This window comes from Aedes albopictus, chromosome 3, assembly GCF_035046485.1.
Source record: "Aedes albopictus strain Foshan chromosome 3, AalbF5, whole genome shotgun sequence".
Classification (NCBI taxonomy): domain Eukaryota; kingdom Metazoa; phylum Arthropoda; class Insecta; order Diptera; family Culicidae; genus Aedes; species Aedes albopictus.
In genome coordinates, this window is record NC_085138.1 from 357,528,888 (window position 1) to 357,600,976 (window position 72,089).

At 40.4% G+C, this 72,089-nt stretch overlaps 2 protein-coding genes across 2 annotated transcripts; one reads left to right on the forward strand and one right to left on the reverse strand.

Annotated features, from left to right (window-relative positions):
* The first annotated feature begins 24,527 nt into the window (after positions 1–24,527).
* LOC109414919 (uncharacterized) lies at positions 24,528–50,974 on the forward strand. The gene is made up of 9 exons (XM_062858135.1): positions 24,528–25,294; positions 25,355–25,588; positions 30,031–30,104; positions 31,257–31,345; positions 31,425–31,675; positions 31,731–32,087; positions 48,230–48,510; positions 50,006–50,318; positions 50,382–50,974. The coding sequence occupies exons 1-9, from the start codon at positions 24,601–24,603 to the stop codon at positions 50,963–50,965; spliced, it is 2,877 nt and encodes a 958-aa protein (XP_062714119.1). The 5' UTR covers positions 24,528–24,600; the 3' UTR covers positions 50,966–50,974.
* Positions 50,975–51,814: 840 nt separating this feature from the next.
* On the reverse strand, positions 51,815–55,611 carry LOC134290908 (uncharacterized protein K02A2.6-like). The gene is made up of 5 exons (XM_062858136.1): positions 55,285–55,611; positions 53,009–55,222; positions 52,641–52,888; positions 52,069–52,554; positions 51,815–51,905 (listed from the first exon to the last, which is right to left on the reverse strand). Exons 1-5 carry the CDS (start codon positions 55,609–55,611, stop codon positions 51,815–51,817), a joined length of 3,366 nt encoding a protein of 1,121 aa, XP_062714120.1.
* Between the last annotated feature and the right edge of the window lie 16,478 nt (positions 55,612–72,089).

Consider the following 72,089-nt stretch of genomic DNA (forward strand, 5'->3'; position numbering starts at 1 on the left):
GAAATTCCTTGCCAGAATCACTCAGGAAATCGTTTTTCTTCGATCGCAGTACGCAGTTGGGAAGAAATTACAGTTCGAATGGAAAGTATCTGCCAGGAATCGGCCAAGAAATTTCTTGAGCGATTTCTTTCGAACACGAAACTGGGCTTTTAGCAGGAAAATAGTTTCAGATCGTATCTGAACCGCTTATATTTAAAACTGACGGAGTAGAAGAGGTGAATCCAGCTGAAGGCATCTGATGAAGACCGAAGAATAGTAGGTCGAAACGCGTCACGCCAAACAAGCTGTTTCCGTTGTTTGTCACCGATAATTGCCAATAAATCCAGATAATATTGCGACATTTGCACCCATTTAGACTCGGCCGAAATTCATTATCATCACAGTCGAATTTCGCACACGACTTCGCAGCGGCTGGCATACACAAGTTCGGTTGAGTTCATGACAGGGGCGTCGGATGCACAACAGGTAATCAAAATGAGTTTGATTAGTGTGAAATTTCGCTGGGAAATGATGATTCAGTGGATTCTCAAATTATCACAGTAGTCTAAACATTGATGAGAAACCCAATAAGATATCTGAGCCGGTTGTTGCGGGAGGTGCTGGATACCACCGACTCTTTCAGCAGAAATAAGACAGGTATTTGTCATGATCAGCTACAAAGCTGCAAACTCATATTTCTTAAATTATAAGTTCAAATATACAATAATTAACTAACAAATTCGTTGATAAAATTAGGGAGCACGATTTGCTCATGTACTGAAGGTACCTCCTCGCTATAGCTACTAAATGTCTTTACTGAACTACTGCACAATAATGTCACCGATATTTTTTAAAGGGGTGTTCATATTTTCAATAATGCTGGGTTCAGATTTAAGGCTACGCATCTTTGCGTAACGCCGTTTGTATTCCGGAACCGGCTCCAGGTGTCCCGGAGATAAACGGTCAGCAAGAAAATAGTCTCAGACCACACCTAAGATTATCGGCAATAATGATTGCTTCGCTGAAATTACAAATTTCGACAAACAAATTATGCTAAGTGGCTTAAAAATACCTATTGTTTATGCCCACTAAGGCCTAAAGTACATAGGGTCAAATATTTGACAAGGAAAAAACTCAAGAAACAACATCAGTTTGATACTACCTAACAGAGTTGCGCAATATCAGTCTTGTCAAGTGACTACTGATATTGCACCATCGTCACTATCACTACAGGCCGTTCAATATCAAAACGACAATGACAGGTAACGACCTGATATTGACCCGCACTCTAGATCACAATCATTTCAACTGTTGTGATATTTTAGTGGTTTTCGCCAAAACTCAAACTTTTTTGTGACCAACATACAAAACTTGTTATGTTGTACCACATACTAAAATATCATCTTGGTAAATCTTCATTTGGATTTTTAAACAAATTTTAAAGATGGCCTATCAGTGATTTCCACACACCATCACAGTCGGTCCAGTTCTGATGGAACAAGGGAAGTGACGGTGACTCAATAGAGCGCACGCTGACTTGGATCGCAGTCGGCCTATCAAAATCAGTGATTTGCTTACCTTTGACAGTGACAGGGTGCAACTCTGCTACCTAATGAAAATTCGATCGAGTCAAACAAGATGTTTGAACATTGGTTTCTTGTTGGACAAATATTTGACCCTGTCTACTAACAGCCTAAGTCTCACTCGATTCTCAGAGGGTGCTGCCAACCACTGGTCGAGTTGATGCGAAATTCGCCTTTCTGTTCTGAGATTCCTTCATTAAATCTTTCACAAATTTATTTCGAAGTTCTTCCGGGGATTCCTTTGAGAAATTCTACAATGCTCTTTCCTAAAAATCTCAGGATTTTTTTTTATAAGGATTTCTTTAGAGAAGCCTTTCAACCCACATCTTTCTTCACACATCTCAAAACAGTTTACTTGCCGACACCGAAGATGACAAACAATACAAAACATTTGGTATACGTATGGTGCTAAATAAAGCATAGTTATAGACATACAGGGGATAGAAAAATGATCCAGACAGGTAAAATTTTCACTTTTCAAAAAATGATCAACTTGCTGTAACTGTTTGAAAAGTGTGTCAAATATTCTCAAATTTTCACTGTAAGTTGATCAACTAGTTGTGTATTAGTGGTCAAAATTTAGAAAAGATCGGGTTATTATGCACGAAGTTATAAAGAATCTAGAAAAGGTATAATTTTCTGATAGCCAAATTTAAGTTGTTATATCTCCGGATTCAATGAACCGTTCATTTTGTCTATCCCCTGTATATTATTTTATTTCATGTATCAGCTAAAATTAATTATATCAATAATATGGAACGAACTCACCCAAAAAGCATCCATCACAGTGTCCGGAGAACATATGCACCTCATAGACGTGGGCAGAAGTGGCATTTTTCCACTGACTGGCATCGCTATCGCGAATCACACTAATTGCAAAACGTTATCTATTATGCATAGGAAACAAATACTATTTATAACTGATATCATTTCAGGAACACTAATATAACATGAAACTGCAATGAGAAGGCGGACTCTCTCGCAAAGATGGGCGTACAGGATGGTGAGATCTATGATAGAAGAATTTCACACGATGACTTTTTCCATTTTGTTCGCCAGAGTACTGTTCAACGTTGGCAAAATGACTAGCGAGATGACCATCTGGGACGGTGGTTACATTCCATTATTCCTAATGTTTCTTTGCAAGTGTGGTGGTATGGTTTGGATGTAAGTCGCAATGTCATTCACATAATGTCAAGACTTATGTTCAACCATAACTCGCTAGATGCACATTTACACAGGATTAACCTCGCGTTGAGCAATGTTTATACTAAGTGCGGTTCCTGTTATGATGACATCGACCACGTAGTTTGGCAGTGCCCGGATAATGACGCCTCCAGAGCACTACTTTTGGATACCCTTGAGGCCCGAGGTAGACAACCCTTTGATTTTGTGAGAGATGTGTAGGGGACCCGCGATGTCACATACATGGGATGTATTTTCGACTTCTTCGCTCTGCTATAAATGTTTAATTCGCTTGTGATCTCTTCCCCAGCTTTTTTTTCTCTGTTTTGTCTTTTTGTGTTTTGGTCCTGGCCATCCAGCAGACGAATACCGACAAGGTGGTACCAACACTATAAGGCGACAAAAACGCTAAGCCAAATACACCGCCCGGATGAGCTTCAGAGAACCCTTAACCCCAGTCCTTTCCAAGCCCATCCTTTTTCTCATTGTGACTTACTAACCTCGAACTACCACGAGTACCCTGGCTCCGACTCATACTAACTATGGTACACAAGATTACATTTGTACATATCATACAAACATTGAACTATGGCTCCGCAAAGCGTTAGACGCGATTGAGCCCCAAATAAATGAACTAGATATAAAATAGCATGCAACTACAATGGAAAAAAATTAACGCATTCCAATGATATACCATTGAAAAAAAAAACATTGCGCCAAATTGTTTCGTGCAGCTGATCAAATGAAAAAAATCGTTCAAAAGTTGCATTTGGATGTGGAAAGCCAAACCAAACAGTAATTCACCGCATATTGACGCCTGTATTGGCGAAGATCTAGACTGTGTCCGATGAAGGTGAGGGTAAAATGCGAAATGATTAAATGAAAACTTTGACCGCCAAGAACATCTCCTCAGTCGAAGGGGATAACGACGTGGAACAGAAGTAATTGAACAATTTATACTAGTTGGTAAACTGCCTCTGAGTAAATTTCAACCTGTTGAACTGGATCATTTTTCAAGATTTGCTCTTTGGCACAAACACCTCGAAGGACAGCCGTTTGCGAAGGTCATTTTTAATACCGAAATCAAGACGTTTTGAAACAATCGTTTCAAACAATTTCTTGAGTCGGGACCGTTCACCAGATTTGCTAAAATGTTAGTTATGTGGCAAATCGCAGAAAAAATAAAACCCGATCGGTACTCGTTCTTCGTGGGTTTCGTTCATCGCACCTGTCAAAAAATAATTGACGCCATAAGTCATCCGACGGCTTAGTCGATGCAAACAATAACTGATACCTGCACTCCGGTCTAGGGTCCGCGTGGCGAAGAATCCTCTTACATATGAAACCGATCTTTGCCGTCATCCTCATCATAATCATCATCAAGGAGAAGACGCCACATCATAGGTACCAACCGTGTGTAAGGATCCGTGAAAGGGCATGGTTGAACAACCGGCAATTCTTCTTCAAAGCTTCTGGCAGCTGCACCGCGCCACCACCACTAATTATCCAAATCACTTTCGAATCGCGTCGCGGCGACCCAGTTCGGATCGGGTTACAGTTCTCGTGCCACAGTCGGTGCAGTGTGTACAATAAATCACGATTTTAATCAGATCACGGCGCGGTCGGTGGTAAGAACCATCCAGCTCCACACTTGACACGGCACACGGGCATGCTGGTACTAGGTAGGTGGCTGGTGGTTGCGCATATCACACTTTGTGGCGGCTGTTGGCCCATCCGCTGCTAGTTCTTTTTGAAGTCAGTCACGTGGTTTGTGGAGCGTGCCCTGATCTCTGTGCATCTCTGGCGAATTGGATTGTGAAGTGTTTGTTGTTAAAGAGAACCCAGATGGGCTAACACCCGCACTCATCTTCCAAAGGCTGTTCTTTTGAACCGGCAGGTGCATGTACTTATAAGGATGCGTGTTTGATGTGCAGCATGTGTTTCACGAATCATTGCGCAAGAGATGGTATCATGACTCGATTATGACGGGATCATCTTTAAAAAAGGCTTGCATAATGGTTTTCAGTATCCCTAGATATGCGATATGATGAGAAGTTCGTTTATTTCTAGTCTAGTCGAGTCTACACATACACAACACAGCCATTTATTGAAAGAATCCTGAAAAAATCGACTAACTCACCCTTTTTTCTTGTCATTTTTAATGCTTGTAGCACAACAAAAATGTATTACAAGCATTAAAGCGGCCAGGCCTTCTGTACAGTGGTTTTGCGGACGAATTGCGGACCCTTCGCAGAGTGCGGAACTGGAGACATACATCCAGGGTCCTGCAGTTTGCGATGAAATGTTTAACTGTACTCGGTTCTGATCAGGTAGAGTAACGAAGTCGAAAATTTTAGTCACTACTCATACTATGGAGAAGTCTTGTATATCCTATTCTTATCTAAGCAGAACAACTTGGTCTGTTCGAGATGGCACGTAAGGCCAACGCTGCGGGATCGGTTTGATCTTCCGAGTGATAAATGTATGTCCCGACCAGAGAAAGTCACACGCTTCCTGTACCTAAAGCATTGTCCAGTTAGAATCCGGACGCAGATAATCACTTATATCTCAGAGGTGGAATAACAAACAGAAAAAGTGAAGCCCTCAAAACAAAGATAATTTACTGTAGTTTCATGGAAAAATATCATTAAAATTATTTAATTTAATTTTTAATACATTTTCTCATTTTTTCCGTGATCACTTCCTTAAAAATCTGCACAATGGTAGTAAATTTTAGCATCAACCCCTTCGGCGGATTTGTTTAACAATCAGGTCATCTATGTAGTGTCCTGAGACCCTCTACCAATCTGATTAGGATTCCAAAGAAACTTTGCCAAATATTTCTCTTCTTGCGAAATTAGGGGCTATTTAGTGAATTCCAAAGAAGCGAAATTTGAGTGTTTTTTTGTTAATAAACACTATCCAACAGTGATGACACCACTACACATCTCAGGCTGTCGTGATAGCTCACCAAATTAGCTCAAACCTCTACAAATCCCTTGTGGGCATTTTTGAAAAACAGCACGCGATTCTTGAGGTTATCATCTTTGTACACATTTGGTGTCAAAATCGTGATGTGAGAAAACGATGTCCAGAGCTCGAACTTCCTGGCAAATCTTGGAATTCCAAGAAGATTTATCCATGAACATAAACTTCAATCTTCCTTGGGCACTTTCTCATGGCATGGTTAACAACATCTGTGCACATCACACATAATGGTTATGGAGACATTAACATTTTTCGCGACTGTCGTACCTGACCACGCTAAATTTTCAACGTGTTTGTGCAAGATTTTTTTCCTCCTCTTGTCTTCAATCTGAAATAACTTTTCACTCGTTGTAAGAAAATCGATGAAATTTTCACCATCAATAGAAGACTTGTTTATGATCAGACTGCTGTAAAAAAAATATGATTATGATCATTGAGAGCGTCATAATAAATTATCCTTTGCGTCCGGATTCTAACTGGACAATGCTTTAATCTTGATATTATAATCTCGTTGAATCTTTGAGGTGAGAAGTGAAGTCAACTTCCTCGTTTTCCTTGTTACCGCAATAGCCCGGCACCCACATAAAGGTGAACACATTTCGGTATTTGTTCAGCAACTCCTGAACTGCCCCCACTCGCATAACAGTCCCATTTGCAAAAAGTAGGAATTGAGAAAACGCCATTTGAAGTTTGAAAACTTGTTTCCATATAAAACTTTGAAAAATCGCCAAAATTTTAAAAATATTTCGATCATCTCGAAACTTTTACAGATTGCTTTGCACATGAATATATAACTGTAAAAAATATTACAATCATTACAAAGTTGTTCGGTTTTGTGTTACGTAACACAAAAATCCATGATGGGACTGTTATGCGGGTACTTTTGATATGGGACGCTCATAACTTGGTATTTTTTTCACACATTGACATAAAAATTCGTAATTTTTATTGTTGTTTTTGGTAGTACATAAAAAATGATGACTATTCATAACGTTAACTCAAAAGTGATGAAAAGTCAAATGGGACTGTTATGCGAGTGGGGGCAGTGAAGCTCCTGGACGAAAAGATAATAATTGCTAAGGATCTGCAGAGCGTCAAGTACGCTGGCCGAACCCGACGCGATTAGTAGTGAGGCCGAGCTGGGGTGAGCAATGGCTCGCGGTACAATAGGAGCATGCGAGATGAAAACACGGTGGGGCAGCAGGGACGAAAGTCCTGGGGCCTGATGCACCGCTTCACTTGCGAGTCAGCCGCGTAGTCGTCGGCTAAGAATAGGACTACTAACCCCAATTCAAGGTGTCAAGCGACCCGTGCTGAGGAATGAGTGATCGAGGGGGTGAAAAAGATGCTCGATCTTTAACGGAGCCTGTGGAATACCTGGGCACCCCCCACAGTAAGCTGTCCCTACCGCGTTAATGCAGGGCTCTGGCGTGGTGGACATTCTTTCCCGTGCTACTCGTGGGATTTAATCATGAAGTCAAATAAACAAAATCAATATCTAGGTGGAAATAGTGGTGGGATCAACCCCTTCGCAAGAAGCGGGTTGATGAGATCTCCGACAAGGAGAAGTGAGGAGATAGGCGCAGGGAGTTGCGTACGCAGCTCAAGCGTGGGTGCTCCAGTCCACTTCCCGGCAAGCCAGCCGGTGGAGGTTATGGACGGAGCGTGGTTGTTGAGGGCCGTTAACCGAGAATCCAAAGGACGGTCCGCAATAGAGGTAAGGCCGGACGGAATTGTGGACCCATAGGTTGATACCGAGGGTAGATAGTTGGATTAATAGGCGCCATGGGGAAGTTACATTCCACCTGACACAGGTCCTTACAGGTCATGGTTTCTTCCGACAGTATCTACACCGTTTCGGGCATGCGGATTCTCCCGAATGTCCAGTGTGCAATGGTTTAGAGGAAACGGCGGAACACGTTTTGTTCGTGTGCTCGCGTTTTCGCACAATGCGTGACCGCATGCTTGCCACATGCGGGGAGGACACAAACCCGGACAACTTGGTCCAGAGGATGTGTAGGGATGAGTTTGGCTTGAACGCCGTTTCAACGGCTATCACCCATATCGTCTGGGAGCTACAGAGGAGGTGGCGCGTGGACTCGGAGAGTGGCTAGTCCAGATGCAGTCCAGGGGTTCGGAGTCGGCTTCGTAGGTCATACCGGTGCCCTGCTGTCGAGATCGACCCTTACAGCGATTAAGTGGCCACGGAGAGGAAGTCCCGGTAGCGGTGCTGTCGTGGCGTCGGTCTACTGGGTTGGATCCAAGCCCGCGGTTGGAAAGGGGTCCCCGGTAAGGGTCGGGGCAGGTGGAGACCCTGCCGTCAGCAACCTACGGATGCATCTGATAGGGCCTGAAGGGTAGTGATACCCTTCCTTTGCGGGCAGGTCAGATCGGGTTGCATGTGGGCATCAGTTCTTGATGTCCGCTCAGCAGTAGGGCGCGGGCGGGGTTGACTCTGCCCGCCTTCCGAGGACAAAGGGAGTGGCGAGGACCACTCGGGAAACTGGCTAAGCACCAGCATGCTACCGTGATGGACTCTCCAAAGCGAGTCATCGATGTTCGTTGCTGCAGGCTACGCAACTAACCTTGTGGGTGCGATGTGCACTAGCCCCTCTCTGAAGCAATACCTTCTTGGTGGTTCCGGAGAGACATAGGGTTTGGCGACCATAGGAATGGTTTAGTGGGTACGAGGAGAGAGTAGTCCTGGATTTTACTTTTGTTGTAGAAGACGGCCTGTCAGACCTACACTACCCTAACCTTCTGTTAGGGTGTCTGTTGAGCAGATTATCCCCCTATGGTTTAGAAGGAAAAAAAACATTTGCTCAGTTCGTCGAGCTGAGTTCATTGGTATATGAGACTCGGCCCTCCGGGCCTCGGATCGAAAGTCGGTTTTTCGAGCGATATTTATACCCTTCTTATGGGTGTAAGAAGGGTAAAAAATGACAGAAAAATATGTTACCACAAAATATATGATTATCTATAAGGGCCGATTTTACCGAGCATAATGCTCTTTGAGCCGCTTCAATGTATAATCTGTGATAATTATTTGATACTTGATATTTGTTGTCTTTCCAAATCGTGTCAAATCATGTATCATGCCATGTCACAGAGTGCCATTTAATTTTATTTCTAAATTATTAAATATTTATCAAATATTCTATTATGTTTTAATAATTTGTGATATGTATGTATAAACTTGACAAATTCTTGAGAAAAATAAAGAGATTTTGTGTTAAAATAAAATGAATACTATTTATTTATTTTGATGCAAAATTCTGCAAAAACACTGATTTATAAGGCACATTAATTTTATCGAGGTACAATAGTCTATTTCATGGTAAAAAATGATTGGCATATTTGAGTATTGGAGAGAACAGCGAATTGCAAATGTGCCAAAATCGGAGAACTAAAAAAACATCATCCAAACTTATATCCAATTATTTTAAACTCGCATCACAGTACAGTATAAAAGCGCTTGCTGTATGCAGCAAAGCAATGCGCTATAGACTGAATTGCGTTACCTGCAGATAGAATAGCGAGATAGCCACCTCACCCACACATTCACACACTACTACTACTACTGACTACTTATCTGACTCCTAGGAAGTTGCTCCAGGGTGAAAAGCATCTAAGGATCTAGTGGTTATCAGCCAGCCCATGGACGTTGGATAATTGGTTCCGCACTGCACTCAGGAAATTCAACTCGTAGGCTCCATACAGGAAATTCAGAAGGATCACTTGCGTAACAGTATTTTCTGGACGACGCGACCGATATACGGGAAATAAAAATTGTTCTAATTTTCCAAAATTTGAGAAAAAAAACCCGCAGAAAAGAAACTTGACAGCGGTGAAAATTTGCGACCGTTCTCAATCACAGGCCACTACGATCCAGTCATTTAGCAGTCTGAAAATCGGTTTTATTATTTCGAACCAAAACTTTGTAACTAGTCATACTGGAGTCCAAATAATTTCTATAAGACATGTTGTGTTACTTGGGAACTTAATCAAATTGGGTTAGACATCTTCTGTTTTCGTGATTAAGACGGTCGAAAGCTTTTCGTAATTACATGAAAGAGACTCTTGAAATGCATTGATTTGCTCCAGAATTATACATAGCGTGACAATATGTTCTACATAGAATCGCCCGGCACGGAATGCTGCTTGCTGCCATGTATCCGAGTACGGACCACTTTATTGAGGACCTCGAGAACGATACACAGATAGAAAGATACACACTGAAACCCGCTAAAAATCCTGAAATACCTCTGAAAACCACGTCGGATTTCATGTAACGTACCTGAAACCAGTCTTGTTAGTAATCACAGTCTTTGACACCTTTTCGTCGATATTCGGCTGCCTTTGTCTCCAACATTCGCAACACAAGCGATCAAACTACTGTACGAAACAAAAATGTCAAATGAATGCCCTTGACCACGATTGCGTCTTCGGGAAATGGTTCGGTTTTTGTTATTCCTGTATTTCCCATTAGGAGAGCTGTTTTGGCTAAATGTATGTGTAATAATCGATATATCACACACTAATAAAGTAATATTATACCAATCATAATCAAAATTAGCTGAAATCACGTGAAAAGTTGGAATTAAACAAATATCATCGTGTCAGACGACGTTAATTTGATCCACTTTTTTGTTTATTGATCTTCGTTCTACCGCTCGCGTTGTGTGTGTAAGAGGTAGCGGTCGCGCTCGAATGAAACAAAGCATGCTGACACCCGACCGCGGCACCAAAAACGAAGATAATCGAAAGTGTCGAATGTTTACAAGCCTGCCTGAAACCCTTCGAAACCCCCCAACACCTGAAGCCCCCTTGAAAAGCCTCTGAAACTCCCGTGAAACTCGTCTAAATTTAGGCCTCCTGAAAATCTTTGGAAACCTTCTGAAATGTGCTGAAATGCCTTAAGCCAATGTTGCGTTGGATCTTCCTCGCGAGCATTCATTCTTGTATCTTCGCGATCCATTATTCGCAAGCATTCGTTTTTTTTTATTTATGCTTCGCAAAGAACACTCTAGCAAGCGAATGGGAGCAGTGAACGAGGAAGTATAAGTTGATCACTTTTGCAGATCACATGCTATTCGTTCATGAAGCACTCCTTCATTCGTCCACTTCGTTGCGAGTGCATTTTGACAGTTGCGTTGCGGCTAATGTGGTTGGTTTATTGTGGCATCAGGCATTAAAATTCCACTCCGAAATCCGGATTTTCCGCAATCCTCGGTTACCGCACCAGTTCCCCCTCTCAGTAGAAGGTGATTTTTTAATTCGAATCAGCCCAAGATTGCTAGAATCGGCGACAAAATGGCAAAATATGACCATTTTTGTTTAGCAGGTATCAGGGTACCATGTTGGCTAGAATGCCGTACAGCGGGTGCAGTTCACGAAGCTACTCGTGGCGAATGGTTTTTTGATGTTCGCGAAGAGCACGCATGATGCATCGAAGCAATCATGTCTTCGGGCGATGGAGTTTTTTTTTTCAGTCGTAACAAGCGACGACGACGCTACGTTGATGACGAACAAAACTCAAGCATTGGCTAATATGTTCAATCGCATGGCGAAGCCATATTCATCGCCCTTCGCATGTTTCATCAGTGTTCAGCAACATTTCCTTGAGCATCCCTTTTTCCTGAAAAATCAACTAGAGTGTGCGAACTACAGAGGAATAATACTTCTCAATTCAGCGTACGAAATTTTGTCCGGAATTCTGTTTAACAGGCTGACACCATTTGAGGAGTCCTCCGTCGGCGAATATCAGGCGGGTTTTCGTGAGGCTGATTAACGACAAATCACATGTTCACCCTACGACAAATTCACGATACGTTTCGGGAGTACGACCTGCAGATCCATCTTCTGTTTCAAGGCGCCATATGGTTTAGTGGAGAAGCGAATTAGGGTAAATTATGATCGAACATGGTTTTCCGGTGAAGCTAATTAGACTAATTTGTGCGACGCTTGACGCACTTGATTGAAATCAAGTGTACGGGTCGCGGATGAAATTGTGTCATCTTTCGTAACCTTAGACTGACTGAAGCAGGGTGATATTATTTCGAACAAACTGTTCAACATTGCACTGGTAGGAGCGATGAGGAGAGCTGGCGTGCAAAGGAGCTGAACCATTGTCACGTGGTCGCATATGCTCCTGGGCTTTGCGGACGATATCGAGATCATCGGAATCGATCGCCGGGGCGTGGAAGAAGCCTTTGAAGAAGGAAATTGCGAGGATTGGACTTAAAATTAACCCCACAAAGTTCAAGTACATGATTTCTGGTGGTCAACGTCAGTCCGACGATGGTAAACAAGTTGTGCTGGGTGGTGAAAACTTTGATGTTGTGAACGAATTTGTTTATCTTGGCACTCTAGTGACTTGCGAAAATTTTGTTACCCGCGAGGTGAAAGGCCGAATTGCCGGTGCAAATCGGGCCTTTTTTGATATGCGAAACCAGCTGAAGTTCCGTAGGCTACAAACGAAGACCAACATCGCGTTGTACAAGACTCTGATTCTTCCAGTCGCTTTATATTCCATGAATCGTGGACGTTGAAAGAAGCTGATCGGAGAACCCTTGGAAACTTCGAACGTAGAGTACTACGATTAATACTCCGCGGCAAACTGAAGGACGGCATTTGACGGCGTCGTATGAACTAGTATTTTTATAAAGAGATGGATATGGTGAAACAAATAATACAAGGCAAGATATGGTGGGCTAGGCACGTAGCTCGTATGCCGGATGAACGACAAGCTAAAACTACATTCAGCAGGAAGGGGCCGTTGTTGTCGTGGTAGGCCGCGCACACGTTGGCCTTTTGTAGTTGATTAGGGCCTAAGGATTCTAAACGTTCAGGGCGACTGGAAGCGATTGGCCCTGGACCAAGACCAGTGGATGCGAATGCTTTATTCGGCGCATACTCATTGCTGCGCGAGTTGTAGCACATCAAGTATCAAGTCAGTAATAAACTGAAACCATTTTAGTAAAAAATGTATTTAGAGGTCTAAGGAAGGAAGGAGGCCAAGGTCTCGGAGCATAACACCGAAAGAACCCCTGGATGATCCTCTCCAGCATCTCTCCAGACTACTCGGTAGGAATCATTACCGGCACTCCCCTTGTGCTCAGAGGCGTCTCGTGACCCGTAAAGCTGACTGTGCACTTGAAAAGTTTTCACATGGAAACAGCAGGAACCTGAACTCTGCTAGACAAGCGAATCTATTGACGATTTCGTCGAGAAAACTGCCTTATTGTTTCAATTGATGAAACAGATGGTTTTCTACCGCCATCAGTTTAAGCCTCTTTAGTCTTTGCTCGCTCATTGTAACTGAAGATAGGTTCTTATTCTTTTGAGATGGAAAAGCTCCTTCCAACGGCATCAGTTGTAAACGTAAGTGTTATTATCAGAGGAATAAGCAGATACGTTTCTGAGAAGACGTCTTCCAAATTGTTCTTAGTAAGTACCTTAGCTATCTCTGCGACTTTTTTTGTGTAAAACATTCTCAGCTCATTGGTCAGCTAGACTTTATCGAAATTTGGGAAGCGAGAGTAGACATTGCCCACCAATTGTTAAGGGATTTTTTCGGAACTTCGAAGAATCCACTCAGAAGTGGATAAATGACACTGAAGAAGTGGAACACCCATTGCACAATTATGGGTCACTCTGTAACTATTACTAGTCAGTCTGTTCTCTATGCTATTCACATACAACTTAAATCAAATTGACCCATGTGAGTAACCCATGATAATGCTATGACTGTAGTCGAAACATGCGTATCTGTTTAAGGGCCCCAAGAGTAAGCATTAGAGGGCGGAATTAAAAGTACAAATCTGAGTACACTCAATCGAAGAGGGTATTCTACTTAGATGATTCGAGATGCGGTACAAGCTTTTCCTCAATCGACCGCCTGGCAAACGAATTGCGGGAGTAGATTGTCTACCATATCGCGCTCCATTTTCCTTTGAATGTTGCTAGAAAATGAAACCGTACGCGACGTGCAACTAGTAGTGAATGAAAATGCCACCCATTCAGGTCCACCCAAAGGCATGCACGCATGCCAAAAGAGTGGATGGGCGGCCTCCGTTGAATGGTACAAGTTCTCTCGCTATGCTGTTTCGCCTCGCTCTCTTGCTGAAGCATAGTAGCTCAAATGCGACGTTGCCAAACTTAGCAGCTTCCCTGCGAGCGCAAGCTTGGTGTAAACAAACAATCTTTCCTTTCCTCCGCCACCGATGAGGCCCACGTCCATTGGAAGAAGTGCACAAAAATTTTACTAATACATTGCCAAAGCAGCACAGAGCGGTCGAACACAAGTAAACACAGTTCTTGTATGCATATACAGCGCTCCCGTGTAGGGGAACAGAGCCCAAAATGCCAAGATGGGGTAAAATGGCCCAACTCATAAAATCATTCCTGAATGGGTCTTGATCATTAGTATTGGTGAATGGTGTCAAGATACGTTTGCATCGAACATTCTTCTAGAAGCTAGGCCACGAAACCCACGAAAAATCTTTTGATTTCCCAATGAAAACTGGCAACTTCCGGTTTTTCGTGCTTGCAATTAAGGTTTTCTGGTGATTTTATTACCAGCCAAGTGTTTCCAACGAGATTGAGGCACGCATGGAGACGCATGGTTGTTGATGTCTACGCTTTTCATGTTAGGGGTCATTCAAATATTACGACCATCGTTTTGTGGGGAGGGGGGTAACACTCCCTTTGTTGAGTATACGAAAAAGCGGGACAGAGGGGGGAAAAGGAGTCGGAAATGCCCGAAAACTGATGGACGTAATTTTTGAATGTTTTCATGAAGTGGCATCTTACCCCACGGCAGATGGTCGTTTTGCACCACTTCCGTTTTACGAATCAGTTTTTAAAGCCGCTAAAAATCGATGAAAATACAATAATTTAGTGAATATTTTTGCTTAGGTATCGAGCAAATATTGTCTAGTTGCTGTTACCACTTTGAAAGCCTAACAAATGAGACTAATTATCATTGAAAACGATGAAAGTTTGAAAAATGGCATTTTACCCCACTTGACCCTACTTCTGGAAGTGAACTGAGGCGAGAGATTTTTGGCGATGCTGTCACCAGGGTTGCCACATATACAGATTTTTCTGTAATCATACAGATTTTCTTGCAGCTTTTCATACAGAATTCTGTATGTACAGATGTACAGATTTTTGGAAATGATACAGATTATACAGATTTTTCAGAAACTTACAGAATTTCAAACAGATTTTTCGCAAAATATTACAGATTTCATACAGATTTTTGACAAAAAATGGTGATACAGATTATAAAGATTTTTGAAAGGCAAAATACAGATTTAAATGTGGCAACACTCTGTCACATGGATGTTTCGCATGCTTCGGCGTGGAGTACTCTGGCAGCGGCAGGGTGGTGGCATAGTGAGATTAAGTTGGAAAATTTACTTGATTCCTAGGGAGCATCCATTAAGTACGTCACGCCGAAATTGGGAATTTTCGACTCCCCCTCCCCCCTTCGTACGGGTTTTTCCTATACCTAATATATGGCTCGTCACACTTTCACAAACCCCCCCTCCCCCCTAGGTCCGTGACGTACTTAATGGATGCCCCCCTATTGGATACGCACTAGTACACAGGGAAAAATTTCTACTCAGTGGCTGAGTTGGTCTTACTCAGAAATCGAAAAATCCTTTGTTTTCTTACTCAGTTTCCGTCAAAAGTGGGACAACCCATTGCCAATGGGTTGTCCCACTTTTAGTCGAAACTGAGTAAGAAAACAAAGGATTTTTCGATTTATGAGTAAGGCCGACTCAGTCATTGAGTAGAAATTTTTCTCGGTGTATTTCATAGTGGTTTGTTCACTTGAAGTTGTGAACATCAAAAGGATCGAATGAGTAGTTTATGTCGTTTGTAGCAAAATGTTGACATTATAGTGATTTATTTTAGTTGTTTATCAACTGTGTAGTGAACGCAGTGGACCTATGGACGAGACGCCACTGCTTGTGCTGGTTATGACGACCCTATAGGCACAATCTTAGCAATCCTTGAAGAAATTTCCTAAATTCTAAAGAATCCCTGAAGAAACCACGGGAAGAATTTCTGAAGAAGCCCGTAGACTACCTTTTTCAGAAACTGCTGAAGGAGACCCAAGAAGAAATGCTGGAAAAAATCCTGGAGAAATGTTCAAAGAAATATATAATCAGGAATAGATTCTTAAGAAATACACTAAATTCTGTTTTTACGCGATTGATGCGTTCGCGCAAAAAAAGATCGTGTAAAAAAAGTTCACGTAACTTTGAGAAATCGCGCAAAAAAAATCCAAAGGAATTTTTTTTTACGCGATTTGTTCTCCGCAAATGACCAAAATCGCGTAAAAAAAAAAGTCGCGTAATTTCGAGAAAATCGCGTAAAAAAAGTCGTGCAAAAAAAAAAAATCGCGTAAAAAAAAGTCGTGTAAAAAAAGAATTCAGTGTACCTGGAAAAACCTTTGGAGGAATTTTCGCTGAAATCATTCTAGTGAATCCTGCAATAATCTGCTTTACATGAAAATTCTGTAAAAATATAAATCCTGGAAGAATCCCTGAATTAATTTCTGGCAGTGTTTCTGGATAATCGTAGAGAAAATGCTATAGAAATACATTTTTTCCCATGCATCCCTTTTCGCATAAAACACTGGTTGAAGAGTTGAAGAAGGCTTCAACCGTCTGTTGATCTTTCAGCCAAATGACCTTCGACCTCATAACGTTCTGCCTCCGGCCGAATTGTGATAATAACAGAAATAATGCATGAAAAATTATTCTAGCCACGCAATATGTTCCTTCCGAACACCATTCATTGGCCCGGCAGCTGCCCAACATCAGCGAACTACTGACGCCACAACGTACAATTAGCAGGTCTAGGGAACTGGACCATTTGAGAGTCGTTCACCTTGGCGTAGTTCCATCCCTTGCGCTAATTGCCCGAATAATTCCGTTCGATCTGCTCATCCGCTTCGGCGCTTTACTCCGCTGTTACGTGCCCAGACGCGCCGCAGATCACAGGACTTCCTCAACCATGTATCCCATAGAGCGAGCGGCGAGGAAAAAAAGTCGGAAATCTAGAACGCCGAAAATTGTTTGTTGATTATCCGATGAACCCAACCGTGTCGGTCGACACCGCCGCGCGCCGTCAGATTCGCTGAAAGCCACTTCAGTTGCGTTGCAAGAGTAAGTTGAGTAGCACCTTTTCGCGGCAAAAAAATAAGATTAATTCGCTTAGATTAATGCTTTTTGCACCAGTTTGTGCAGATGTGTTTTAGTGCTCCCGCGTCGTCGCGTCGCAACGGACCCTGGATGGCGATGATCGGGCAAGTCATCTAGCGGTCTCATGAGAGGCGACCGACCGCGCTTTGCCGCCACTACTAGTGAACGCGCGCGCGCGCGGGTAGTTGAAGTCTTTGAAGAGGCGTTCAAACGAGATATTAACGCGCGTGTCGGATGCGGCATTAACTATTCTGGTCGAGCCGATGATGAGTTGATCAAAAACAAATAAAAATTAATTGAACAAATGGACTAATGAACGGATAACGCTCAAGGATGACCCGGAGCCGGAGGGGATCGGTGTGGCGATGGGTACGCTGGGAAGTGTTTGGAATGCAAGTACACTAAGGTTTTTACACGATATTTTACACGGATTCGCGAATTAATACGAGTTTTTCAACTGTCTCGCTCCAAGTTTCCAGAAGGGAACTCTTACCAAAAGGGTGAAAGAGGATTTATGGGGAAGGGTGCATGGTGATTGAAGAGTGGAAGAGTGGTGGGGGTGGATGATGATGTAAGAGGTCTGTAGGATTCAGAAGGGATGTGTGGAGGTAGTGGGGGTCAATGCATAGGGGGGCTAAGAGGGGTTAAATGGGGGTTTTCTTAAAGGTAGTTCGTTCTGTAAAGAACTAATTTAAAGATGTTCTTATCCGAGAACTTAGGTTATCCAAGGACTTTCGTGAGTAAGCGCCTTAAGATCTACAAACGTAATCGATGGACTTTTGTTACATCACTGATACGATACAACATCATATAGGTCAGTGAACCATTTATCTGAAAGGAACTATGTCCTCCAAGAACTTCCATGAGTAAAGACCTGAAGATCTGCACGTGTTATCAAAGGTTTGTTGGCACATTACTGATGCAGTGTAATGTCCTACAAGTCCAGGGAGCATAGTTCTGTAGAGAAATACTATCCAAAGATGATCTATGTCTTCCAATAACACCCACAAGTAAAGGCCTCAAGTTCTACAAGACGGTCTTCGCGCCAGCTCGAACAAATGTTGGCAGCACCCTCTCAGACTCCAATGAAACTTTATGGGTGTGTAGACGTTGACAAGATAAGCCACTTTGCATACTTAGCTTCTTCAAAATTTATCTAGACTATCTTTTGAAAAGGGATGAACTTTTTAACCGATTTTTTTCAAATGTGATTAATAAAAAAATACTGCTCCTACGTCAAGTTTTATAAAAAAAATATTTAAAAAAATCCAAATTGAGTCCTACACTGAAAAAAAATCGTTAAAAAAAATTCAAAGTCGATTTACAAAAAAAAACCATCTTCGATTCCGACGAAATTTTGTCGCAAGATAGGTAATTATGTTCCCTACCAACTGTCCATACACCACAAGATGGCAACTGTTAAAGAAAAAAAATTAACAAAACTTTTTCATGTCCAAATGATTTTTTTTTCTGTGCCTTTTGTTATCAAAAACTAAACCAGTGTAGGTCATAATCATCCCAGAATCCAATGAAACACAATTTGTTTGATGTTTTGTCTTATGCATTCAATCAATTTCATTTTTTTTATTTAAATAAATATTTTATTACAAATGTATTCTCTTAGGAAATGGCGATTTTCAAATTCAATCCGCGCACACTTGCACACACACTGAGGAACATTCCCTCCCTGAGGATGTTACACCTGTAGGATGTTACACCGCATCAGCAATGTAACAACAATTAATTGATTACGCTCGTAGATTTTCAGGCCTTTATTCGCGGAAGCACTTGGAAATGCTACAATATCCTTAAAAGCTACGACTCTAAATAATAATGCTCCCTGGACCTGAAGAACGCTACACTGCATCAGTAATGTGACAACATACAATTGATAACGCTTGTAGAGATTCAAATCTTTACTCGTGGAAGTTCTTGGAGGACCTAGATCATCTTTGGAAATTAGTTCCTTACAGAAACATGGCTCATGGACCTGAACCTTACAGAAACATGGCTCAAGAAATGCTTCAAGAATTCCTCCCACGATTACTTCAGATTTTTTACAGATACTTCCGCAATGATGCATCGACGAACTCCTCCAGGAAATTTTTCATAGCTTTCTTCAGTGATTCCAGCATGGATTGCATCAGAAAATTTTTCAAGAACTTCTCTATGGGTTTCACCAGACATTCCTCCAGGAATTTCTGCTGGGATATCTTAAGAGGTTCCTCTAGTGATTGTTTCAATTCGTTTTCCAATAATTGCTCCAGGAATTTCTCCAGGGATTTCCAAACTATTGTCAACAGAAGTTCTTTTAGGTATTTCCTTCAGAGATTTCTTCGGGGATTTCTCCATATATTTCTTCAAGAATTCCACAAGAGATTGATCCAATAAATCAATCTGGAATAATTCCAAGTATTTCGACAACCAGTAACCCTAACAAGAAACTTTACCAGGGATTAGCTTAAAATCAATCCAGGAGTTCCTTAAAACATTGTACAAAACATTATTTTGGGAGTCCATCGAAAGATTCCAACAATAATTTGTCTGAAAAATATTGCAGACATCGATTCCTTCAAATTGTTTTTCTACATAAATTTTCTAGTAATTTGTTAAAAAAGCTTTCCTGGGATTTCCTGAGGAATTCCTCATGGGATTGTTTCTGGGATTCCTCAAGATTTTCCCTTAAGAATTTCTCCAGGGATTCATCCGGGAATATCTGCTGTGTTTCTTTCAGGAACAACTCCAGGGCTTATTTTAAAAATCCTCCGCAAATTCCCCCAAGAACACTTTTTAGAATACCTTCAGGAGTTCTCTTCACTTGGAATTCTTTCAGGAACTCCTCCAGGAATTAATTCAAGACCTTCTCCAGGGACTGTTAAGGGAATCCCTGGAATTGCTTCCAGGATTCCTCCTGGGGTTTCTTTAGGATCTCCTGCAGGGATTCATGCAGGAAATGCTACAGGGATTTCTTAAGAAGTTCCTCCACGAACTCTTCTTAGAATTTCTTCAGGATTTCTCCAAGAATTCCATCAGCAATTTATTTCTGGGATTCCTCTGGGAATTGCTGCAAAGATTCCCATAAAAATTCATCCAGAGTTTCCTTCAGAAATGCCTCTAGGGATTCCTCCAGAAATTCCTCCGGGAATTCTTCTGTAAATTCCTACAGTATTTCTAGAGATTCCTCCGTTAATCCCTACAGTCATTCTAATAGGATATTCTCTAGGGATTCCTCTAAAAAATAATGCAGGGATTAATTCGGGAATTCCTCCTGTAATTCTTTCTAGAATATCTCATTTTAAAATATCCTCCAAAGATTCAGCCAGGAACTCTTCCTAGGATTCATCCAGGAATTCCTCCTTGTATTTTTAAGGAACTCCACCAGGAATTATTTCAGTACTTCCACCAGGAACTTTTCAGGGATTCCCTCAGATTACTGAGGAATTATCCTCTTGAAATTGCTTCCGGGATTCCTTCTGGAGTTTCTTCAGGAACTTTTTTCTTCAGAATTTGTCCAAGAATATCATCTGCTATTTTTCAGGAATTATATCTGGTATTCCATTACAAATTCCTCAAGAGATTCATCCACGATTTTTTTTTTTCAGTAATTCCTCTAGGATTTTTTCCATGGATTTATCTGGGAATTCTTGCAGGGATTTGTAAAAAATTTCTCAAGGAATTCAACTAGAGATTCCTCCACAAATTCCGCTAGAAATTCATCCATTAATTGCTTCCGGGATTCTTCCAAGAATTCCACCAGGAATTCCTGCAAAAATTTATACAGGAATCCTTTAACGGATTCCTCCTCCAAAAAAATCCAGATACTGTCACAGGGATTCCTCCAAAAATTTCTCCATAAATAACTTCAGGGAATCCTCCAAGAATTCCACCAGGAATTCTCCTAGGCATTCTTCCAGGAAATTTGCCAGGCCTTCGTTCAGGGATTCCTCCTTGAATTCTTGCAGAGATTTCTCCAGGAATTTCACCAGGAATTAATCAAGGAATTCCATCATAAATTATGTCAGCAATTCATCCAGGAAGTTCTTCAGGAAATCATTCAGGGATTCCTTTAGAAATTCTTCCAGAAATTTATCTAGGAATACCTTCTGGAATTTTTTCAACAATTCTCCCATGTTTTCCTCCAGGAATTGTTCCAGGAGTTCCGCTAAAAAATCCTCCAGAACTTTTTTAGAGATTTTACAAAGATTTCTCCACGAATTTCTCCAAAGATTTCCCCAGGGATTCCTTCAGAAATTTCTTCGTGGATTTCTCCAGGAATTCTTCCAGAAATTTCTAGAGAAATTCTTCCGGGAATTTCTCAGGGGATTTTTTTCAGAAATTTCTTCCCGAGCTCCTGTAGAGATTCCCCCAGAAATTCATCCAGTAATTGTTGTAAAAATTCCTCCAGATATTCCACAAGGAATATCATCAAGGATTCCTTCAGCAATTTACAAAGAAAACCTCCAAGAATTTGTCTAGGAATTCCTCCAGGATTTTATCCAGAAATTTCTCGAGGAACTCCTCCAGGAATTCCTCCAAGAATTTCTCCAGGAATTCCTCTAGGAATTACTCCAAGAATTTCTTCAGGAATTCCTCCAGCATTTTTTTCTAGGAATTTATCAAGGAATCGCTGCTGGACATCCTTCAGAAATGATGTCAACAATTTCTCTAGGAAATTTTCCAGGAAATTTTCTGAAGATTTTTCCAGAAAATCTTCTGAGGATTTTTCCAGAAATTCTTTCAGGAAACTCTTCAGAAATACCCTCAGGAACTTTTCTGGGATTTCTCCAGGAATTTCTCCTGAGATTCCTCCACGAATTTCTCCAGGGATTCCTCCAGGAAATCTCCCAGCAGTTCCTCTTAGGATTCTTCCAGCAAATCCTCTTGGGGTTTCTTCAGAAATTCTTCCAGGAAATTCCAGGGGGAATACCTTAAGGAATTTTTCGGGGATTCCTCCGGCTATTCCTCCAGGAATTTCTATCAAGTTTCCTCCATGGATTTCTTTACAAATGTCTTAAAGGATTCCCCCACGGATTCTTTCAGGGATTCCTCCGATGATTTCTCCAGGAATTCATCCATAAATTCCACTAGGAATTCCTCCACGATTTTCCCAAGGGTTTTTTTTTTCAGAAATAGGTAAATAATAGAATAGAAATAGAAATCTCCCAGAATTCCTCTAGAAATTCATCCAGTAATTCTGTCAAGATTTCCTGTAGTGATTTCTCTAGGAATTCTTGCAGGCATACCTCAAGGATTTTATCCAGGAATTTCTTCAGAAATTCCTCCAGGAATTGCTCCTGGATATCCTTCAAAAAATTATGTCAGGAATTCCTTTAGGAACATCTCCAGGAATTTCTCCTGAGATTCCATCAGGAAATGCTTCAGGGATTCTTCAAGAGATTTCTCCATGAATATCTCCAGGGATATTCCCAGGGATTCCTGCTCCAGAAAATCCTCCAGCAGTTCCTCTAAGGATTCTTTCAGCTAATACTCTAGGGGTTTCTTCAGAAATTCTTCCAGGAAATTCTCCAGGAATACCTTCGGGAATTTTTCAGAGTTTCCTATAGGTGTTCCTGCAGGAATTCCTCCAGAGATTCCTCCAGGGATTTCTTTACAAATTTCTTCAAGGATTCCCCCAGGGATTCCTTCAGGAATTCCTTCTAGGGTTTCTCCGGAATGTCTCCAGAAATTCCGCTACAAATTCCTCCAGGAATTTCTCAAGAGATTTTTTTTCAGAAATAGCAAAATAACAGAAACAGAAATCTCCCAGAATTCCAGATATTCATTCATCCAGTAATTCTTTCAAGAATTCCTCTAGAGATTCCTCCTGGAAATGTCCCAGGAATTTCTTCCGAAATTCCTCCAAGAATTTCTCCAGGCATTGCTCCTGGCATCCTTTTAAAATTATGTCAGCAATTTGTCTAGGCATTTCTTCATGAAATCCTCTAGGGATTTCTCCAGAGTTTCTGTCGGAAAATTCTCCAGGAATACTTCCAGGAATTTTTCAGGGATTCCTCCAGACATTTCTCCAGGAATTTTTGCAGAGATTCTTCCAGGAATTGCTGCAGGGATACGTCCAGGGGTTTCTTCACGAATTTCTTCAAGAATATTCCTAGAGGAATCCTCCAGAAATTCATTGCACGGGTTCAGAAACTGATTGGTGTAGATCAGGCGAACTAAAGGGTTAAGTAATGCTTTTAGAATAGAATGTTGTTATATTCAATTTCATCGTGTTGCTTTTAGTTATAAAAGCTTGTAGGCAGAAATTTGCTAAGGGTGTTTGACCCCCCCCCCCCCCCCTGACCGAAAAGCTAGCTACACCCTTGCTCATGGACCTAGAACTTCTTTGGATATTAGTTCCTTATAAAAACATAGTTCATGGACCTGTAGGGTGTTTCAACGAATCAGTAATATAACAACACTCCATTGATTACATTGATTACAGAACAATGTTCCATGGACCTGTAGAATTTTGCACCATATCAGTCATGTAAGATCGCCTGTAAATCTTAAGGCCTTATAACTCGCGGAAGTTCTTGGAAGACCTGGAACATCTTCGGAAATTATTTCGTAACAGAACTATGCTCTCTGGACCTGCAACCACCGACGAACCGACGTGACAGCTAGAACAAATAAATTCAAATTTGTTGTCCGCGACGCCATGATGAAAAATAAGCGAACACTATCGCCACCTCTATAACGGCCCGCGATGGTTTGGTAGCTCGACACCGAACCCCCATGTGTTCATATAGGAAACGGTTCGCGCCTGCGCTGATTTGACAGAAGCGATCGCTCGCTTCGGTGGTCGACCGTTAAATTTGGGGGGGACACTTTTGAATCACCACTGTCACGTCGGTTCGTCGGTGCTGCAACTGTAACGTGACAACAAACCATTGATTACGCTTGTGTAGATCTTCAGATCTTTACTCGAGGAAGTTCTTGAAGGTACTAGAACATCTATGGAAATTAGTTACTTACAGAAAAATGGTTCATAGAACTGTAGGATGTTAATACCTATCAGTAATGTAGGAACAATCCATTGATTACGCTTGTAGAACTGAAGGCCTTTTTTACTCGTGGGATTTCTTGGAGGACCTAGATTATCTTTGGAAAGTGGTTCTCTACAGAACCATGCTCAATTCACCTGTAGGATGTTGCACCTCTCAAATCTTCCTTGGAACCAGTATGTATTCTGCTCCCCATAACCCTTGCCCCCTTCCCCACTTATCCCTGGAATCAATCCTTACAATACTACCCCCTCCATTAATAACTGTGGAAGCGCTCAAAGAACACTACATTGAAACGAGGCAGGCCAAGTCCCAGTGCGGACGTAGAGCCATAAAGAAGAAGAAGAAGTATCCCTGAGTAAAAAAGACCTTGGTGTTGTACATTCAAACATCTCTTTAAGTTAGTTTCTTCTACATTTAAAAATTCATGCTTATGAAACACTAACATGAGGAGCTTATATTCCAATGGGTATGAAATTACTGACGAAAATGCCCTATGATAGGTAACGGAATTCCCTATATTTATTACACTGTGTGCGATAGCCATCGGATACAGAGCAAATTCGCCTACAGGCTCCGCTATTTTGATAAGCTCAGTTGTGCTCTGTTCGTGAGGCAGACGCGATCGCGTAGAGAAAGATGGGCCACCTCATATGTTTGCTGGTGTTGAGTTCGTTGTGTTTGTCAGAATTTGTCTCACATCAGGCCACTTATCAGTGTGGAATCAGAAAACACGGGTTTCTCCCGCTGATCGGAAAGGGATGGCCAGTGGAAGAAGGACATTGGCCATGGCATACGGCCGTATTTCACAGGTTGAACGCTGATGATCCGTTCAAATATGGTTGCGGCGGTACTTTGGTCAACGAGAGGCACGTCCTGACGGCAGCGCATTGCGCGGTTAGACTACCGTCTGGACTATCTCGGAGTTCGCACCCAGCAGTAATGTATGAGATCGAGCTGCACTTCGGTCAGCACAATCTGTCGAAAGTGAGCGATAGTGTGGTGATTCGTGACGTTATCAAGGCGCATGTGCATCCGGAATATGCAAAACATAAGAATGATATCGCTGTGTTGGTTACGCGTTTGCCAGTGGAATACTCCGACACTGTGATTCCGATTTGTCTAGATCAAAACGTTGATCGTGATCTACAGGAGTTGGAAGGCCAGCGCAGCTGGATCACTGGGTGGGGAAGAACGGAAAATGGAACTTTTTCGGATATTCTCCAGACAACGTCGCTACCCGTAGTAAGCTATAGGCAATGCATAATGGACGATCCGGTGCTTTTTGCGCCAGTTTTGAGTGAAAATGACTTTTGCGCTGGAAATAAGAACGGTAATGTATAACAGCTTGTATTACTCAGAAATCATCAATTTGAACATTGTTACGATTTAGGAACCAGTCCTGGACCGGGAGACAGTGGTGGCGGAATGTACATCAGCGATGGTGATCGTTGGATACTCAGAGGAATCGTGTCTTATGGAAAGATAGACAACTTGAAAGTAGGAGTCAACTCGGACAAGTACACCGTGTTTGTCAATGTTCAACCGTATTTGCCATGGATTAAAGCTATTTTTGCCGAAAGTGAACCTCGTCGAGATAGAGGACAGAAGCGAATTAGTGAGCTAGGTATTGAGGTTGTTGAATAAGTTGAGCTTATTTGGTAGAATATTTGTGGCGTTTCAGTCCTCGTTTCCAGTTGCCCCAGCTCTCACTTGTTCCTTGACTCACTTCATCCACTTTTAGCTATGGACCATTTATCTATTTCATTGAGTACTCTCATGGGCGTAGCCAGAGGGAGGCAGAGGGGCGTGCTTACCAACCCCCCCCCCCCCCTCGCCAATTTTTTTTTTAATTTGAACTATTTAACTCCAAGTTTACCAACAATTCAGAGCTACAAAAAACTATCTCAGAAAATAAACTATGCTAATAATTAAGGTTTATATCAATAATTATGAAACCATTTTTAACCGGAAAACCACAAGAAATTTCGTCAAGTATTTCTCCAAGAGGACCATTTCAATTCAAAATTCTATGATATAATTTTACCAAATAACAAGTTTGGTTAAATGTCTAAATGTTGTGAGTCCATCCAAAGATTCCAACAATAATTCGTCCAGATTTTATTTCAGACACGGATTCCAGCATTTTTTTTTCTCTAGATATTCCCACAGAAATTGTTCAAGGAATTTGTCAAGAAACCTTTCCTGAAATTTTCTAAAGAATTCCTCATGGGATGGCTTCCAGGATTCCTTATGGGATTTCTACAGGAATTCCTCCGACTTCCCTCGAAAAATTCCTCCAGAGATTCACTCGTGAATTCTTCTGTGTTCATTTCAGGGACAACTCCTGGGATTATTTTAAAAATTCCTCCAAGGATTCTTCATGGAACTTTTATTAGAAGTCCTTCAGGAGTTCCTCTTGGAATTATTTCAGGAAATCCTCCAGGAATTAATCCAGTACTTCCTCCAGGAAATGTTTAAAGATTCCCTTAGAAATTCTCTTTGGTATTGCGTCCGGGATTCCTGCTGAGGTTTCTTCAGGAATTTCTCCAGGAACTACTACAGGGACTCCACGAACTTCTCTTAGGATTCCTTCAGGATTTCTCCAATAATTTCATCTGTGATTTCTTCAGGAATTCTTACTGGGATTCACCCGAAAGTTTCTTCTGTGATTTTTTCATGAACAACACCAGGGAAATTCCTGAAAGTATTCCCCAGGAATTCTTTTTAGCATTCCTTCAGGAGGTCCTCTTGGGATTGCTCAAGTAGTTCCTCCACGAACTCTTCTTAGGATTTTTCTCCAAGAATTCCAAGTGCGATTTCTTCAGGAATGCTTCCTGGGATTCCTCCAGTAATTCCTTAAGGGATTTCGCCACGAATTTCCATAGGGATTCCTACGAATTATTCCAGGGATTCCTCTGGAAATTGATGCAGGAATGTCTCCAGGCGTTCTCCGGGCGTTCCTCTTATATACCTCCAGGGATTCCTCTAAGAATTTTGCCAGGACTTCACTCGGGAATCCCTTCTGTTATTCTTTCTGGAACAACTTATTTTAAAAAATCCTCCAAAGACTCCCCCTGGAACTCTTTGTAGGATTTCTTCAGGAATTTTTCCTTGTATTCTCTAAGAAGCTTCTCTAGGAATTTATTTAGCACTTCCTTACGAACTGATATTCCTCTTGAAATTGCTCCCGGGAATTCCTCTTGAAATTGCTTCCGGGATTCCTTCTGGATTTTCTTCAGGAATTCTTCTAGGGATTTCTTTAGGACATTCTATCGAAAATCAATTCAGGAATTCTTCCAGGAATTCCTCCTCTGATTCTTGCAGAGATTGCTCCTACTATTCCTTCATATATTCCTCCAGGAATTGCTTCAGGGATTCCTCCAGGATTTCGTCCAAGATTTTTTTCAGGGTTTCCTTGAGGAACTCTTCCAAAAATAACCCCATGAATTTCTTCAGGGATATCTCCAAGTATTTCACCAGGAATTAATCTGGGAATTGATCCAGGAATTGCTTTTGGACAGAAATTTTGTCATCAACTCCTTCAGGAATTTCTCTAAGAAATCCTCTAGGGATTTCTTCTTCTCCTTCCAGGAAATTTTTCGGGAATACCTTCAGGAGTTTTTTGGTGATTTCTCCAGGAATATTTCCAGAGAATCCATCAGGAATTGCTTCAAGGATTTCTTCAGGAATTTCTCCACGATTTTTACCAGAGATTCCTCTAGAAAATCCTTCAAATCCTCCAGAAATTTCTCCAGGAAATCCTTCAAGAAATTACTCCAAAGATTCTTCCACAAAATCCTCTAGGGCTTTCTGCAGAAATTGTTCCAGGAAACTCTCCAGGAATATCTTCAGGATTTTTTTAGGGATTCTTCCAGGTATTCTTCTAAAGATTCCTCCAGAAATGGCTTCAGGGATTTCTCCACAATTTCTTTCCATGAATTCCCCCAGAGATTCATTCAGGATTTCCTTTGAGTATTTCTCCAGAAATATGGAAAAAATAAATATATAAATAGAAATATCCTAGAATTCCTCTACAGATTCCTGCAAACGTTCATCCATTACTTCCTTCAAGAATTTCCTTAGAAATTATTTTGCCTCTCACAGAAATACCGCTAGGAATTCCTGCAAGCATTCTTCCAGTTTTTTTTTTTCAGCCATTCCTCTAGGAACTCCTCCAGGAATGCCCCAAGGAATTTCGTCAAGAATTCCACCAGGAATTTTCCTGGAATTGCTCCTGGACATCTTTCAGAAATTATGACAGCAATTTCTTCAATATTTTTTCCAGCAAATCCTCTAGAAGATTTATTTTAGAGATTTTTTAAGGATTCCTCCAAGCATTCCTCCAAGCATTTCTCCAAGCATTCCTCCAAGCATTCCTCCTTGAATTCCTCCAAGGATTGCTTCAGGGATGCCTCCAGAGATTTTTCCACGATTTTCTCCAGGGATTTTACCAGAGATTCTTCCAATAAATCCAACGAAGATTCCTCCAGGAAACCCTTCGAAGAATCCTCCAGGAAATCCTCCAGAAATTCCTCCAATGATTCTTCCAGGAAATCCTTTTGGAACTACTCAAGGTATTTTTTCAGAAATTTCTCTAGGAATTCTTCCCAGAATTCCTCTAGAGATTTCTTCCAAGGATTGCTCCAAGAATTCATCCAAGAACTTCTCCAGGAATTTCTCCTGGAATTCCTGCTGGGTCTCATCCGAGAATTGCTCAAGGAATTCCTCTAGGGATTACATCAGAACTGAGTTCAGGAGTTCCTCCAGGCATTCCTTCAGGATTCTCTCTAGAGATTTTGTCCTGGAATTGCTTCAGGAATTTCCCTAAGAATCCCTCAAAGGATTTCTTCAGAAAATTCTCTGAGATTTCCTCTAGGAATTCCTCAAAAGATTTCTTCTGAATTTTTTCTAGGGATTCCTTCCTTATTTTTTTCAGCAATTTCTCCAGAAATTTCTCCCAGAATTCCTCTGGAGATTCCAGGGATTGCTCCTAGAATTTATCCGAGGATTTCTCCAGGAAATTTTCCAGAAACTCCTGTCGAGTCTCACCCAGGAATTTATTCAGGAATTCTTCCAGGTATACTTTCAGAAATTCCTCCGGTAATTCATCCAGGGAGTGCTCTAGGAATACCTGAAGTGATTGCTTCAGAATTTCCTCTCAGTTTCTCTTCAAAAATTCATTAAGGAGTTCCTTCAGAAATTTTAAAAATCCTCCAATCATTTGTTTCAAGGGTGTACCCAAGAATATTCCCAGGACCGCAGGTTCTGGTTGCGTAAAAGTCAAGGTGACTTACTTTAAACATATAAGAACTTACATGCTAAAAGTGCTTTCAGACATTTCTCCAGGGAATCCTTCAGGAATTCACCCAGGAAAGACTCTTTCGGAATTCTTCCAGGGATTTCTCCCGGAATTTCTCTAGAAAATGCACCAAGTTTTTTTCTAAGAATTCCTTTTTAAATTCCTCCAGACATTTCTTTTTGAAAAACCCCCAGGGTCTTTTCAAAACTTCCATTATTTGAGAGTTCTCCGAAAATACCTGCAGCAAAATTCTTCAAGATTTTTTCAAGGCATTTCTTTCAGGAATTCCCACAGGAATAACTTGAGGGCTTCCTAAGTAATAGTGGTTTTTATGAGAATTTTTTCAAAAATTCTTCCAAGAATCCTCCCGGAAAACGTCAATTGACATTTCTATAGGATTATGCTCTGAGATTAGTATATGCAGTGTATGAGTATATAAAATCATCTCTAGGGAGAATCCGGCAAGGATGCACTCGGAACAATTCAACTGAAGGTTTATTCTCAGAGGAATAAAGGTTCAGGACATTCCAAGATTGCCAATAAGCATATACAACAAAGCATATGACAAAGTTCACGAAATCGCTTTAGAATATCGTTGGAAAACACTGGAAATTATGTCGAAATATGTATTTGCCGTAGGAAGCAAACACATGCATACATAGTTTGAATTAAATACAATATTCAACTAGATTTTCTTTTACTTCCAGGTATTCCACTAACACTGAGGTTTACAATCAGTTTAAACCTACCGTTTCAATAATTTTCAGAATGCGAAAGGTTCCAAAGCCTGGCGATAAAACGACGCAATGGAGATTGTCTCAACAACAGATACCGGTATAATGTGAGTATCTCTTCGGAATATTTCTACTGGTGTCTCGTTTTCTACAAAACCAGATCAAAAACTTGGTGCCCGGCCATTTGGCCGAATATCATCTGTCCAAAAGAGTCGTTTGACCGAATCATGTTCGAAAGAACTCAGAGGAAGTTTATGACAATCTAATTGCCAATATGATCATAAGGAAAATTTCCTTCTTTTGATCATAGGTTATTCTTTATTGTTTTGATATTCAGGTATTAGTTGTTGTTGAAACTGCCAATTATTTTATCAGATTTTTCCTTCTTTAAATCATAGGCTGTTCTTTCGAGTTATACTGAGACGGGGAGCAGTGGCATGGTCACTTAAGTTCATCATTATTTTTTTGGCCAAATGACCCTTTTGGCCAAAAGGCGTTCGTACCAACGGCATTCGGCCAAATGGCGTTCGACATGCTCATCATATGCACTAATTCTCGTCATATCAGCCACAAATAGCCAATAATTGAAGATATTTAAATTTACCTTTGCCAATGCTCTGTGGCACTTCAAAGTTGGATTTCACTGCTGCGGAATGCAACAAAAGCAGCCCAGTTATTGAAATAATTAGCTTTATCCCGTAGGTTAATTGTAAACAAACAGTTGTCTTCGTCTCAGGGAATATACAGGCAAATGTGTGCGTTGATTTTCTGCATACGAAACAACGTATTTCACAACCACAGGGAAAGGTTGATGGCGTTTTATGATCTGGTGGGCAAAATTATGAACTGAAATAGTTTGGTCGTTACTCGTTGTTCTAACGCAACATAAATCACAACTTAAAAGCTTTCTGCTCAAAAGTACTTTGAACACATGATTTCATTTGGATGGCGAAGAATTTGACCGACTTTTTTAAAATACAACTACGGTAAAATTAAATTTTTGACCATCATTTGTACCATAGTGTCACGTAGAAGATGTGACGGGAAATCATGTTATGCCCGAAATATATGTATGTGGACTGGATGGAAATAGAATACGAAGGACAATTATCCAATCTTATTATTTTAAGAAACTTGTTGTTATTGAAATCAAACTGGCCATGAGGTATTGAGCCAGGTGCAAAAATAAACTCGATCATTATGGGTTGGTACTTAGTATGCCGGGAATCAGATTAAAAAAACCCTTTAATATTCTCTAGGTCATCCTGATTAACTCTGACGAAAAACCTATTTGCAACGGTGCCTTGGTGGAGGAATCCCATGTCATAACCACTTGCAGCTGCGTTCGGTAAGAGTGACAAATAGACTACATCCGTGGCAAACATTGGGAGGATGAAATCTCTATATAACATTTATTTCGATCACAGCATAAGGAACAAAGGTGTTGTCTACCGGAATGCTAAGGTCCGTATCGAAGCATACGGAATTGTGGCCATTTCCGAAATGATCTGCCATCCGAATCATGTCCACCACAGGAAACATTACGATTTAGCTATTATCAAATTGAATGCAGCCGTTTCTCTTTGCAACACGTTGATTCCCGCTTGTTTGGCAAATAACTGGACTGAGAATCTGTACGATATCCTTGTAAAGACTTTGTTTCAAACTGAACGGATCGGTAAGTTGAATTCGATGACATTCGAGATTTTCTAACTATCATGAGAATTGAACAGGTTCAGCCGACCACATGTCATTATATGAATCAGATGACAACCGAATCAAGCCATATGAAGCATGCAAATCATTACACCAACATGCATGGTTCAACAGGTCTGATGACCAGCTTGGTGAACTATGCGTCAACAGTTCGGATCGATTGATGAACAAAAAATATTCCAAATTGATGGATCGTACATCATCTGGAGCTTTATTGCAGACGTTTAACAGGAATTCCTGCAGGTCCACTATAGTGGGACTGAAAATCTACACTGAGAGAGCTTACGAGTCGGCCAAGCCGCATGGGATTGAAATTTATGCACGAATATCGTACCATTTGGACTGGATTGAGAACATCATCTGGCGGTCTGAAGGTAGGTAACAAGAATTCAACATATTTATTAAGCACAGCTTCTTTTGAAAGATAAGACTGCGGTTATAATTTAATGCCACAAACTCGATATCAGCTGCTTCCTTCTAACCTCGGAAACTGTCAATACTCGATTAGCATTGATTCCTCGGACAATTTCTTCAGGAAATTCCATCATCATAAGAAATCTGCAAAACAATTTACAGAATAATTCTTTAATAAATTGCCGAAGTAATTTCTGCCGATTCCTAAATTAAAAAAAAAAGTTAGAGGACTTCATGAAGGAACCTGGCGATGTTTCGGATGAATCTCAGAAAAAAAAAATACCAGAGGGATACCACAACTTGTGGTCCACAAGGACTTATAGGTAGAATATCTGCAGAAGCTTCCTGAGGAATTCGCGAATAAACTACTACTTATTTTCCAGAGTTCCATCTAGCAATTTCTTTGGTAATTATTCTGGAAATATCTGCCGTTCTATACCCAATTGACCCATGTTATATGGGAAACCCATATAACATGGGACAATTATGCGTAGAACGGCAGTGCAGAAATTCCTACAGTAGAAGCGAATTTTCTAGAAACTCTTCAAGCATTTCTTCTGAAATTTCTTCAGAAACTAGATTACATTTTTTGCGAGTGTCTGTAACAATTTCTTTGGGAATTCATCCATAAATTCTTTTACACTTTTTATCCGGGGAGGCTATACCTTTCGTTAAACACAGTTGTTGTGGAAGCAATCCGACAAATTCCTTAAAGGAATTTCCTTATTCCTGAAAACCATGTAACTGAGAAATATTCGGAAGAATTACAGAAAAAATAAAAGAAAATACAGATTCTTAAATTCCCAAAATAAATGGATATGGCTAAAGGAACTATCTGAAAAATTTCTTGGAAAATCCTAATCAAATTACCAGAGTAACTATTTTCGGGGAAAGAATTTCTTCTAAAACTAGCAGAAGGAATTCCGAACAGTATTTACAAAATATTTGAAGTAATTGCTTGAGGAATTCCTAAAAATAAATCCAAAGACATTCCTAAGTAAATTTTCAGTAGTAATTTCAAGAAAACGCAAAAATTCTTGGAGGAATTCCTTCGCGAAGTTCTTAAAAGACTCTTCAGTGTATCCGTCTTTGATTTCCTCCTGCATTTTGTTTGGGATCATCTAGGAATTTCCTTACGAATTTCAACGAAATTCTCTCAAATTTTCTTAGAGAATTGAACCGAAAATCCATAAGAGAACTTCTCTGATAATTCTCTTGGAAACTCCTCCGGCGAAGAAGACTTCCTCAGAAATTTTCTTGGAATATTCCATCAGGAACTCTACAGAATTAACCTTCTGAAATTGGTCCGCAATTACTTCGGATTTTTTAGGAATTCATTTGGAAATAGACAGGGCCCATATAGCCGAGGCGGTAAACGCACGGGTATTCAGCATGACCATGCTGAGGGTGACGGGTTCGATTCCCGGTCGGTCCAGGATCTTTTCGTAAAGGAAATTTCCTTGGCTTCCTTGGGCATAGAGTATCTTCGTGCCTGCCACACGATATACACATGCAAAATGGTCATTGGCAGAGGAAGCTCTCAGTTTATAACTGTGGAAGTGCTCATAGAACACTAAGCTGAGAAGCAGGCTTTGTCCCAGTGAGGACGTTACGCCAAGAAGAGAGGAGAGAGGAGGAGGAAATCATCTTTATTTTTTTTCTTCAGTAATTATAATACCGGAGGAATTTCCAAATAATTTTCAGGAAACCAATAAAAACAATCCAAAAAGAATTGTGAAAAAAGCTTCAAATTATTTGGCGAAGTCTTTCTTTAATCCTGCTTAGGCATAGGGTAATTTTTTACCCAAAACATACACTACGCCAGCGATCTGCTGCCAACATGATGCAAAAGGAAGGTTGAGAAACGGTTAAATGAGTTATCTTAGTAGAGTGTAAAATTAGCACTTGTTGAAATACATGTTAATAAAATCTTTAAAAAATAAAGCGTGGAGCTGTTAAAAAAACTGCCAGCGAAATCAACGAAAAAATTCTAGTAGATTTTCCTGACGAATATCTTAAGAAATTGTCAAATGATTGGGGTATCATAAGCTTTTCATAGAATTCTTGAAAATAATATAAAGAAACTGTCATAAAAGATTCTGAACAAATTGTCAGAGAAATCCAGAAGCCAGTGTGGAAAGGATTCATCGGATAGGAATTCTAGAAAAAAGCTGCCGAGAAGTTCTGTAGAAATTGCTGTAAAAAATATTTAAACCATTCATGTTAAATTATTCAAAATAAAATAAGGATAAATTCCTAAAAAAAATCATCGGAAGACTTTCTTGAAAATTGTCCGGAAACAATTCCTAAAAATATGCTGGAAGAATGCTTACAGATTACCTGAAGAAATAGATGGAAGAATTTATCAATGAATTGCAAAAGGAATCGCAGAAGCAAGCTCCGGAAGAATTCGTAGTGGAATTTTCGAAGGAACCGCTACAGGAATTTCCAAAGGAATTGCTTACAGAACTGCCGGACCGGTATTTGTCCCAATCCCAAGGGATTGCCGAACAAAATTATAAAGAATTTCTAGAAAAAGTGTTGTAGAATCTTCTAAACAAAATCAAGAGGAGTTTCTTGAAAAAATACGTTTAAATTCCTAAACGATTTTCCAAAGAAAATTCATGGACAAATTATTCGAGAAGTTTCTTATTCAAGACGAAACTAGATGCATTTTCTCATTTCTTGGTTATTGATAGTTTTATAGAACAACGGAGCAGAATTTAAAAAAATAGTTTCCATACACATTTAAAAGAAGGATCAAGGTATCTTCTGATTGTTATCCTGGTGGTGAACGTAATCTTGAAACTGGTTCACCGGTATCCGCGAAAATTTCTTCCGAAATTGCTCCTGAGATTCGTTAAGTGATTCAATAGGGAACTCATTCAAGCATTGCTGCATAGTACATGCTTGTATTGTTTCATGAATTTCACCAAACATTTCCTCCAGAACTATTGTCAGGAATTTTTCCAGGAGTTTTTCATTGGGATTTCTCAAAAAATTCTTCTAAGAATTTCTACAATTCTAGGAGAAATTTTCTCACAAAGATGATATTAGTCATTCTTCTAGGTTTTTTCTTCAGAAATTCAAATGTTTATTCCAGAAACTTTTTTTTTTAATATTAACTGTTTTTTTTTCTAGAGGTTCCGTCAGGTCTTTAGGTCTTTGGTTCAGGGATTTTCTCAGGCAATTTTTTGGAAATTTACTAGCTAATGCTCAAGAGGTTCTTTGGAAATTTCTTCAAGGGTTTCCAAGTTCTTCATGTATTCCTCCATGCATAGCTTTTAATTCATTCAGACATTTCTTCGGGGATTCTCAGATTTTTTTAAGATTTTCTCAATAATTCCTTCAGAAATTACCTTACCATTTTTATGGAATTTTTCAAGATTTTTTTTATGAATAAATGTACAAAGTTCTTCAGTTCTCCCAGGTGTTATTCCTTCAAACATTAATTTTCCATTCTTTCAGTGATTCTCCAAAGAAGTCCTCCTAGATTTTTTTTGTATTGTTCCTATAGGACTTTCTTCAGAAATTTCTCCAGAAAGAAGCTCAGGGATTTCTGTGTACAAATCCCTTCAGAAATTGTATAAGAAATACCTTCAGAGGTGTCTCCAGAAGTTTTAACAAGAATTCCTTCAGAAAAACCTTCAGGAAACCCTCAAAAATTGAATGCAGGATTTCTTCAATAGTTTAATAAGTACCAATGTCTACGGTTTCTACACACATTTTTTAACGATCCCTTAGAATTTTTCTTCAAGGATGTTTCCAGAAATTTCCTTGGAATCACTAGCACAGTTCCTCCTTCAGTTTCCAATGATTTTTTTTTTTCAGATAATAAAGGGGTATTTTAATGTGTTTCTTCAGGTATTCTCTCAGGTGTTTCTTAGGCGTTTATTCAGGAATTGGTCTCAAGATAATTGCTTCATGAATTTCTCTAGGAGTTTTTTCACCAATACCTGCAAAAAGATTTGGAGAATTTCTTTTAGGAGCTTCAAAAGGTATCTCCTGCGGTTTTCAAGGTATTTCCGGAGAAAATCCTCCAGGAATTTCTTTGAAGTTACTTCATGGATTTCTTAATGAATTCTTCAGTGATTTTGTGGAATTTCAAGAAAAACTTCTGAAAATCCCTGAAAGAATATCTGAACAATTTCTGCAGCGATTTCTAAAGACATCGAAGGAGATATTTCTCATGGAACCACAAAAGCAATCATTGTAAAAAATTTCCACATATTCACATTTACACCAAAGGAGTTTTCTAAGATTTTTTTTAATATTTTTATCTCTGTGTATTTTCTAAGAACTCTTAAGGAAACTTTGAGAAGAATTTCCGAAGCAATTCCTGTTGGATTTGTAAAAAAATCTAAAAAACTTCTTGGTAGAAGTTTAGAAGAAATCCCTTGCTGAAATATCCGAAGAAATGCCTAACATTCTGCAAAAGCTTCTAAAGATAAAAAAAAATATCTCAGCAGGAATTTCTGGAAATAAACCTTGAGAAGTTCCGTGATCAAAACGGCGAACTCTACCCTGCAGTGTCAGTTTGAATCTACTATTACATGAACGTATGAGTAACCTTCAGTGAAACCCACATTTGGGTGCAAGGATTTTTGGTTGTGAAGAAATCTTCTGTAAAATCCCTGCGGAAATCTAAGGAAGTACTTTTGAATGAATCTTTGGAGTAATATCCGAAGAAAATCTTCGGGATACTCTTGAAGAAACCCAAGGAGAAATGTCTCAAGAACTTACTGGAACATTATTTCAGTTATTCTTGGTAGAATTAGTGTGTAAGTGTGGAACTTAGCGGATTGTTGTATCGCGAAAGCCGTCGCTGGAAGAAAACGTCATGAAGCATTGAAAATTTTCAGTGAAAAAAGCAATACCTGGAGAAACGCATAGATAAGTGCCTGCAAAATTTCCTGAAAAAACACTTGGTAAGGTACCCCGGGGCAAGTGAGAATCCGGGGCAAGTGAGACCTACAGCTATAACTTTTTTTATTTTTTATTTTTAAGGCAAACATTCTTCATAGAAAACATAGGTATCACACCAGCGGATACTTTGAATTCAAAAATTGTTATTGTTCTCACCATAAAGAGACCATATATGTTATTGTTGTTCAAATGTAATTTTCAATTCACTAAGTGAGATTAACGTACTCTACTACATTCGTCGTTTAAAAATAGAATAACAAATAAAGTAAAACTTTTTCAGTTTCAGGATAATATTTGGAGTGCTTGCAAATTATTTTAAGCGAAAAAGCTGTAATTTATTTTCATTTATTACCTTCTGTCAACTGCTCTCACTTACCCCAGTGTATTTCACCATCTGGGGCAAGTGAGACCTATGAGAGTAAACAAACACAATTTCATAGTTTGATCTCGATTTCTTCAGCCTAAGTCGAAATTCACACAAAAGTGAAGTAAAAATCGGCGCCTTAAGTAATCAACCGTTGAATTATACTTAGTTATTTCTATTCTGATGGTGAAGCTATTGTTTAAAATGATAGAACATATTTGTTTTCTATTGTTATTTATTTTTCATATTTTAGTTCAAGCTAATGCTATTATTTTTCGTTTTTTGCTGCATAATGAGTTTTTCTGAATGTTAAGGAACTAGCCATAGAGTATCAAAAAAATGGAAAACGACTTATTCGGAGTTTACGATTTAAAAATCTTTATTTAATGATCGTAATATTATGTAAGGGAAAACATAACATCTGTAAATGTTGAAAAACCTTTTGGCGAGACTCATCAACTACGTAATATGAAAAGTAAGTTTGGAAATCTTTCGACATTTAACCTTAGGGCGCTTTTTGAATAAAAAAAATCAATTTGTTTTGCATGAGCTGCTAGAGTTAAATCATTTTGTTTCTCAGTGATTCGTTATTATATGTGTTACGTAATTTATGCACGATACCACAAAACTTTTCCAACATAAATCGCTAAACATACTTATTCGCATAACATATTTATAATGTAAGGTAGCATTACATATATGCAGCAACTATATTAAGCCATTATTACAAAAAATCCGAATAGGTCCCACTTGCCCCGTGATACGGTGTAAATGAAGAAATGTTCCACTTTTCATAATATGCATAATATACAGCATTTAAAAATTTTGAAACAGTTTTAATGCCCATTACTAAGAAGAAATATACCAATAATGTCTTTTAGAACCATTGGAATTATAAAATTATTTATGTTTAGAATTTTTTGGCTTGACAAAACCAAACTAGCATTTTTTTATGTCCCACTTGCCCCGGGGTACCTTATATTTCTAATGGAATTTTCTTAGAAATTCCTTGGAAAAGTTTTTGAATAAATTTCTGAAACAATCCGTGGAGAAATTTTTGGTGTTACCTTATAAGAAAAGTAATAGAAAATTATGGGGTAATACATCGAGAAACGCAAGAATCTTTGGAAGAATGTGCAAAAAAATCTGGGCACATTGATGTGGAAGTTTTCAAAACAATACCTGAAGAAAAACCTCTATTAATTAAAAACCTGAAGGAATATCTGGAAAATTTTATGAAGACATAAATGCAATATGTAATTTAGTAAAGAATCATTGAAATAATTTCTTTAAAAAATACTGGTAAAACTCTGAAGGAATCCCTGGGGGTGTTTCCGATGAATCTTTTAAGCAAAAACCAAGAAAAATTTCTTAAGTAATTCCTGGTGGAATTTCAGAAGGGGCGCAAATAAATTTACCAAGGAAGCCCTAGATAAATTTCCAAAACAATTACTGGAAGAGTTCTTGGAAAAAAGACTAAGGAGTTTCTGTACGAAATTTTGATAAATTTCAAACCGAATTTCTGGAATAAGCTCTGAAGGAACATATCTATTGTAACGCTGTGTCTTATTGAACAGCACTCGGCGGTGATATCGATTAAAAACGACGTTATGCGTTGAGGTCCGAAGACCAAATTGAACTAATTTATTCGGCCTGGGAAGACCCCTTTTATAGGGCCAGCCAGACTGCCAAAAGTATATCATACAATGTGTTTACATAGAACCTTATGGAAGTTTCCTGGAGTGATTTATGCTTAGGTCAGCGGACGACGCGTCGTCGTCGTCTCGATCGAACCGTCGTATGCTCATATCGATTTGGCGAGCGATACATTGTTGTAATTAATTTGCAAACGTAAGCGTTGGGATACGAACGATAGCACGTTCGTCGCGTATGTAGAATTGGCTCGTTTTGCACTACACCTTTCCCCTTTTTCAGAAGAATGGCGTAGCTATTCTGATCAAGCATCACTTAAGGAATCTTTTACAATATATTTTGTTACATTTTTATGATTCGGTTTTTATGTACTTGTATTTCTTTTTTGTTGGAAATATCGATTATTTTACAATGTATATTGTCAACTTCTTTAATTTTGAATGGACCTATAAAATGTGGCTCAAGCTTTTTCCTATTTTCGTTTGATAAATACACCAAATCTCCTACAGAAACATCTATTGGATTTAAGTTATTATTCAAATTTTGTGTTCGTTTGATTTTTTGTTCTATTAAAATTTTCCTAGCTATTTCGCTTGATTTTTGCAGTTTGAATTTTAACTCTGTGTAGTATTCGTCCAAATTATATATCGGTTCTGGTGTAACTTTTTGCATATCCTGAGGAAGTTTGGCTTTTCTACCGAATACAAGTTCAAAAGGTGTATATTCGGTATCGGTGTGAGCAGTAGTGTTATAGGTAAATTCATAAAATTTAGTCCACTCATCCCAATCATTGTGGTGTACGTTGGAAAAATTTCGTAGGTATTCGTTTAAACACCTATGATTTCTTTCTAGTGCTCCAATGGATTGTGGATGGTAAGCAGTTGAGAATGTTTGTTTAAAATTAAGTATTTTACTAATCTGCTTAAGTACTTCGTTCTTGAACTCTGTACCTTGGTCAGATTTTAACTCTAAAAATGATCCATAGATAAGTATAAAATTCTGCACCAAAGCTTTCGCAATGGTATCAGCTTCCTTATTTTCTAATGGTATAATTACAACATATTTGGTTAAATCGTCTTGCAATGTTATGCAATAACGATTGTTTTTCGCAGTTCTTGGTAACGGACCTACTGTGTCAATCGAGATAATATCGAATGGTTTACAAGGTGTAGTTGTTACCAAAGATTCTTCTTTTGTCCGTTTTGTTACTTTGTTCATTTTACAAAGTTTGCAGGCCTTTACAAACTTCGTAATCGAACTTCTCATGCCTTTCCAAAAGTAAAGGTCTCTGAGTTTGAGATAAAGCCGGTTTTGTCCAATATGACCACCTGTTGGAGTCATATGGAAGTCATGTAGGATGTTATTGATCTCTTCAGAATTCGTCAATTCTTTCGGAGGGCGATATAGTATTAGTTCGAATTTACGGATGACGTCTAGAGCGATCCGTTTAAAATCTTGTAGTGGTATATGTTTTAAAATATCTTCTTGTGTCGACATTGCAATTTTTCTATTTTCCAATATTTTATTCATCTCTGAAAGAGCAAACTCTAGCGTCTGACTTTCATTTTCGTGAATAATATCTCTTTCAAGCGTTATTAAAGTTTTGCGCATATTTTCATTCATTAATTTTATAATAATCATTCCATTTTGCATGCATATTTTCATTTTATTCAATTTTTTAATGTCTGCCGGCGATTCTGTTTCATAGACAAGAAGGTGATCAAGCTTCTTTTTTTGTGAAACAGTTTTTGTTTTGTCAATTTTGTGTTGATTTTTGGTCATAGATCTAGTATGGACCATGAGAATTGATTTTGATTTAATATCATCTGAAGTTATGATTCTGGATAATGCATCTGCACCAACATTATTACTTCCTTTGATATATTGTATTTCGAAGTCATAATCTTCAAGATCTAAACGCATCTGGGTTAACTTTTTGGTAGGTTCTTTCATACCAAAGAGATACACCAGAGGGCGATGATCTGTTCTGATCATGAATCTTCTTCCATACAGATATGGTTTGAAATGATCGATGGCCCAGTGTATGGCAATCATTTCTTGTATTATTGTATGTTTTTTCGTGTCTGCATTGCTAAATGCTTTACTGGCATAAGCAATGGGTAAGTCATTTCCGTCAAAATTTTGTGACAACACCGCACCGCATCCAATGTTCGAAGCATCCGTTGTCAATACGAATTGTTTTGTAAAATCAGGATATTTAAGAATTGGTGGGTTTAATAATTTTTCCTTAAGAGCTTCAAAAGCTGCCTGACAATCATTTGACCACGTAAACTTTATATCCTTCTTTAATAAATTGTTTAACGGCCTAGCAAGTTGCGCAAAATTTGGCACAAACTTCCTATAATAATTACAAAAGGCCACAAACCTACGAACGTCATCTGCGTTAGTTGGTTTGGGATATTTTTTTATTACATCAAATTTTGAATTATCTGGGAGAATTCCATTATCTGAAATTTTATGGCCTAAGTAAGTTACTTCTGCCTTAAAAAATTGACATTTTTCGGGATTGAGTTTCAAATTATACTGTCTCAATCTTTCAAAAACTCGCTTTAAATTGTTAAGATGATGATTTATAGAGCATCCTATGACAACTATATCATCAATGTATACGAATGCACATTCAGGTGTTAAACCTGCCATGGCAATCGTCATCATGTGCTGGAAACTATTTGGGCTTATATTGAGTCCAAATGGTAAGCGCGTAAAAGCATAATGCCCAGAGGGTGTTGAAAATGCCGTATATTTTCTGGAATCAAAATCTAGAGGAATTTGATGAAATCCTGCCATCAAATCCAGAGTACTGAAGTATTTAGCTCTACCTAGTTGATCCAAAATAGTATCGATTCTAGGTAGGGGAAATCTGTCAGCCAAAATTTTTTTATTCAGCTGTCTGAAATCGACAACTAGTCTCCATTTTTTCTCACTGCTGCTCGACTTTTTGGGTACCAACAGAATTGGTGAATTGTAAGCCGAGACTGAGTGTTCAATCACATCATTTTTCAACAAATTTTGGACTTGAGATTCAATCTCCTCATTGTGCGCGTGTATATTCCTATAATTTGGGATGTATACAGGCACGTTATCTGAAAGTTCTATATTTTGTGAATAGAAGTTGTTAGTAGTGAGGTTATCTTCTCCTAACGCAAAAATATCATTGTATTCGTGAATTAAATTTTCAAAAGGTTCCTTGGCTGATGCTGGTAGTTCTGAAACATTAATTTTTGATCTTATTTGATCAGTTCGGTCGGAAATATTACCGTTTTTATTGACATTTGCTACGATAAAATTCTTCAGAGGTTTCATCATAGGCTTAAAATCTTTTATAAGTACTGCTTTATCAGTAGTATTTATAAATTTAACGTATTTTGTTGATGGTGACGTCAATGTATTGCCACAGAAAATCCCTGGTTGGATTTCTTCGGCACACACTAACATATCTTCATTCAAATTTAAATCATTTATTTTTCTTACAACTTCGCAACGTTCAGGAAGTATGAATCCTCCATTGAAGTTGTCTTCAATGGGAATGTTAACTTCCTCATTATTGCATCGAATGTTCAAAATCCAGGATTCATAATCAATACTGCATTTAAATGCAGTTAAAAAGTCTCGTCCCAATATCCCATCAGTAAATATTGGAAAATTTTCTTCAACTATTTGGAACTCATGTTCCAATGTAATGGTATTTTGGAATGTTAGTTGTGTCACAGCTGATGCAACAGTTTCAATTTTATTTTCTGATATTCCAGAGATCATACATCTTCGATCTCGATTTATCAGTTGATCATGCAATATATTATTTAATTTGAATATAGAAACGTCAGCACCTGAATCGACCATAAAGGTACATGTAGAATTTGATATTCCAATATGTGCCTTTATGAAATTTGATGCTGATGGGTTTATTGTGAAAAGCGTTGAATTTGGCCTAAAAAATTTTGTGGCTGTTGAGTGTTTTGATGTTGCGTTGTTGGTTGTGGAGCGTTTGTTGCTTGTTGGGGTAACTGAGGTGTCTGACCACTTTCACTGTTCGTATAATAAATACGGGACTGAGAATGTCCTCTATATGGTCTTCTACCACGTGAAGAATAGAAATTTGCACTATGTCCTCGGTTTTGATATCGGCCTTGGAAATTTCCACGAGAATTGCCTCTGAAATTTCCACGATAGTTACCTCTGTTTCCTCTATAGTGGCCTCTGTCGAAAAAACTTCTATCTCCTCTGATGTGTCCACGATGTACTTGACCTCGTTGGACAAACATCAGTTGAGAGTGGTTGGTATTAGAAGAACTTTTTTCATTTTCTACAGTTTTCTCGATGGCCGCAGACAAGGTTTTAAATTCTGCTGCCTTTAATAAGATTTTTGTTTCTGGGTTTTTCACTCCTGTGTAAAGAGCTTTTACCCCTTGTTTAATTGCCATTTTTTGGGCTGTATCAACTGGTATTTTCTCAGCAATGTATGCTCTTTCGAGCTGCTGAGTGAGTTTCTCGACGCTATCTGTAAATTTGTTAATGTCTCCTATTTGTTTCAAATCTTGAAGCTTTGCAACAAAAACATCAGGTGATGTTTTTGATGTACATTTTGCTTCTAATTCATTGATTATCTCATCGAAATTTCGTGGATTTTCACCTACTGCTGCTCTTGCTTTTCCAGATAGTTTCGATAGTACTACCTGTACGGCTGCAACGGTATTATCATTAGTCAGAATTGTCTTTCCTGCTTTAAGAGCAGAGATAAAGCTTGATAAATTATCATTTGATCCATCGTATGATGGAATCAAAGATGAGATTGTTTTGATTGTTTCAATAATATTAGCCATTTCTTCCTCCTGATATTCTTCTTCTAACTCTTCTTTTTCCCCTTCTACTCTGTCTTCTTCTACTTCTTCTTCTTCTTCTTTTTCGATTGTTCCTGCTTCTTCTACTTTACTTTCTTCTACCCCTGATTCTAGTGCTGTCCGTGAAATTCCTAATTGTTCGTTCTCGTTTAGTAATGTCAATGATTGGTTGATTTTTCCACAAATTTCTGTACCCTTTTTTATAACTGCCTCATTTTGCAGATCTTTATTAGTTTTTAGAATGTTTTTAAGCCTTTTCTTCAAATCACTTAAATATTTCACCTTTTGTAGTCGCGTTTCCTCTGAAAATCGGTTGTACTTTTTCAAACTTTCCAAATATTTATTAGAAATTTCATTTATTTGGAAAAATTCGTCCATTGAAATTAATTAAAATCTTCTATGAGGTAAATTGAAGGAGGTTTCCATGTTTAATTTTACCTTATCTTGAAGTCGGAGCAGGATCAGGTGACACCCAGCTGGCACGGCCCCTATTGTCGCTAGGTCGTTGGTATCTTATTTTTGTTGCTCGAGGTTTAATGCTTGCCTTCAGTTGCATAGCCAACATTTTAACCTCATCCACTGGTATTTTTACGCGTGCGCCCCACTGGCGCATGTTTTCGTCTGAACGGTTGACGTTTAGTGGTATATATTCAATACCATCTTTTTTCACTTTTTGTCCAGTAGATTTTTGTGTGGTTTTTACTTTTTCAATTACACTTTTTAGTTTTTGTTCACTTGTCGGTGCACCTTTTACTTGTTGTTCATTTCTTGGTCCGAATTTTCTTACGAGTTCTTCTCTTTTTCGGCTTACTTCTTCTAATATTAGGCCATGGTAAGCCTGCACATTTGAGGTACGATTTTTCTTCATTTCACTTTATTTTTCTTTGTCAATGTTTTAAACTTTGCTTAATGTTTCTGAGGATTTGCATCCTTTTTCGAAAGCTCTGCGCCTGACGTGTTTTGCGTGCCATTTGTAGGCAGTCACAGATAGTTGTATAATATTAAGAGCATGAAGGATCCACAATTTTATGGCATGTTCTTCATGCAGGATACTGTGATCTTCTAGCTGGTTCACTATATTCACTTGTGGGTCGCCGCTGATTGATGTTGTTTTGGACTGTTGTTTTCCCATCACGAGTTACGCAATCACTTTGAAAATTTCAGCAAGCGTTCCTTAACGAATCACACAGTCACAGAATTTTCCTCGGAGAAGGTTCGGCCACTTGGCACGGTCAGCCATGTAACGCTGTGTCTTATTGAACAGCACTCGGCGGTGATATCGATTAAAAACGACGTTATGCGTTGAGGTCCGAAGACCAAATTGAACTAATTTATTCGGCCTGGGAAGACCCCTTTTATAGGGCCAGCCAGACTGCCAAAAGTATATCATACAATGTGTTTACATAGAACCTTATGGAAGTTTCCTGGAGTGATTTATGCTTAGGTCAGCGGACGACGCGTCGTCGTCGTCTCGATCGAACCGTCGTATGCTCATATCGATTTGGCGAGCGATACATTGTTGTAATTAATTTGCAAACGTAAGCGTTGGGATACGAACGATAGCACGTTCGTCGCGTATGTAGAATTGGCTCGTTTTGCACTACACTATTTTGGATTTGAAATCCGTAAAAGTTTTCTTTGGACATGGAATCTTTAGACAAATTAATGAAGGAATATCATAAGAATTACTGTAAGAATCTCCAATTAAATTTCTAAACGAATCCCTTAGAAGAATTTCTGAAGTATTTTTTTTTCTAGAATTTCTGAACGAGTCTGTGGAAGGATTCTGAAGAAAGCCCTAGATAAATTTCTAGAGGAACCTTTAATTTACTTTAAGAATCGCAGAGAACATTTCAGAAGAAATTCTTGGGTGATTCCCACAAAGAATTGTTGTACTGATTCCTGAAAATAAAAATCTATTATTAATATTATTGAGGGTGTTAGAGACAAACGGATGTATTTGACCAAACCCCATCTTCCAGTAAATGAGGTTTAAAGGTTTTCACCAATTTTTCTTCCATACAAAATGGACTCAATTTTCTCAATTTATTGTAATTTTTCTAATCATCGTAAAATAATCTTAAAAAGTTCCGAAAAGCTAGAAGTCTGAAAATTTGTTTGATATGCTCAGCTCAAAATCGACAAAATGCTCACTTACACTCCTTTGCATCTCGACCCCTCAATTATTTTTAAACAGGGGGGCTTTGGGTATCATTGGCAGGTTTTTTTTATATTCGTCATAAGGGGTTTTTGTAGGCCAAACTGCATGAAACTTCATCGAATAATTCAGCTTAGTTGGAAAAGTGGGGGTGTCAAAACCCCCCACGACGAAGAGAACAAAATTACCGAAAATTAAAAAGTTCCTCCCAGATCGTACCCAAAGAAGGCGTTTTTGAGGCTTCAACCCTTCCCGTGACCCATGTTCCACATAATAGGTGGAATTTTGAAATTAATTTAGAGTAAAGTGGGGCAAAAGTTCGAGTGGGGCAAGAGTTTCTTTTGAAGTTTTTGAGCTCAATTCAAATTATTTCTTTCGGGTCTCAAGGTTGTTCGAAGCCTTTTTGAAAAAGAGTCTTTCACTCCAAAAATTATGAAAATTGATCAATATTTCGAAAAGTTATGACAAAATGTTTGTTTTTGATCAAAAAATTGTAATATGCGATGGTCCTTCCAAGGCATGGAATGGAATTGTAATGAAATCGGGTTCGATATTTTATTTTGGGGCGTAACTAGGTATATTTTGAAGATGCTTTAGCATGTATAACTTTATGGAAAAAATATTTGGAAATCATATTCTACACATAGGGGGGCAAAAGTTTGAATTGTGGGGCAAGAGTTTGAGTCATGTGGCAACTTTAGATAAAAACATAAAATTCTGCAAAATGTACATATTATCTCTAAAAATGATAGAATTAGTGAGAAAATTCGATAAAAGTTGAAAAAAATGTTGTTTTATCTGAATTTGGCGGAAAACTACTAATTTTTGGTGTAGTAAATTTATCCCTGATTTGGGTAAAATCCAGGTCGAACTTAAAAGTGTATTCCAGTTCCAACATCAGGCATTCAGGCATTCCTATTACCAAAGTGTCAAAATAGTGTGCAACGGCTAGCGAAATTCCACAAACACTAGATTCGAACTTTTGCCCCAATGGTGGGGCAAGACACACACGGCAAGACACGAATAAGACACACACATACAAAAACTTTAAATTGAAAATACATTTGGCGTAACTTTGTTCAGCAAATTTTTTTCTCATGGATGGTAGAAGCACCAGACGGTATTCAATTATTTATATCTGCTTTGGTTTTTTTAATATTGAAATTTCAACTAGGGTCGAACTTTTGCCCCACCATAGAGTAAGGTGGGGCAAAAGTTCGACCTTAGTTGAAAATTCAATATTTTTCGAAAAACCAAAACAGATACAAATAAATGAATACCGTTTGGTGATTCTACCATCCATGCGCTAAAACTATGCTGAACAAAGTAACATCAAATGTCTTTTCAATTTTAAGTTGCAACACGTTTTGTAAGTGTGCGTCCAATTCGAACTCTTGCCCCACCGCTGGGGCAAAAGTTCGAATCTAGTGTTTGTCGAGTTTAGCTAATCGTAACACAATATTTTGACACTTTAGTAATAGGAATACTTGAAACCAATTAATATTTGATGTTGGAACTGGAATACACTTCAAAGTTCGATCTGGATTTTACCCAAATCAGGGTAAAACTTACTACATCAAAAATTAGTAGTTTTCCGCCAAATTCAGGTAAAACAACATTTTTTTTCAACTTCGATCGAATTTTCCCACTAATTCCACCATTTTTTGAGATAATATGTACATTTTGCACAATTTTTGGTTTTTACGTAGAGTTGCCACATGACTCGAACTCTTGCCCCACAATTCGAACTTTTGCCCCACTATGTGTAAAATATGACTTCCAAATCTTTTTTGCAAAAAGTTATACATGCCAAAGCATCTTCAAAATATACCTAGTTACGCCCCAAAATGAAACACCGAATTTGAATTCATTACAATTACATTTCATGCGTTGAAAGAACCATCGCAAATTACAATTTTTTGATCAAAAACCAACATTTACTCATAACTTTTCGAAATATTAATCAATTTTTATAATTTTTGGAGTGAAAGACTCTTGTTCTAATAGGTTTCGAACAACCTTGACACCCGAAAGAAAAAGTTTGAATTGAGCTCAAAAACTTCAAAAGAAACTTTTACCCCACTCGAACTTTTGCCCCACTTTACTCTACTCTATAGAATGAATAATAATAAACCCTTTCAGAGCACATAAAGCTACCCATTCTAGGATTAGACGACAAGTGCAACAGCAGTCAACACCGCACACAGATCACTGGAAAGGAGATGAGTGTGGCAATTTTCCACCGGAATCCGGAAACGAATGCTTTCGAGCTGACTTGCAGTGGTGCCCTAATCAGCGTGAAGCACGTTCTAACAACGGCACGTTGCGTCGTAAATCAAACCACCGGGGGATCGCTGCCAGAGAACACATTTGAACTGCATTTCGGTTTGAATCGTTTGAGTGAACGTAGTGTAAACGAGCAAGTAAGATATGCCAGCGAGGTTCACATCCACCAGAACTATTCGGTTCACCATTTAGCGATACTCGTTACCAGTTGGCCAGTCAGAATTACACCATATGTATCATTCAGCTGTTTCATGAACAACTCGGATTATCTGAATGCTGAATACATATATTCCTCCATCACGGGGTGGTCAACAATTGAAAACGGCGTTCCAAACGATGAACTTAAGAATAATTTTTTGTACATCAATGGTAAGAAACCATTGGCGAAATCTCTATTTCAGTCACAAAAATGCTCCAAAGCTGGGCTGAAGCTCCTTCCAAACCAGTATTGTTTCCACCATGCCAATGGTAAGATTGTTCATTGTGTGAGTGTCTACTTGTATTTTAAATCCTCGTTTATGTGGTAGGAATCAACACTAGCATTGCTGATCGTGGCTCTGGAATGCGCTGTCTTGTCAATCAATCATCGATTTTGGTAGGAATCGTATCGTCAGAGGTGAAGGGAAATGATGCCACAAGCTACACTATATTGCTGTATGTTCAGCCGTACATCGCATGGATCAATGGAATTATGGTTACCAAAAATTCAAAAAGAGTCAGTGAAAAAGGTACTTTCTGGCACCGTTTTTCAGGATTTTTTGATTTTAATCCGTTCTTCTTTTGCTCAGAATGCGAACGGTTTAAAAGTCTAACTAAAAAAATCAACGGCGTTTGCAAAAATTATTGGGATTCCACGTTTGAATACCCTCCTCATATCGTGAGTTTTGTGAGATTTTTCATCGCTTCAAAAATTAAACTTAACTTCAAAAACTTCATATTTAGGTTACACTATACGATGATGATCAAAACTTCATTTGCCTCGGCGTACTTGTGAGAGAAAATCGAGTACTGACATCCTGTCAATGCATACGGTGAGTATAAAACAATCCATTATTACGTTTCCGGGTCATTTGGCCAAATGCTGCTTGCCTAAAAAATGAGCTGAATTGACCAACGACAGTACAGCCACTAAGCAAAGACGGTGTCTTTTGAACTCGATAGAACAATTGAAGACTTATGTTTGCTAATTGATTCCGACTATTCTTGGTATATTCTTAGGATTTTTTGGCTTTGCAGTCCGATTGTGAGATCAAAAACAACCTTATGTTCTCTTACTCCGACGTTTCGGTCCGTATTGGATCTTTTTCAAGGGTTCGAGTTATCGATCACTTTCTCGTCATGTGGATTTTTCAATCTCTTAACCGTGGCGAAAGCGGTCCGAATCCCGATAACTAAATTTAAAATTATGTTTTTTTCCGGGAAAACATACGGATTTCCACAAATATCAAATGAAGGTTGAGAGATCGAAAAATCCACAAGACGAGAAAGCAATCGATAACTCGATTCCTTGAGAAAAATCCAATACGGATCGAAACGTCGAAGTAAGATAACATAAGGTTGTTTTTGATCTCACAATCGGACTCCTAAAAAGACTTATGTTTGATAAAAATTCGACCGAACGGCATTTGATCAAATGGTCGAATGCCCTTCTTCTTTCGATACTGTGATTTTACCTTCGGTATTATTTTGACTATTTCAATCAACTTCAGACACCCGCATCGACCGATAAAGGTTGAAATCAGCAGCCATGACGTAGTCGATATTTTAAAAATAATTTGCCATCCAGACTATGACTCCATCAACTTTTACCATGATGTGGGAGTTGTTGAATTGGCAACTCCGGTTGAGTTATCCAGCCGATTGGTTCCTGCCTGTTTGGCAAACATTGAAACAGAAAATCTCCGGGACGCAATGTTGCAGACTACGCTTTTCAAAAACAAAAACTGTAAGTATAGTTGATATGTTTATGCAAACCAAGAGCATCATCGATTTAATGTTCAAATTTCAGGGAAAACACCCTGGCCTAAATCTTCGTATGAGTATGTCGGAACAGTGGATGAATGTGAGCAAGCAATGCCATCTCATTACCAGGATAAACTCTTTAAGCCTAGTCAAACCTGTATGATCAACCAGCGATTTATAACGAACAAATTCAACGGGAGTATTGTGCAGTCTTTAGACAACCGAGCATGTAGCTTCACAGTGATCGGAATTGGAAGCACTGCCGTAGACAATCCAGAGCTCAGTCCTAGAACCACAGTTGGCATTGTTCATCGTGTTGCCTACTACCTGGATTGGATCGAGCAGATCGTTTGGGAAGAGGAATTCCCAGCTCAACAAGGCTGGACGTTATTGCAGAGAGTATCGCCTAAAGGACGACGGGGTAAAATGGTCAGCCGAGGAATGATCGAAAATCAGCAATACAGTGGGAAGAAGGCGCTCGCTTTAAAAGTATACCCTGCTAAAGTACAAGGCAATGGATACGGAGCTGTCCATGATCATTGGATGGTCAACCGGTCTTTGGAAATACCGCAAAGCTATCAATTTAAAAAGATGTGGAAGAAAAAATCACTGTTGACGGGTTTTGTCTAACTTTTTTACATGGATTTTCGATTTGGAATAAACCGGTATCTCTTTTCAAGTTTTTTTTTTAAGTTGAATCAGTGCCTAACTCGAGGAAATTCACCTAGTTGACAAGAATAGGGTTTGCCAAGAAGAGTGATTAATCAAAAGATGGTCTCAAGAGCGGTTAAGGGGAGAGGGCGTCAAACAAGTGATTGTGTTGTGACCGAGAGAACTCGCGAGGGAATTTCCGGCGTCGGGGAAACAGTAAAAGAACCCGGACTACTTTCCGATAACTTCCGATTTTATTCGCGTGTACTTTTGTTCTACTAACAATGGATAATGACAAGGTGGTTTTAGTATGGGGGGAGCAAAGCGATTTAGTATCAAGGTAGTTACAATAATCAAAGTATTTATGATGAAGGTTTGGTATAGGCAAGGTAAATATATAACAGCTCTTCCCCCCTTATGCTTTACTTCATTACAAATTCAATCTCTTAGGCGGTTTTACCGCACGGGTCGATCTCCTCGGGGTTTGCTGAAACGATCCTTTGCTTTGCATACTCGTAGCAGGACCTGTAGTCGGAACGTTCAATGCCGGGTGGAGTTCCGGGACCGGCACCGAGACTGGTTCGACTCTTGATGAAGTAGCAACTCGATTCGCAGACGTAGATGTTCCCTGGGAACTCGGCACATTGTTGTTTGTAGTGCCCGAAGCTTCATCGGGTCCTGGAGGCACGTTCGGCAGCATCGGCATCTCTGGTAGACTCCTTTGGGCTTGCAAGTTCGATCCGACTTCGCGTAGTTGGTCGATGTGACGCTTCCATACACGATCATCGTCCAGCTGTGTCATGTAGTGCAACTTTGCCAACTTCTCTATTACCCGACCGTACTTCCATTTCTCATGGTCCAGGAAATCTCGCGCAGCAACTCTTCCTCCCTCAGGAATTGAGCGAACTTTGTGGTCGACCTTCTCCGAATACGTAGGGCCAGGCAGCATCAAATCAAGACGGGAACGAATTTGGCGATTAAAGAGCATCATGGAAGGTGACTTCCCGGTAGCAGGGTGGATTGTTTTCCGGTAAGCCAACAGGATATTGCAGAGTTCCACGTGCATTCTTGATTTTTCGCACTTCAGGGCCTTCATCTTGTTCTTGAAGGTCTGGATGAACCTCTCGACCTGCCCGTTCGTCGCCGGATGGTACGGCGCACCCATTTTGTGGAAAATGCCGTTCAGCTGCAGAAAACGCTGGAATTCACCGGAGGTGAACTGTACACCACGGTCGCTGACCAGGACGCATGGTATACCGTAGGTCGCAAAAAACTCTCTACAGGCGTTGATAGTCGTAGCCGTCGTAATGTCCCGTAGAATCTTCACCTCTGGCCATTTCGTGTACGCGTCGACGAAGACGATGAAATACTTCCTCATAAACGGCCCAGCGAAATCCACGTGTACTCGTTCGAACGGCTGTGTAGCAGGTTCCCAGCAATGTAGCGGAGCTTTTGCAGGATTCGGACGCGTAACTTGACAGGACGCACAGTTCTTGACTAACTCTTCGATGTCCCTGTCAATGCGTTCCCACCAGACGTATCCTCTGGCGAGTGCCTTTAGGCGGGTACTGCCAAATGAGTGGAATGCAGCTCGTTGAGTACCTTCGTCCGAAGTTCAGGTGGAATGTAAACCCGAATACCCCGCAAAATACACCCTTGCTGCAAGGAGAATTCGTTTTGATCGATACCGAATCGATCCTTCGCCTCCACTATCTTTCCGTTTCGTAGTCCCTGAAGCAGCAGCTTGACCGAACCGTCTGCCGCAGTTCCCTTGGCCAAGTCCTCGACCGTTACCGGCATCGTCTCGATGATACTGGTTTCCAGCATGTCGACTTCTTCTACGACGTTATCCGGCTGCTTCGTAGCTATCGGCAACCGTGAAAACGCGTCCGCATTGCAATGCTGCTTAGTGGGGCGGAATTTGATTGTATAATTGAAAGATTGGAGGAAAGTCGCATAGTGTTGCATTCTCAAGGCTGACATAGTCGGTAGTCCCTTCGTCTCGGAGAAAATCTGCTTTACAGGCTCGTTGTCCGTATAGAGAACGAACTTGCGCCCGTACAAGTACTGGTGGAACCGTCGAATGCCGAAAACAATAGCATACGCTTCACGATCAACTTGTTTGTACTTACGTTGTGTCTCGTTCAAGGTCTGCGACGCGTATTGTATCGGCCGTTCCGATCCGTCCGGCAGGACGTGACTAAGGACGGCTCCGACACCGTAGGGAGATGCATCAGTCGCCAACACCAGTGGCAGCTCGGGGTTGTAATGCACCAGAAAGCTGTCGGATTGCATCTCCTGCTTCACCTTCCTAAACGCTTCTTCGCACGACTTCGACCATTGGAACGGCACGTCGTTCCGCAACAGTCGATTCAGCGGGTAGATCATCGTGCTCAGATTAGGAAGGAAGCGTCCGTAGTAATTCACTAATCCGACGAAAGAACGTACCTGATCTTTGTTTTCGGGAGTGGGCATATTCTGCACCGCCTCGATCTTCTTTTGCACTTTATGTATACCGTGACGGTCGACGACATAACCACAATACTCTATTTCGTCCGCGAAAAACACGCACTTGTCCAAGTTTATTCGCATTCCGTACTGACTCAAACGTTTGAGCACTTCTTCGAGTCGTTGCAAATGTACTTCGTTAGTCGGACCCGTCACGCGTATATCGTCCAAAAACACTGTCACTCCCGGTATTCCGTTTAGCACTTCTTCCATTAATCGTTGCCATATCGCAGGTGCGGAGCTCACGCCGTACGTCAGCCGCGTTGGCCGATACAGCCCCAGGTGTGTGCTCAGCGTCAGGATCTCCCGTTGATCTGGATCCACCTCAAGCTGCAGGTACGCCTGAGACAGATCTATCTTCGAGAATTTCTCTCCACCGGCCACGTTCGCAAAGAGCTCCTCAATTGTAGGGAGCGGATGCTCATCCACCACTAGATTCGGATTAACCGTGATCTTGTAATCCCCACACAATCGCACTTTGTTATTCAGTTTCATTACGGGAACCACGGGCGTTGCCCAATCACTGTGGTTCACTTTTTCGAGCACTCCTTCATCCACTAGCTTCCCGATTTCTTGCTCGACCGCACTTCGCAACGAAAATGGCACCGGCCTCGCTTTAATGTACACTGGGTGGGCGTTCGGCTTCAGCCGTAACTTCGCAGTAAGCCCTTCAATCTTCCCCATCGAATCAGCACATACACTGCTGTACCGCGCAATCAACTTTTTCACCGATTCGTCGGTGGTGCACTTCACTGAATTGTCCGCAACCGAATGTACCTCATCGTAGAACTTGCTCACGTCAAGCCGCAAAACTTTCATCCAGCTTCTTCCAAGCAATGGATGCTTTCGGTTGTCCGCCACGTACAGCAGCAAACGATGTACCTTACCCGCATACTGCACCGAGACCGTACACATACCGCGCAATTTTATCGTGTTTCCGCTGTAGCTCACTAGCGACATATCCGGCGGATCCAATCTCACAGCCGGCAGCAACTTTTCGTAATCCGTCACGCTCATTATCGCGACGGGAGCACCACTGTCCACCTCGAATCGCACTTTCGAATCATTCACCGAGATTTCAACCCAAAATTTGTCCACTCGGCTCTCCGCGTCGTACAAGCCACAAATTTCGTCAATGTAGACATCTTTCTTCTTCTGTTTACATTCAGCAGCACTTTCTTCCACCAGGTGGAAATCACTTTTGCTCTTCGTGCTTTGAGCACTCTTCTTCTTCATACACACTTTCTCGATGTGGCCCGTCATACGGCAGAAGTTGCAAACAGTCTTCACGTGAACGCATTTGTTCGCAAAATGATTCGTATTGCCGCAGCGGTAGCAGGCACCCTTTCTCGAATCTTGCTTCGAATCGCCGTGGTGCGACGGACCGGCGGCGGCGGCTTTCCCCGGTTTCTTGCCTTTCGACTTACCGCTCTTGTTTACCGGATGCTCGACCAGATTCACGTCAGCTTTCGCCCGGGACTGAATCTCCTGACCTCCCTTGGCGGACATCTCCATGGACACCGCAAGATCGCGAGCCATGTCCAACGTGAGGTTGTGCACTTCCAAAAGCCTTGCCTGAATCCCACGATCCTTCAGGCCGAAGACGAACTGGTTCCTCAGAGCGGTGTTTAAGTAGTCGCCGAAATTGCACGTTATCGCCAGTTTCCGCAGTGCAATGAGGTAGTCATCAATTGACTCGTCAACTCGTTCGTCGCCTTGCCTCCTGCACTTGAAGCGGAAATTTTCCAAAATTTCGGGCGGGGGTTGAAGTGAGTCTCCAGCAGCTGTACGATTTCATCGTACGTTCTCGCCTGCGGCTTAACAGGCGCCAACTTGTCCGAAACAATGTCGTAATTTTCTCCACCCATGTAGTGGAGCAGCATGGGACGTCGCAAATCAGCTGGAACTCGAAACAGCAGGAAAGCGCCCTCCAAACGCTCGACCCACCGGGACCACTTCATCCGATGACGATCGTATGGCTCGATGGTGAAGTTCGATTGCATCGCCAGCGGAGCGCCAGCAGCAATCGCAGCAGCACCGGCGACAGCAGCAGCACCGACCGGAGGAATTTGACCTCCCACTTGATTCGTCCGGTTCGCGTTATCGTTTTCTGACATCCTCGTCGTCAGATTAACTGTTGTGACCGAGAGAACTCGCGAGGGAATTTCCGGCGTCGGGGAAACAGTAAAAGAACCCGGACTACTTTCCGATAACTTCCGATTTTATTCGCGTGTACTTTTGTTCTACTAACAATGGATAATGACAAGGTGGTTTTAGTATGGGGGGAGCAAAGCGATTTAGTATCAAGGTAGTTACAATAATCAAAGTATTTATGATGAAGGTTTGGTATAGGCAAGGTAAATATATAACAGATTGAAAAGAGCATTAGCAATAAACAAATCGCACAAATTTGCTGGCGCTGTTATAAGGATTGCTTCCTTCCCGTCCATTACAACAGATCACAGAGATTTGGGGCTAACCACTGACTCTTGGCCGAGAGGCCAACCATTACGTGACCCGCTAATTAGTCAGGTTAAAAAATGTGTTTAATACCTAGCTAAGATCACTTTGCAAGCACTTTTCAAGGTAAACTTTCAGGAAGGCATAGCAACACCAGCCGTTTCTCTATGCGGCCAGACATATTCAAAACAACGCGGAACAAAGAAAACGCGTGACGGACGGGTTTAAAAATGCAGCCGCTTTCGCGCACAGCCTGCTACCACATAACATAAGTGGAACTCTGGCTCAAAAAGTTGATGCCTTTCCGAGTTCGTACGCTGGTATACAGGACATCGAAATGTCAAATGCATTATAACATTATTGCTATACTATTTTTCAGCATGTAGGGGGATTAAGGGCATAATGGACACCCGGGGCGAAATGGACACCCCTGTTTTTACCGAAACCGTTGACTTTTATGTAAAACTTTTAATGCATAAGTGTAAAGGAACAAGTCATGGTTCTATTTTTCAAAAGAACCATTTATATTGCACCAAAATAACCAAAATATCATTGAAATTGAATATGTTTTTCATATGGTGAAATTCTTATAATTTCGAAGCAGCAGCAAATAAGGTATGACGAGTGTTGGAGTGTGTCTAACGTTAAAACAAGTGAATTGTTACCTTATCTACATGCATACGGAGATTTAGCAAAGGATGAAGTGTTTTATTTTTTATCAGAATTCACTTAAAATAGCAATTTTAATGTTGTAGTCTATTCGGGGCGAAATGAATACTGGCAATTACGAATGGATGTACGCGCATTACATACTGTTAGGCGTTTTAGAGAGTTTGGAAAAAATCAATCCGATTATTTTAGCCTAAAGTGTATTTAATTAACTTTGATGTTATGTAAACTCGTCTAAGATGGAGTATTATATCTGTGGCATTGATCTCCGTAGGCAGATTACTTAACTGATCGATGTAATCAAAGAATTAGCATGAAATATTCAGGGGTGTCCATTTCGCCCCGTACCTTTCCTGCTAGCCCTAAAAAACACACGATTTAAAATTCGTTATTTCTTCACAATAATGACATTCTACCTGCTGTAAATGATTGAAATACGTAGGAAACAAGCAAAAGTTGTTAGCTAACTGATAATATGTTTAGTTTTTCTTCGTTATACAGCTCTAAGGTACCCGTTTGCTTAGGGTGTCCATTATGCCCCTAATCCCCCTACACCATTTTTCATTGCAGTGAAGTAAAACAAAGACCTCATAGATCTAGACTGGCAGCACGTGGAGATCTAAAATAGGACATAAATTGTAATAAACCTTTGTAAACTCAAGTCGAAAGCACGTTTTGGCTTTAAATTTAAGGACAAACGTCTTGAAATCCCGGTTCAACAGTGCATCAAAACTTCAGACGCACAAATCTCAAGAAGCAAGCTTCAAACTACAATGCATATTATTATTCTGTTCTTGCTCACTTGTAATAAGCTTAAAATATGAAGCTCAGATGCGCTGGTTTTGTTTACGAAGAGATTTGTGCCCTCAAAATCGTGAGTAGGTGTCAAAGTCGGTCATTGTGGTGGCCATATTGGGATTCTAACAAGTCTGTCCTTAAAGGGAGATCGATATGTGGAACGTAGATGCGTTATTTTGAAGGTTTCAATGAATTTATGACAACATGAATAAGTGGATTTCCAGCAGCTAGTTTTGCGCATATCTCAGATGCCAATCTTCGTTCCTGTATTCTTTGCCAAAACTGGAATACTGGTTGGATCAGATGTTTTTTGTTTACCAAAATAAGTGACATTTCCACGCCTTTTCTGAAAGATATAACAGTTTCGCGTGCTGGAAAAGGATACAACTTTTTCCTTCGCTCTGACCATGGAGTTCCACTTATGTTATGTGCTGCTACGATCTTCCTCAAATGAGTGATTGAAAGGGGCGGTGATAAAAGAGCTTAAAAGTCTTAGAGATTTTATGGGGATGGTTTTTCAGAAGACCTAAGGTTTTGGAGGTCCCATACAAAAAGTGTGACATAGGGGCGAGGGGGGGGAGGTTATTGCAAATGGTCAACTTTTGCGTAACGTAATTTCTTAAAGGTAAAAGTTAAAGAGACGTTCAACGATCAAATCTGACCCTGCATGTCAAGGGTTGCTCCTCCCTCCGTGATTGATCTGAGCTGGTACCAGTTGCACTGAGATCCAAATAAACAAGGGCTGCGATACTCCACCTATTTTCTAAGTGCAATTTAAGCAGCTCATGCCTACATTTTTGATCAATAACGGCACCGGCCAAGTCCTTATAGTCAGTTAGGAAGAGAAAGGAATGATAGAATGTGATGGTTGTTGCTGCTAGAGACGGAGAGCACTATGCGTCCCCACAACCCGCACGGCGTATTTATTAGACGGAAAGCATAGAAGATCTGGGAGTCACCGTTGGGTCGGTGATACGTTCCATGGATAGGAGATATTTATAGTGTTCGTTAGGTGATAGAGGACTGCAAAACGGTGAGTCGATAAGGGGAGCGTCCAACATAGCTATGGTCCTCACCTCATGCTTCTACGGGTCAAGCGATGACAAAGACTGCCAGCTAAGAGTTGTGTGCTTAGCTGGTAGTGCTGCCTGGGACACTGTTGTCCTTTTGACTGCCGACGTCCCGAGCGTCTGTTCACAAAGGAGGTGTGGCTCAAACAGCGTCTGAACAGGCATCCAGCGGCTGAGTATGAAATGCTCCTCCACCGGAAGCTATAGCTAAGGTGGCAGCCCCACCACGATGAACAGTGGATCTTAGGCAAACAGCCTACTGTTCTCGAAACCCAAAAACCATTACAGAAACCGAAAATGGAAGCTTACGAACTGATTCAACGGCAAAGACTTTCAGCGCAAACAACGGGCAAGAATTGGAACATAAAATGAATTAACCTTAGCCCAGCAGGGTAAACTGACACAACTACCCAATGAGGCATGCCGTATGAAGCTAGAGATCGTAGTACTGAGCGAAGTCCGTTGGCCGAACTTTGGAGCACACAGATTAGCGTCGGGTAAAATTCTGCTATACATACTCTGTCCTACGAGGTGAACACGCTCCTTGCCACCGTGGAGTTGTTTTCCTGCTCAGCGCTCAGGCCCACGCTGCGCTCATGAGGTGAGAACCTATTAATGAGAGAATAATTGTAACACGGGTTCAAAACCTTACTATGATCCAATGGTACGTGACAACCGATGCTGCCGAATTGCTAGACAAAGAGAACTTTTACAACCAACTTGATGCTGTCGTGGACAAGATTCCGAAAGGTTATATCAAGACCCTCATAGGCGACTACAACGCGAAGGTTGATTCCGAAAACTCGGACTATGAGCACGTCATGGGACGCCATGGTCTCGGAGGAATGAGCGAGAACGGAGAGCTGTTTGCAGAGTTTTGTGGCAATAATGACATGGTGATTGGGAGATTTCTCTTACTTCATCGACTAGTGCTCAAAGCAACATGGGTCTCCCATAATGACGTCACGGAAAATCAAATCGACCACATCTGCATCAGCCGAAAATGGAGACGAAGCCGTTGATGCGCGGAACAAACGTAGCACCGACATTGCGTCCGACCATCATCTCCTAATCGGCGAAGTCCGGTTGCGCATTGCTAAGATACATCGACAGGAGGAGAAAATCGGGCACCGACTCAACACAAGCCGACTAGAAGATGCTGCGGAGGAAAGATCCTTCGTCGAGGAGGAAGGATATTCCGGAAGGTAGAAGCGTGGAAAATCTATGGAGCGAAAACCAAATCGTGGGTTGGTGTGGTAGCCCATTACCATGGAGCACCTGAATGACTTCAAGTTGGTTAATGACGTTGCTCTCCTACTTAGCTCAACGGCGCTCTGATATGCAGAGCAACCCGGATAAAAACGAACCATAGGGTATTTGGTGAAAACCATTCCTGTACCATACAGTGTACCAGCTACAATAAAGTGTATTGTAATGGAATGGTTCACTAAAAGCTGTGCACATTGTAGCTACTATACATATACATTCGATCTGTATGTAACAATATATTATACAGCTTTTCTTACGTTTAAATCATTCACTATTCCGAAATATTATTTTCCGTGCATTTTTAATTTTTTATTCAGTTTTAGATTTGTCCGTGCTTTGTTTTGTTGATGTTCGTGACTTTTTTGTTGCAAAGGAAGGGAAAGAGAAAAAACTGAATAAGTTGAAACATCGATTTAAAGTGAGATTTAAGGTCAATAAAATGTTTGAATAAGTAGTAAACCAAGTGTCCTAAGGACTCCAGATCCAAGTGATACATATGGCGGGCTAGGTATATAGAGTGCGATGAGAGGAACACGAATGTAGGTCAACCCGGAAAGACGCAGGTCAGATTACCGTAAATCAGTGGATGAGTTCAACACTATTCTTTCTGTATTTTCATTTAGGGGAGTTTTCTCCCCTTCTCTCATGTGAACTTGCCTTCTACCACAACCGAATAAAATGCGATTTATCTTTGACGTAGAACCATCTTTAACATATGGACTGGACAGAACACTGAAATGACTTCTAATATAGGTTCGTCTGCGGGTTCGCTTTTTAACCCAACTTATATTTGAATCGAACTTGACAGTTTTCTTATGAGTTGTTACGTATTTCAAACTTTAGTCAAACTGGAGCCTCAATATTGCAATAACGGTTAAGCACGCTGTAATGATACTTATGTACCTCCTCACTTACTTCATGCAACTACATTAGTGGTCTAATAATATTTAGCGCACTCGGCATAGTTCCATCACAGAGAAACAGTCGTAACACTTAGAACAAATTTCGTTAAAAAAATATCTTCACAAAAACGTAATCACCCAATGCTAAACGTACTGTGTTTGGCCGGGCCGGCACTAGATGGCGATAGTAAGCAAACGTCAAACAGGAGCAAAAACAAACTAGCGCCGCGAGTGGTCAATCGTCCCACTACTGAATATTTGAATCAAGGGTGCGACCATTCATTTGCAAAGATTTACATTCATTTGCTATTATCTCAGTTCAGGAGCATGCTATCGAAAAACAATGTATGGATGAATTTAACCTTGTAGTTTTATCTGAAAGTTTGCCGAATAACATTGGGGTCGCACACGCATACCAAAGTCGTGAGCGAGCTGTGAAGGCAACTTTCCACAGCGTGAATGAAATTTACATTCACCGCGTGGAGAGTTGCCTTCACAGCTTACTCACGACTTTGGCATACGTTTGCGACCCCAATGTTATTCGGCAAACTTTCAGATAAAACTACAAGGTTCAATTCATCCATACATTGTTTTTCGATAGCATGCTTCTGAACTAAGATAATAGCAAATGAATGTAAATCTTTGCAAATGAATGATCGCAACCTTGATTTGAATCAACATTTTAAAAGGTGATCCATGGGAAGCAACGCGAGTGTGACGTCTGTTTCTCTGTGGTTCCATCATGCCGCTCAAAGTGTTGCCACAAATAATGCTTAGTTTGCAAAACCCAGTTATCTGGCTGGTGGGACATGGGAGCCTAAGCTTCAACTGTTAATGTCTCTGATTAGACTACTCAGACTTAGACGAGTTTAGGTTAGTTTGGATAGAAAGCCTAAGATGCCATTAACAGAAGGAACATAATGAGATAATATAACATTATATGGTTTATGCAATGTAAAACAGTACAACATAACAAAAGAGAACCATTCCAAAACCATTTGATTAAATGTATCCAGTAGTGAAATTACAATTAAAAACAATATATTTACGGTACATTTTATTGTTTGAAATTATACATGTATCATAAAATGTACGGTATAGGAGCCCACGTATCAGTATTTCGAACAATTTATTTACAATGAAATGTATGGTTTTGTAAAAATATATATATGGAGAAAAATATTTTTTTGTATTGTTACGATACTTAACAACCTGTATAATATATTTTAAAAATCTTGTTTACAATTCACTGTATGGTGACTACATTACATCTTATTGTTTTTGTATTTTTATTTTTACAGTGGTGTCTATTGTAACAATATGGTTCTAATTAGTACTGTTACAATACAACGTTCGTTTTTTTTCTACTGTATTTTTTATTCGGGAATCTCGATGATCTGCTCCTCGGCGACAGGTCTTAGGTACTATCGTCAACAAGACCAAATCGTTAGATGTAGACACGGTCAACCCTTCCAGCTTCAAGGTAGCTGGGCAAGCAGTGGAGAATGTTGAAAGTTTCCAATATCTTGGTAGTCAAATGACGGCCGACGGCGATAGCAAGTTCAACATAGGTGCACGGATCAGGAAAGTGAGGGCTGCTTTTGCGAGTAAAGGAAATGTATGGAAAACAACCAGATTAGTCGACGCACCAAAATCTGAATTTTCAACTCGAACGTCTGTGCTGCTGTACGCCAGTGAAGCTTGGTGTGTATCAGCGGAGAACACTCAACAGCTGCAGGTCTTCATTAACAGAAGGCTGCGGTATATAATTCGCGCGTGATGGCCTCACAGTTGGATCTCCAATATGGAGCTCCATCGTCGATGTCTCAAAAGCCCATAAAGCCAAGTTTCCTGTTGCCAAGTAGAGCGCTCAAGTAAAATTCCACCTTTTTCCGCAAGTAATTTTGACAACTGATCCAGTATGGAGAGAAACGTTACTTTTGCTTACGGAATAATAGCACGGACTATTTTTCCGCTCGTAGAAGTGACAGCTCCATTTGATTCACACGGGAGGCGTTGCGAGTGTCACACTAGCCATAACGACAGAAACTCGAGAGCGAAAGTGGAGGTGGGTCAGCCCCAATCTACGCAGGGGCGGAAACGAAATCTGCAAACAAGCGTTAGATTGGAAGCCAGACTACAGGGTGCGGCAGGAAAAAATGCGAAAAGTTCAAGGCACTATTACACGCTAAATATAGGATATATACAAATGTACGGGACTTCACATCTGACTTTTTAAAAAGAAATCTTTTTCTTCACTTATGAACACTAAGTCCCGAATTTTATTAATCATTCATTTTTCACTTGCTACATAAGTCTTTCCTACGGCTGAAGGCCACACTTTTCTATCAGACTTCACTTAGAACTTCTAACTGCTCGCACTCAAGGTTTCCTCCTGACTGACTGGCCTCGACCACCTGGGCTGAGGGCGCACCTGCGTCCTCCGGTGGGGCTCGATGAGAATCTTGCTGGCATCAGCGAAAGGCCATCGGATGATGTTGGCCTGGATTGCGTCGATCGAAGTATTGGTGACCGTTGCCGTTCCAGGGGCATTGACACGCGTCGCTCGGGGCTTCGATGTTGCCAACGGTCGGTCCTCATGGTGGATTGCTGACTGCGTTGTCAGCAACTGTATGCTCGTCGTCCAAAGTTCGTTGTCGCCAAGTGTTGGTGTTCATGGCGGTTTGCTAAGTGCCTGGTCAGCATCTAGTCCACGATGGTAGAGACCGTAGATCGTGGGTAGAGCTTAGGGATGTCCATAACTATATATGTGTATTTTTTCATGACAGTATACCAGTCAATGTCTATATTCTAGCACTGAAAAATAAAAATGAATATATTTGATGTTTAACATGTGATAATGTAGGCCTAATAAGCGGATATCAATAAACTGCGCGCCCAATGGTCATTAAACAAAATGACTATAACAGTAACAAAATTAGCTCAAATTCGATGAACAACCAGACCACACTGATCCAGATCCATGTAGTTTCACATACCAGATGAAATAAGTACATATATTTGATGATATTGTAGAGAAAATCAAAAATTTTGTTTTATCAGATGCGAAATTTAGCGACCTGTGCGATTTTTTGCGGTTTGAAAATTCTGGTTGTCTTCATCTTCAGGCGCCGCCCTGTAAAGGTTAGTGACCAAAATGGGAAATTTTTTAATTAACTTTTCAGAAACTAGCCTATTATAGATCATGGAACGTTGAAACATAGATTGGTTAATGTCAAATGGACGAAAATGAGGTTTGAAGTTGAAAAACACTTTCGCATTTTTTCCTGCCGCATACTGTACATCCCAAACCAGTGTCGTTATGTAGCACTAGAGCAAAACAGTTACCAGACACATTCGTGTCGTCATAATCTAACCAAGCATGGTATTTAAATGTCTCAGTCGGATTTCGGCACCTAATAGAGGAAGATTTAATCACGCACCACCATATTTCTTGAGTCTAATCAGAATGGGCAGCAGTTATGCCGACCGCATTCCCCGCCACAGCACCAAAAATGCGAAACTCAATCCGGTAATCAGCGAAAATTGATACGTTCCTGTGCGGACTGCCAGCCAGCACCACACGTGAGCAAGAACCGTCACCGTCGTCGTCGTAATAAATCATGACGCACGCATCCAAACTGGACCCCTCGTAGTAGAGGCAACCGGCCCCAACGCGACGACGCGGTACTTGAAACTTGAACTCTCAAAGCAAAGCGCGAAACAACTGCGCCGCCGCCGCCGACAAACAACTGCAGCTCTTCTAGTCTGGCCTGGCGATGATGGAGGAGAGTTGGAAAAACTCCCACGGCGATCGGCGTGGCGATCAGTTAGTTTTTTTTTGCGCTACAAACCCGCACAGTACGGTAAAGTGCACCACCAGGGCAAAAAGTAAAAGTGTTGAACTTCAGTTGAAGCATGTAATTTGGGCTCCGGTCACACGGTGTGTTTTTGGCAGAAAAATCCCAATTCGTAAAAAAGCAAGCAACCATCGTAATGAAGTTTTCATATGAGGGAGGAAGCTGCATGTTTTGTTCGGGATTGAGATTGCAGTGCATTTTTCTCCCAGGAGTCGTGTACAGTTTTTTTTTTCTATTTGCGGTTTTCAATAAGCCAAATTTCTCACATAAAGAGGTTATCCGTCAGTTCAATTCTGTGTAAAATGAGTTTCAGTTTGAGTCGCAATGTTTCACCAACGGCAATCATGGATTATCCTGGATTACGTCTTTTTAGGTTTCTCTAAAAATATCTATTTCAATTGAATGAAGACTTCAATCTTTAAGACGCTTGTTCATAGCGACAATGGCAAAACTTGACACGCGTCCATGATAGCGGCAGAGAATGGTCAGAGGGATTTCAAGAGAGTTTTAATGGGGAAGGGTCAGCGGCGTTTCCAGGCGTTTTAGGGCGTTTCAGGAGGTTTCAGAAGTATTTTAGGGGGCTTCAGAGGCTTTCAGGTGCGTTTCACATGAACTTCATTTGTGTTTCAGAGGTGTTTCAATGTGGTTCAGGAGGTTTCAGAGAGTTTTTGTGGGGCTTCAGAATTTCTCAGGTGTGCTTCACGGAGGTTTCATAGGGGTTTCAGGGCGTTTCAAAGCGTTTCAAGGTGTTTTTGGAAAAGACACGGACACGTTCAATGCTTCCAGTGAGCTTTTCGCTCTTTGAAGGAAGCACGACACTAGACAACGGACTAGCATTCAAGGCCCAGTGGCACAGCTGAAAACTTTTCCTGACAGCTGCGGCGGGAATCGAACCCACGCTCCTCAGCACGATGTGACTAAGAGCTTGGTGACCCTAGCCACACGACCACAGAGCCGCACCGTTTCATGGCCGCAATGCGCAATGCGTTTCATGGCCTTTCAAGAGGTCTCGGGAGGTTTCACAGGGTCGCAGGTGAATTTGACGGAGGTTCAAACTTCTTCGTGCATTAGCTTACGCTCACCTCACTGACGTAGTGCACGTTTTGGGGTCACAATGACCCTGATGAACGACGAGGGTTAATAGGGGTTTAAGAGGTGTTTCATAGCGTTTCAAAGCGATTCAGGGCATCCCAGGAGGTTTCAGGAGGGTCTTAGGCTCGCAGATAGATTTCTCGTAGGTTTCATAAAAGTTTCAGAGGCATTTCAAAACGTTTCAAGGCGATTCAGAACGTTTCAAGGCGTTTCAAAACGTTTCAAGACATTTCAAAACGTTTCAAGGCGCTTAAAAACGTTTCAAGACATTTCAAAACGTTTCAGGTGGTTTCACATGAGTTTCAGGGGGCTTTAGAGGCTCTCTTTCACGCAGGCTTTAAAAAGGGTTTAAGAGGCGTTTCAAAGCGTTTCGAAAGCTTAAGGGGGTCTTAAGGGAACTTCAGAGGCTCGCAGGTGAATTTCACGGAGTTTTCATGGGGTTTTCAGAGGCGTTTCAAAGCGTTTAAAGGCGTTTCAATGCGTTTCAGGAGGTTTCACGGGTGTTTTAGGGGCTTCAGATGATTTCATGAACGTTTTGTAGGGGGTTTTAGAGGCGTTTCATAGCGTTTCAAAGCGTGTCAAGGCGTTTTAGGGCGTTCTTATGCGTTTCAGGGCGATTCAGGAGCTTCAGAGGCTCACAGCGATTCAGGGCTTCAGATGCTCACAGGTGAATTTCTCGCAGGTTTCATAGGGGTTTTAGAGGCGTTTCAGGGCATTTCAATGCGTTTCAGGGCGTTTCAGAAGATTTTAGAGGGATTTCAGGGGGTCTAGAGGCTCTCAGGTAAATTTCATGAAGATTTTTCATGGTGGTTCTAGAGGCGTTTCAAAGCGTTTCAAAGCATCTTAATTGTCTTCAGAGCGGTTCCATGGGGATATAGAAGCCCATTTAAATTTTCCTCTATAACGTTAGTCTGTTAGAGTCAACCAAATTCGTTAGTAGATCCGATGGCCTGAACTCAAGGAAGTTCTTGATAGCACATAGCTACATGAGGCTGTGTAAGCATAAATTTCATTAATAATGCTCAAATAGATCACTGATTACAGTTGTAGATCAGATGGCCTTAACTCCAGAGAGTTCTCGGGTACTCCTATACAATCATAGAACCCACCACTTAATAGAACACACACGCCTGGAGCTGTGTGAGTATAAACCTCATTCTTAATGCTCTTAGATACAACTTGTAGCCCTCATAGATTCGATGACCTATACTCAAGGGAGTTCTTGAAGACCCTTAAAGATTCTTCGAACTCAAATCTTGATAGATCATAGTTACCTGAGGTTGTGTGAGTATGAACCTTAGTCGTAAATCTCATAAAACCAACCTAATACGTTAGTAGATCCGATGACCTATTTTCAAGGAAGTTCTGGGAGGAAACTGACAATGAACTCATCACTATATGAGGCTGTGTAAGCATAAATTTCTTTCACTGTATGAGGCTGTATAAGCATAAATTTCATTCATAATGCTCGAATAGATTACTGATTAAACTTGTGAATCAGATGGCTTTAACTTCAGGGAATTCTCGGATACTCCTATACAATGATAGAACCCACCACTTGATAGAACAGAGATGCCTGGGGCTGTGTGAGTATATAAACCTCATTCTTAAGGAGAAACATCAGAGGATACAAATATGGCTGCCACAATGGCCGACTTTGGTCCCTACTCACGTTTTCAAGAGCACCAATCTTAAAAAATCGTAAACAAATGCGCTCGATTTGCAAAAGCTGCCTCTTTTTACGAGTGAGCAAAGCCATGATTAACAAGTGCGGCTTGGTTCGATGCTTCATTCGTCAAATTTGTGCTTCCAAAGTTTGTATGTAAAATTGCAATGGGATTTCTTGATGTTTCACCTCTTAGATACAATTAGTAGTCCTCGTAGATTCGATTACCTATACTCAAGCAAGTTCTTGAAGAACCTTAAAGAATCATTGGAAGATTCGATGACCTATACGCAAGGATGTTCTTGGAGATCCAAAAACTGACAACGAACTCACCACTTGACAACACATGGCAACATGAGGCTGTGTGAGCATAAATTTCATTCATAATGATCCAATAAATCAGTGATTACGCCTGTAGATCAGATGGCCAAAACTCCAGGGAGCTGTCGGAAACTCTTGAGCTTCTAACCCTTAAACACTCCGTAAACGTCCCTTAACTCTTAATTCTGCCTGTTTCCGTAAACCAACTTTATCTATAATCTTGAGTATTCCAACTGCTCTGAACACAATCAAATTCCATTTAGGTAACGTTACCTAAATGGAGGAACCTAAATAGGTTTTTCCTAAATTGATCCTACCTCAATGAAGGTTTCAGTGTACCGACCTTGAAGGAGCGTGCCTTCACAATTTGACTCATCACAACAAGAATGCACCCCGTCATGGGTGGTCAACATCTTTTCAATGGAAGACGTATACAGACATACATGTGTAGTCAAATTCTTAGATCGAGCTTTTGTGTTTTAGTGTTCCAAAATTTCAATAGCAGGAGCTCAAGTGGCAAACGTCCGAGTCCATTCATCGTAGAAAACTCTCCAACTGCGGATGTGCGCGCGTTGCTGTGCTGCTAGGTACCTATGTCAATTTGATGACGACGGACAGCATCGTTCCGCTGATTTGGTGAAAGGTCACCGTTCGGATTTTTGTTCGCAGTTAGGGTCGTTTGTTCGAGATGCCGTTTCTTCAAATTTACCCTAACGATATCACCTCTCCATTGGGCTGTGCTACATACCTCTGCTGACTGGGAACAAGCTTCCATGGGAAGTAGCTACATTCAGTCAGTGTGAACAAACTAAACCGGCGACGCTCGGCTGTGATCAGTTTGATGTCTGTTTTAGGTCGTGCAATTTTTTTACCACCTCTCTCTGGTTTTTTATGTGAATGGCACCAGCCAGCGGTGTATAAAATTAAGTTATCTCATCTGATTAACGTTTGTGAATGTTGGATTTAGTAGTTTTATGCTGCTTTTTGATGGCAGCAAATTGAGCTACCGTTTCGGTTCGTAAAAGTAACAGATTATATTTGCATTGAGTTGGTTGAGTCTATGAAGTTAACTGACACTACGATTGCAATATTGTTGATCACATTTATTGCTTTACAAAGTAATTAACGTGATTGAAAACTACAAATCTGGATATTTATGTAAATCTTCAATGTTGATTAATTTGAAAAACTAATCTACAGTATTCTAAAGAGCAGCTCATAAACCACATCAACCAAATGATGGCCATCTCAGATGTCCTTACATATATATTAAATTTGTATGGAGCGTAGACTTTGGCCAGATCCCCCCTCCCCCACATCCACCCAAAAAGTCTACGTGGTTTATAAGCGGGGCCTAAGGTCCATTAGCACTATCTACTAATGTCATTGGCAGTGAGAGTAAAATGCTGTCGTGGATCACATGATCTTTCGGAACGGAATCCTACGTTTTGCCATCTGATCTTCAGATCTTCTCCTATATCCGGTTAAGGATCACTTATAGTAAAGGACTGTGACTTTTTAGTGGCTACGCAGTCTTTAGCAGCTAACTTTAACTGCCATGAACTTATGTGGACTTTTTGCTAAAGTTACATAAGTTCGCCGAAGCCCAAATGGTCCCGGATCCCTTAAATGGCCATAACTTCTCAACGCATTAACCGATTCAACCCAGTTTCCATAACAAACAATGCAGTAAAATTCCAGTTCAATTCGAGCTGAAATTAAAATCAGCCAAAGGGAAGTGCCATGAAATTACGTGAACTATTATTGCGCACAGACATACATACACACATACAGACATCACCTCAATTCGAACTGAGTTGATTGGTATATGTAACTCGATCCTCCGTGCTTCCTATCGAAACATCGGTTTTGGAGTGAACATATAGCCTTTCCAGTACACTTAGAGTACGAGAAAGGCAAAACATGCTGCCCGAATTCAATTCAAATGCTAAACACATCTTGCAGGTGAACCAAAATCTGACGCATAATAAACTCATCACGGTGTGGTGTCACTTTCTATGGACCTTCAAATAAATCATCAAAATCTAACCCCTGCAAATATAACCCGACAACGGTTATGTGCCGACGTTTTTTGTTCAATTTGACGTGATTTTTTGCTAGCCTTCATCAACCTCATACCACCACCGGCTGCTAGCAGCACTAGCCATTTTCGTTGGCACTGGTACGGTGCAAGGTGCCAGAGTATTGTTTGGGTTTACCCGTGAAGACCGCCTATGATATTGAACTTGATGAATTTATTAATCCGTTTATGTCGGGATCGCTTTTTTTTTGCGTTGCGCATTGCCAAAAATTGATCTTTGCGATGTTTGTCGGGTTCGCGGTGTATCATTATTTTAATTGGATAAATTATTTGCATACTTGCAATCGGGAAGGGGTCAGGTGTTGAAACATCCTTGGAATCGATATTTAGATGAATGAGCAGCATTCCGATAGAGCGATGAAAGATGATAATAGATTTTGCATTAAATGATTACTAATTGAGGTTCAACGATGACATGACATATGGGACTTCTACAACAAAGCTGATATACGGTTAGCTATTCAGGCCTTGCTGAGGGTGTCTGAATTCGATTTCCGCTATTTTCGCGATAATAATTTCTTTTATTTCCTTAGTTTTTTTCATGCTTGTTACGCAATGTTCGAATTCAGAATTGGTAGTTCGCTGTTAAAACGATGGAGGGACAGAATACTAAGTTGAACAACAAATTCTATAGCAATTGGTATGTAATTATAAGAACACTAGAAAATAAACTGATCAAGCAAAAGAACATTTTGAAAACATTTTGTCAACACGAATGTGTGATATCGTCATATAATACAATAACGATTTGATTTAAATTCCTAAAACTGTTCAAGAAATACAAACACATAGCAATTAATCCACATAATCCAGATCAGAGGCACAAATCTTAGAAGCCATCAACGATGAAATCCTTGACGCTCTACAACATGTGTCATATGAAGTAAATCCGCTAGACAAACATTCAACCGAGAGCGCTTTGACGGAGTGATGTTTTATGTTGCTCATCCATTTGTCTCTCGGTGCTCTAGATTATGTCGATTGTTGGACCACATCCATTTGACGCCGTGAAGGTCACCGCACGATGATGGGCTCTACTTATTAGTACTTCATCAACGTCATTAACATATTAAGGTTTTGCCTCGACCGCCACGTCGACCGTCGACGCAGCACGGCGTTGATCGATGATGATGATGGTCCACAACAACGAAACGTTTGGTGATGACTCGACCGATAGATCCACAACCCCGCCGTGTCCGTGTGTCGTCCCTTCCTGTCCGAAGCGCAGGGCAAACACAACCGCATCACCGTTCAACGCTCGACGCCCCCACGTTTGCTCTCGAATCACTCAACGCCGGCAAACGAAAACAAAAAAAAACATCTGAAACCAGTGCAGAAGATGGGACCCGCGCCACGACCCAGCAATAAGCAACCAACAACGGCAAGAAATCGTGCAGGTTGCTAATAAAACGATCGTGGAAATTGCCTTCACTTATACCAATCGCGGTTCTGGTATGCAGAGTGGAGTGATGGGCCCTGGAAGCGATCGTTGCCACCAACCTCGGGACCATACCGTTGCCTATCCGCTCGCGCGTCCATCTATGTGACTCTTAGTTAGGCAGAAGACTTCTGCTGCAGCTTCAATTATGAAATACGTGAGGGTATGTGATATACTGTTTATGAATTACGATACGATACTAAAATCTCTGCATATTGTTCTGGTCCATGCTTTCTAGCGATTCAGTTCCACGAGTTTCTGCTTACTTTGGGTTGTGTCTCCAGATACGTAACTTGTTTCAAATAGCCTAACAGCGTAACTGGTTTCAAATAGCCGAAGCGCGGACAAGACTATCCAAATTCAGCATGCTGAGCGTCACGTGTTCTATCTTTGATCGGATCTGGATCTTTTCATAATGAAAAAAAATCAGACTTCCTTGGGCGCAGAGTAACCAATTTGAAGCATTGTTGCAAATGACAGCTTGAAATAAAATTTAAAAACTCTACACCAAAAAGAAAAATTGAAATGAATGGTTTTTGAAAGAAAAACTAGAAAGGACGAGACGAACACATTCCTTTTAATTTCACTATTGTGCTCATATTCGGAAAGATAGGCTTCTTTCATCTGCGACTTACAGGCTTCTTCAGTGTCTAGTGTTCGACTGAAGGAGTATGTAAGATGTAGACGAAGTAGTCCTAAAAGTCTGTAAATTGCAAACGAAATAGAAGTCTAGAGTTCTATATGAGTTCGGATTAGCTCCCCATTTTTTCCAGTTTTTCCGATGTTCCTTCTGGAATTTCTAAGAGCTATTCCCGCAATTTCTAATGGAGTCCCTCCCAGTATTTCTTCAGGGGTTTCTCACAGGGTCTCTGCAGGAGTACTTCTATGATACCTTCCAGAAGTTTTCTCGACATGTTTCTAGAGCTGCTCGTTGGATTTCTTCCGAAGA

Bases quoted from the DNA above. Each gene is read 5' to 3' on its own strand.
- LOC109414919 (XM_062858135.1), top strand. From the start codon at position 24,601: ATGGGCCACCTCATATGTTTGCTGGTGTTGAGTTCGTTGTGTTTGTCA. The intron at 48,511-50,005 runs GTAAGATATGCC...GGCATTTGATCA, and splicing joins AACGTAGTGTAAACGAGCAA to AATGGTCGAATGCCCTTCTT. The intron at 50,319-50,381 runs GTAAGTATAGTT...TTCAAATTTCAG, and splicing joins GCTTTTCAAAAACAAAAACT to GGAAAACACCCTGGCCTAAA.
- LOC134290908 (XM_062858136.1), bottom strand. From the start codon at position 55,611: ATGTCAGAAAACGATAACGCGAACCGGACGAATCAAGTGGGAGGTCAA. The intron at 55,223-55,284 runs GTACAGCTGCTG...TTCCGCTTCAAG, and splicing joins CGAGAACGTACGATGAAATC to TGCAGGAGGCAAGGCGACGA. The intron at 52,889-53,008 runs GTAAAGCAGATT...CCCACTAAGCAG, and splicing joins TCTATACGGACAACGAGCCT to CATTGCAATGCGGACGCGTT.